This window comes from Carassius auratus, unplaced genomic scaffold (genome assembly GCF_003368295.1).
Source record: "Carassius auratus strain Wakin unplaced genomic scaffold, ASM336829v1 scaf_tig00007763, whole genome shotgun sequence".
NCBI classification, from domain to species: Eukaryota; Metazoa; Chordata; class Actinopteri; order Cypriniformes; family Cyprinidae; genus Carassius; species Carassius auratus.
Window position 1 is genome coordinate 110,001 of NW_020523877.1, and position 53,458 is coordinate 163,458.

The 53,458-nt window shown below is 36.4% G+C and overlaps 1 protein-coding gene across 8 annotated transcripts; it reads left to right on the forward strand.

Annotated features, from left to right (window-relative positions):
- The first annotated feature begins 21,339 nt into the window (after positions 1-21,339).
- On the forward strand, positions 21,340-29,669 carry LOC113071643 (uncharacterized). 8 transcript variants are annotated; one of them, XR_003280179.1, is made up of 7 exons: positions 21,795-24,890; positions 25,196-25,315; positions 27,416-28,105; positions 28,277-28,345; positions 28,455-28,623; positions 28,703-28,835; positions 29,061-29,669. XR_003280179.1 is itself a non-coding variant. In XM_026244950.1 (6 exons), exons 3-5 carry the CDS (start codon positions 27,634-27,636, stop codon positions 28,830-28,832), a joined length of 1,011 nt encoding a protein of 336 aa, XP_026100735.1. In that variant the 5' UTR covers positions 21,345-21,788; positions 25,196-25,315; positions 27,416-27,633; the 3' UTR covers positions 28,833-28,835; positions 29,061-29,669. The 8 variants fall into 8 exon arrangements, 2 of the variants coding, with proteins under 2 accessions (XP_026100735.1, XP_026100736.1); XR_003280180.1 differs by lacking the exon at positions 21,795-24,890 and adding an exon at positions 21,340-21,788 and having other exon boundaries at positions 28,030-28,345; XR_003280181.1 differs by lacking the exons at positions 21,795-24,890; positions 27,416-28,105 and adding an exon at positions 21,340-21,788 and having other exon boundaries at positions 28,144-28,345.
- Positions 29,670-53,458: the final 23,789 nt, after the last annotated feature.

The window sequence follows — 53,458 nt, forward strand, 5'->3', positions numbered from 1 at the left end:
TGTGTGTGTCTGTGAAGGGGAGGATTTCCAATCTCCTCTTTTTTTCTCCATCCTCTTTTATTTGAGCAGGATAATTAAAAAAGAAAATGAAAGAAAAATAGAAAATTATAAGGCAAACGCAGCATTGTACAGTGTAATAAACACTTTTTTATTATTAATTTAACTGTTAAAAATGGCAAATTTCCCTGCAAGCTACTATTATCTTCCACTGCCTACTTTGTATACAGAATTAAACTATGTTTGTATTAAAGGAAGGGATGGTGATTTGGTTCAAAAAAAACATTTTTATGCTGGTTGAAAATCTCTTCACATCCAGACAGCAATCATTAAGTTAAGGGTCTAAATGTATTTATGTCAACCATAAAATGTTTGTCCAATCATATCCCTGGGTCTGAGGCTGTTTGCATATGAAACTCCAGCAGCGCATTAATGCAGACCAAACAGAAAACAAGCGTGCAGTGAATGTCTGGGCTGCTGAATGACCAAACAGTGTCAGATTCCAGCAGATGTTGGAGTTCTTCTTCTGAGGGAATGATTCCTGTGATATATTCTTATTATGAAATACATAGCTGATGGGAGCCAGTGTGACGGAAATAAATGTTTTATTTTACTCAACATAAGGGACCTGAAGGGCTTGGCTAGGCCTCCCCAGAAACAGACAAGAACCGAGCCGTCCCATGAAGTCCCTGGTGTAATCCTCAATGCTCCGATCTCCCTGGTGGACATCGAGACACTTCCCTGCTGGACCCATGATCGCTGGCTGAATTCTGTCACCACACAGTGAGAGAATAACCCCGTGCAAAAAAATCAGGGTATGGGTCCAAGTGCAGGAAGGACTTCTCTTTAATAAACAAAATGCCAACAAGGCAAAACAAAACAGGTTCAGACTTGATCACAGCGTGACAACATCAAATCTATAACTAGAAATACACTTAGCTCTTGAAATATAAAATCACAATTAATTCACCCACACAGAGTGGTGAGTGAGAGGAGAATATATAGTCTGTGACGATGGGGGGCAGCTGTGTGTGTGTGTGTGTGTGTGTGTGTGTGTGTGTGTGTGTGTGTGTGTGTGTGTGTGTGTGTGTGTGCAGCTGTGTAGAGTTAAGGTAAAGGAGTTTGGGGAAATTGGTGTAATGAGGTGTACAGGTGTATGGAGTCCGGGAGATGGCGACCTCTGGTGGACAGAGAGAGAAACACAGGGCCCAGACTCAGGACAATAGTGTTTTACTCTTTTAAATATAGAAATAAGCAAGTAAATTAACATGACAAGCAAGTGTTTTTGTTTTCTTTGTTGTCAGATAATACAATAAACGTGACAAATGAACAGTGACTCATGAAGGAAAGCAGGTTTTATATCCATGATGAAATTGTGCACAACAGAGTGCTCTTTCACTTATATTCGTTCACTCTGTGCTGATATAGTGCTCTCAACTACCATGCACTATTGTAGTATTAGTGAACGAGTGCTACAGCGATATAGTGCTGCTCCAGACAGAGAAAGACTTTTACTTTCAAATGACTTTCATTCATTTGCCAGAACAACTTGTTTAGAAGAATTATGTGTAAAAACTTAAAATGTAGATTATTACTGAATGCAAAACAGCAATGCTTCCTCTAGTGACATTAATGAAAGTTATTTTCTGTAAGATTTTTTTGTGTATCCAGTGATTCGAAGCACTCGAACTGCCGCTCGCTGCCGACACCTGCTGCTCAAAACCGTGTAAATGCAACGAGAACGTGTATAATGAGTTCTACAAACCAACAGCACATTTTTTAAACATTATACCAAATATAAATCGTAATACAGTTATGAACCTTATGTCCTTTTAATCATTTGTGCACTAGTTTTGTCCATTAACTATCAGTCTGACTGACTCCCTCACCAGTGTGCTGACTACTGAACTAGGGAGCTGATTGAGACACCAGAGACTTAGTTTGGACTTATTTTTCTTTTTTTAACTTATTGTCATCTTACACAGGACAGTGTGTCCAAACAAAGAAAAACTCACTGCAAGTCACTGCATGCTGTTTATCTTTGTTCATTGCTGAACAAATAATGCAGTCATTGACCAGTAACTTTATAATGAACTGCAGCATAATATAATCAAACTGTTCACACAAATGTTGATATCAAAAACATAAGTACCATATTTTTCGGACTATAAGTCGCACTGGACTATAAGTCACATTTATTTAGAACCGAGAGGGCACTCTATGTCTTCAGTGTAGACTACAGGAGAACTGAGCAGCATCTCTGGCAGCATTGAGCGCCCTCTGGAGGCGGTAGACGGTAATGTTTTGTCTTGGTTCATTTCTCTCGCTTCATGTCAAATTAATTTTGATAAATAAGTCGCACCTGACTATAAGTAACAGGACCAGCCAAACTATGAAAAAAGTGTGACTTATAGTCCGGAAAATACGGTAGTGCACTAAAGAAAACATCTGTTGTGATTTTAGCATCTCATTGTCTCCACTCAGGATCGTCACCTGTTTGTTGTCTGGCTGTTAAGTTTCTCTCTCTAGCTCTGATTGGGTGCTCTCGTGTTTCCGTCTCCATAGAAATCCATGTTAAAACAGAAGATCAAAGATCAATTGAACTGAAACCTTTTCAATATGACTTAAGATAAAAATGTGTGTATGGTTAAGCTGTGCTGTTGTTTGCTGCTACACTAACAGCAATAAGCTTAAAGGGTAACACTTTAGAATAAGGTTCCATTAGTTAATGTTAGTTACTGTATTAATTAACATGAACAAACAATGAATAATACATTTATTACTGTATTTATTCATCTTCGTTAATGTTAGTTAATGAAAATACAGTTATTCATTGTTAGTTCATGGTAATTCTCAGTGCATTAACTAATGTTAACAAGCACAACTTTTGATTTAAATAATGCATTAGTAAATGTTGAAATTAACATGAACTAAGACTTATAAATGCTGTAGAAGGATTGTTCTAGCTTAGTTCATGTTAACGAAAGTAGTTAACTAACATTAACTAATGGAACCTTATTCTAAAGTGTTACCGCTTAAAGTCCTGTAAAGTACTTGTTTTGAATAGCCTCAAATCTGTCCATGTCTGGTGCTGTATGCATAGGAAGTGAAAATACTGTGTGTGAAATATAAAAACTGTGTTAAAATAATGTGTGCTCTTATCATGTGAACCTTGCCCTAACCGGGAGCTGCCCTCCTCTGTTTTCAGTGCAGCTAATTTAGAGTGGTTTTAGTCTAAATAAAAGGTATGTAGTAGGATCATAAAATGAACAGATGTGATATGATAAAATTAAGAGAGCACAACATAGTTACATTTGTGGATTGTTTTATTTTAAATGCCAGGTTAATTATTTTTGGCTTTTTCATATTTTGCCACAGAGTGTGACTTTTTGTAAACTGTTTCAATGTGATATTTCCTAAATTATTACAATCAAACATCTTAAATAAAGTGATGGCACTAATAGTTCTACTGAGAAACACTGTTATTTAACAGACCTTTGCTAAATTATAACGACCAACACATTCAATAAATTTTCAAGACGTGCTCAAGATTGTAAATTAACTGTGATAATTAATAAATCCGTAAAAAAAACAATAAAATCATCTCTGTAAACATGTTATCTAAATAAAATGCAATGATTCAGTTGATAAATTACAGTATATATATCATAAATTAAATACAACATCTAAACTACTAGTATTTATCAGTAGAACAGTTATCAAATTCTTTAGGATTAAAGTGAAATTTTCTAAACGTACTGAACACAAAACTGATACATTTACAAGATTTCACACCACTATTGATTCTAAACATTAAACAATTTAAATTTAAAGGAACACTCCACTTTTTTGGAATTAGGTTAATTTTACAACTCCCCCAAGAGTTAACCAGTTGAGATTTACCAAATTTGAATCCATTCAGCCGATCTCCGGGTCTGGCGGTACCACTTTTAGCATAGCTTAGGATAGATCATTGAATCGGATTAGACCATTAGCATCTCTCTCAAACAAATAAAATAAAAAATGACCAAAGAGTATCGGTATTTTTCCTATTTAAAACTTGACACTTCTATAGTTACAATCATGTACTTAGACCGACGGAAAATGAAAAGCTGCAATTTTCTAGGCCAATATGGCTAGGAACTATACTCTCATTCCTGTGTAATAATCAAGGAACAGTGCTGCCGTACCATGAGTGCAGCAGGCGCAGTGATATTACACAGCGCCTGAAAACTTAATACAGGTCACATTGGAAGTTACCTAGCTGGGGACTATTTTCAGGCGCTGTGTAATATCATTGCATCACCCATGCACCGCAGCAAAGTTCCTTGATTATTACGCAGGAATGAGAGGACAGTTCCTAGTCAAATCGGCCTAGAAAATCTGAATCAATGATCTATGCTAAGCTAAAAGTGGTAACGCCAGACCCGGAGATCGGCTGAATGGATTCAAAAATTCTAAAACTGTTTAACTCTGAGGAAGTTGTAAAATAAGCCTATTTCCAATAAAAGTGAAGTGTTCCTTTACATTTTTAGTATTCAGATGTAAATGAACATTATAAACCAATTCTACTAAAAACAGCTCTTCAGAGCCCCCAGGAGGAACTGAAAAACTAAAAATATGATTTTTCTAAGCGTCTTGTCAGTTAGGGTTATTATCATGATGAGGTCATGATTTCACATTTGAAAAGGGTGGAGAAAAAACAAACAAATTTTTGCCTGGTATTTTCCGAATTGGTTTTATATATTGTTTTCACAATATTCTCCTGACCCATAGGAGCCCTGCATAGTTCTGATAATAAATATCATAATGTCTTTTAGTTCAGAATCCTAACTATACAAGTGTATTAATACATTAAATCAAAACATACAACAAAAGTGTACCAGATGTGACATACAGCAAATAAAGAGCAATCCTGCAAATGGCCAGTAATCAGCTGGATACTTGGTGCATCTGGGAAGAAAAAAAAGACACACTATGATTCTCTCAAAAATGATTATTTAAATAATTGTTCTTTAAACAAGCTTAATAAATTGAATTTACATTGTCTGTTTGTCTTGTATCTAAAACCTTTGTCTGATGTGACAAAAAATGTGCATCACCAAAAGAAGGAACATGTAGATTCACAACAATGGACATTTCCGTTCCAAGATCATTGCAAGATTAACACCTAAAAATGACAATTTGTATTTTAAAATAAACAAAAATATTTGTATTAACTTAAGGTGTTTTCAGACTGCTATCATATGGGTAATGTTCTCTCAATATTCTCCAGGCAAGTAAAGGATTGATGATGATATGTGTTAAAAAACAGTCTATTCTCCTTATGTGCGATTATAAAATTACTGGAGATAGTTCACCCAAAAATTTACATTCTGTCATCATTTACTCACCATGTCTTTTCAAACCTGAAATTTCTCTTTTGTCAAGCATTAAAAGTAGATTTTTTTTTTTTTAATGTTGGCAACCAAAATGCATAAATGCATAAAAAACAAACATGAGGGTGAGTAAATTATTAGGGAGAATGTTCATGTTTGCCTGACTGTGAACTATCCTTTCAACTGATGTCTGCCAAACTCCTGGAGGGCCAGTGTCTTGACTCCTGCTATGGAGTGAGTTTTGGTTCTTTATTACATGCGAGAAAATAAAAGATCTGAGAGAAAAAAAAAAGTTTGAGAGAAAAAGTTATCACACTGATAGCAAAAAAACATTTCATGAGTGAAACTATCTAAATCAAAACATTAATTTAGCATTTGATTTAAACATAGTATAAACCAGGTGAGTTTGCAAGTTTACCTAGCATGATGGCTGGTTAGCTTTACTAGCGATTAGCAAGCAAATAATATAATACACATTCATTCATGAATATGAGTGCTATTTTTTAATGTTTAATCTTCAGTGATACTGAACTTGCTCAGCCAGCTGTGTGTCATCATCTTACCCAAACATTGGAGTGTCCGTGCTCAACTTAACTAGCCATAAGGCAGAGGCGGCATCTATGCAGGTGAACCGAACAATGGTGTAATGATTCAGTTCGACTCCCAAGACAAGACGATGCTCACCCGACTGGCCAATAGGAACGTGGCCCCGCCCATGACACAATTCTCACAGTGAAAACAAAATCCTGACATGAGAGCAAGAAATTGCATCAAGAGCAAAGAAAAGCGTTTCGAGAGAAACACTTTTTTTTTTAGAGAAAATATTTTCACACTGATAGCAAAAAATATATATTTGAGAGTTTTTTTCAAAGTATTTTGAGAGAGATTTTTTTTCTCAGAAATAATTTTAACAATTTCAAATGTATATTTTTTATGTTCTATGAGAAAATACTTTCTCTCAAAACTTTTTTTAGTCTCAAATATTATTATTTTTTGCTATTGGCATGAAAACTTTTTCTCTCCAATATTATTTTTTCTCTCATGAAATGTTTTTTTGCTATCAGTGTGATAACTTTTTCTCTCAAACTTGTTTTTTTTCTCTCGGATCTTTTATTTTCTCGCATGTAATAAAGAACCAAAACTCACTCCATACCTGCAGAGTGTAGCTCCAAACATCTGCCTGGATGTTTCTGGTAATCCTAAGGATCTTGATTAGCTAGTTTAGGTGAGTTTAATTAGGGTTTGAGCTCAAATCTGCATGACAGTGGGCAAATTCCAATCAATAATTCATTTTTTACCTTTGGAACTTATTTAAACCTTATATGAAATGTATGATGAAAGTGTGTTTAATATAGCAAACCCAAACATACAACTCAAATTACTCATTGAACTCTTCCACTATATCTAGTTGATTTTCTTTCTTACGATGAACACAACTTTTTAGAAAAAATAAACTAGACTTTTAGAAAAATTATCAATCTCTTGTATTCTTGTGTCGCATAATGCAAGTGAATAGAAACCAAAATACTGAAGGTCGAAAAAGTCCCAAAAAACATCTTCACAAAAATCCAAAAGCATTGTAAGCTCACGAAAAGTGCAGAAAACACAGCAGACTGTTTGTAGTTTCTGAAGCATGCACTTGCATTGTATTGTCTTATAATAATTGATAATTAAAAAAAATCTCTGTGGAAAGGAAGTCAGATATACGTGATGCTCAGTGCATCACAAACCAGCACAAGACAAACAAATGTGGTTAAAAAGTATATAAATGATTTTTTTTTTTTAAATGACCGATCGTTTAACTATATAAAAGACCCTGTTTCTCAGCTGGGATCATGCAGAGCCCTTTAAAGCACCTCAAAGCCCTTTGAAACTGCATTGATTTGGACTTCAACAGTTTGGTTGTATTTGAAGTTCACTGTGTGGAGAAAAATCCTGAAATGTTTTCCTCAACAAAAATGAATTTCTTTTCAACTGAAGAAAGAAACACATGAACATCTTGGATGGCATCGGGGTGAGTAAATTAACAGGAAATTTTCATTTTGAGGTGAACTAATCCTTATATAAATCTGGAGAACCTTTACTAAAGTTAACCATGGTTTTGCTACACTAACCAAATGGTAAATACATTATTGTAATCAATCCACCACAAAAAAACATGGTTTCTACACTTTTACTATAATAAAAGCCATGGATAATTTAGCGAAGGACCATGGGAACATGTCCTTAAAAAAAAAAACAGCTCAACCAAAAAAAAAATTTTCTCACCCTCAAAACTGTATGAATTTTCTTATGTGAAACCTTAATTAAGATATCTTAAGAAATGGCTTTATTGTTTTTTTTTTCCATACAATGGGCTCCAATGTTGTTTTATTGCCAACGTTCTTATGTTTCACAGAAGTCATACAGGTTTGAATTACTTAAAGCCTGTGTTGCAGGGTTATTTTTTCAATGAATTTGTGCAATTTACTTGTTGGTAATAAACATTTTAACTGTTATCCATTGTATTTTATGTTGTTGGGAATCACGAAAAGGAATATAATACAAAAAAAGAAGGTACTATCTTACAGCGGTCTCCTTTTCTGCACAATGAACTGCATTACGTCACGTTGGGGAGAGAATTTACCAAAGCCGCCTTGAGAGCATTGAGAGTGACTAGAGAGACGAGTAGTAGACGAGAGTATTCAGATACGTTTGCAACAACATTTTCATCGGAGGAAGAGATAAATGTTTTGAAACGCCCATATATCTAACATGATGCCTTCCATTTCTAGATGAGAAAGACAAAGTTTACCAGTTCTACGACACTATAACAAAGGTTACAGGTACTTATCTGAACTAATGATCACTGCCACTAGATATAAAGAAAACGTAGATTTTTCACTTGGTGTTATCCAATGACAGTAAAAAATTAAATAAAATGTAAAAAAAAATCTCATCCCAGTTTTTAATCGCAATGTTACATTGTCCTAAAACCATTTCTTTCAACGTGTACCACTTGCATAAACACTATCCGTAGGCAGTATTATTCGTAGGGGCTGTCATTGTTGTTTTGCGTGCTGTGTGGCCTCGGAACTCGGTGTGCATCGATCTAGTACGAGACACGAGTTCACGGGTGGGAAGTCATGGGTTTGATTGTCCTTCCAGTGCACTTTCACGGGTTTAAGGTTGGAAAAACACGGGTTACGGGTTGCCTGGAACGCGGCATCATACTAGACTGAGGCTACCTTTCCTCGACTTCTCCCCAACGTGACGTCATCACCGAGTTGCGTAAAAAAAAAAAAAAAAAAAACGTTAATATAAAAAAATAAATACTTAATAAATAAATACTTTTTTAATACTTAAAAAATAGGCCTTTAAGACCATTTTTGAGACATTATAAAAATGATATACATATCTTGAGTGATTTATGTAACCATTAATCGAAAGTGGTGGTTAACCTGCAACATGGCCTTTAAATTGTCGGCTGTAATGCTGTGTCTAAGAAATTTTGTAATTAGTGCCACTGCTTGGAAAATTATTTAATCAATGGTGGCCTAGAGTTTATAGGTTGTTGTAGATAGTTTAGATAAAGTTTTAGGTAAACTCACAAGTTGGATATAAATGAGAAGTAAAAGATGCATATTTCATAGGAATCCTTAAAATGTTAAGAAAATTAATGGTGATAATAAATGTGGAAAAACTGCAGGACTGGAATAACGAAGTAAAACAATAATGCTAAATGTTTTTATTTTAGCAATATAATTGGAATGTATAAAAGCAAAAGTTTTCCATTTCCCAATGTATGTGACGTATTCGTTTTTTATTTTTATAGAATACTACTTTCAAATAGTGTATATAAAGTGTTTTGAACATTTTCTTTGACAATTTATTTTATTTATTTTTTGTTATGAAATATATTAAGTGGTGAATTGTAATGGCAAAAGTATTAAGTGTTTTTTTTATGTGTTTTGGTGATGTATAGGAATGTTTTAGATAGTGTTTAATTTTTTTATCAATAGAGTATGTTGCAAATTAAAATAGAAACCTGTTGATGAATTAATGGTTAATTGCCCCTTTTTTATTTATTTTTTTAGATTGAAAGTTTGGAGGTTCAAGTAAAACATGTAAAACCAGCAACTGAAATGGTGCATACATTGAAATACAAACTTTTGTTGAAGACCTAATAGGATGCATAAAAATTCAGTTGTGGGACAGCCTAGTAGGCAAGTTAGTCAGTGGTAAGAGTTACTGCATCCAAAAACCTTTTGTTGACTAGTTCACGTAATACAGAGATCCAAGAGGAGGAAGGCATTTTACTTCCTAACGAAGATTTCACAGTGGAAGAAGATGCAGTGAAAACATTCATCTGTGAAATCAATGCTGCTGAGATTACTGTTTTGTGAAGGTGCCGAAAATGCCAGACTCAGCAAGTGGATTAAAATCCACAAGGAAAGTTTAATCGCTGTTAGAGATGTGCACTTTTGCAAAAGTGTCTCAATTTTGAATGTATTATAAAAGGGAAAGTGTCCCTAGCAGGTACTTTCAGTGAAGATGGCAGTTTGTCCAACAGTGTGTTGAAACGATATTTGGAAGAAGAGAAACTTCTGCACTTACTTACAGACAATCAAGATGAGCGCGGAGAAATGCAAAATCAAAATACAAAACAACATTGTTGTTTCTCTGGAGAAAACTGCAATCGATTCATCTACTATTCAGGAAGAAGCACCCAGTGCAGGCTCTGTACAGGAAGAAGTTGCTTCAGTTTCTATATTGAGAGAAGTAACTCAAGATTCAAAGATGGACGAAGTACCTCCAATTGCTAAGAAGCATGAGGTGTCAGTTGGAACTGTTGGTGGACCATTATTTATTGGACATACTATTTATAGTACTTATTTAAAGGGCTGTGCAATGTAGTCAATCACAGACATAGCAGTTAGTTTCTGGAATCCAATGGCTAGCCAGAGGTGATGCAGCTATATGCAGTGATGAAATTGCCTGTTTACGAATCGTCTCATTTTAACAAAAGAATCGTAGACAATTGTGAAATAATTATGTCAGAGCTTTATGAGATTGTGATGAACTTACATGTCAGCTTTTAGTGATAATAAAAGAAGTGATGCTTGCATTCTGCCATGCCACACCAAGCACACAGTAGCCCATGATTGCTTTTCTAAAAATAACAGTGGTTTGTCAATGTTTTAAATATTTTATAGGGAGCATTAATGCTGGGATTTTTTTGGATATTATGAGATATTACAGAAGCTTTTAATGTAAATTCCTTTAATGTGGTGAATTTTTTTCATATAGATTACTTTTATGAGGGCTTTTGGGGGCGGGAGCTAGAGAAAACATGAATGTTGTTAGCGGGAGCAGGGTGAGATATTTAACTGTTGGAGCGGTTGGAGGCGGGACTGAAAAATTTGTCCCGCGCAGGTCTCTGTACCCAGCCAGCAAAAAGTCGTCTATTAGACACTGAATAGACGCAAACCTTCAACGTCTAATTACAGTCCACTGAAGGTTGAAAATTAAAATACGTCAAATTTGTCCAACTTTTCAACGTTGAAAACAGGTCGATCTTTAACGTTTACTAAATGCCTATAGTCAATTCTCAAGTCCAAATTAACATGCCAAATAACATTTTATATTAACATATGAATGAAACAAAGCTTTAAAGGGTTAGCTTATAATAACTTTATTAAAACAGCACATTTTAAATAGTGCAAACATTCAAGTAACCAACACAGATTTCACATTAGAGTCTAGTGCAATAAACATAGGTCAGTCCAGTAACCAACACAGTTCACTTTCCAAGAGTCAACAAAACACAACTGTAAGAAAGAAAATGTACATTAAATGTTCACACTTTGCGAGCTCCACCTCCAGCTCTCCCTGGAGCATGTTTAAGTGTCTCAGCCATGGTAGCCCTGGTTTCCACTTCTGTGGCTGTTTTACTCCACTTCATTACTGCGGCTGCAAAAGAAAATATATTAGATGGTGCATGAATAAACCACAATTAAATGCATGATCCAAGGAGAATGAGTGGAGAGTTGGTGAAGTGTCCTGGTGAGTTGCTATCATTTAGCAAAGCAGCAATGAGCACTGGAGCTAGTCTACATCAGCAGTGCACAATAAAGACACACACATACACACATATATATATTATATATATATATATATATATATATATATATATATATATATATATATATATATATATATATATATATATATGTGTGTTTTTTTTTTTAACTGTCATTGAGTAGCACAAAGAGTGAGAATTTTATTTTATTTTTATATCTAGTGGCAGTGATCATTAGTTCAGATAAGTACCTGTAATCTTTGTCATAGTGTCGTAGTACAGGTAAACTTTGTCTTTGTCGTCTAGAAATTAAAGGCATCATGCTAGCTATATGGGTGTTTCTAATCGTTTCTCTTCCTCCGGTGAAAATGTTGTTGCAAACGTAGCTGCGTGTCTGTCGCTGTGTTTGGCAGGTGCTTGTGTGGGTGGTACTGTCCCATGGAAACGGCGTTGGAAAGCTTGTGCTGTAGGGAAGTGAGTGCGTTTGGGTCGGTGTTGGTCGATATCTAGCTGTCTGTCTGTCTGTCTGTCTGTCTATCTATCTATTTTTGGCTATCTATCTATGTATTTATCTATAATCTGCGTCTGAATACTCTCGTCTACTACTCGTCTCTCTCTAGTCACTCTCAATGCTCTCAAGGCGGCTTTGGTAAATTATCTCCCCAACGTGACGTAATGCAGTGCATTGTGAGGGAAAGGAGGCCGATGTAAGATAGTACCTACTTTTTTGTATTATATTCCATTTTGTGATACCCAACAACATAAAATACAATGGTTAACAGTTAAAATGGTTTATTACCAACAAGCAAATTGCACAAATTTGTCAAAAAATTAACCCTGCAACCACAGTTGCCAACTCTCGGGAGGCAAATACGCAACTGGAGCTTCAAAAACAAGCCCAAAACAAGCCCAATATTATTTGATAATTTATTTTCCGCATTATCATTTATTAACAATAAATGAGCCTGCAACATATTAAAATGAAACCACTGCTTTATTAGAAAAGGATAATGGTCATGGTCTTTAAAAAAAAAAAAAAAAGTATAATTTGAGGTTCAAAACATTAATGTTGTTAAACTGAATATGATTCATGTTTCATGAATAGAAAGCTTTACAAAAATACGTCTGAAATACAAGTCTTTTGTAACATTACACAGGTCCTTATAACTTAATGAATTTAAAACATCCTTACTAAATAAATTAAATCTATAATTGCACCCTCAGTATATGAGAGAGAGACGCGCGCGTCTGTGTGTACATGTACTGCTTACAGATCATGCACCTATAACTAACATAATATGAAATGTTGTATACAAGTGTATATAAAAAGTTTTTTGCGACTATTAGCCTATGGTAATTCACAAATTACCTCAAACGCTACACAGCAATGATCTAGGTGCACAAGATGGCGACGGTGAGCTTCAGCAATGCGAGTGTGTGCATACTTATTTCCGGTCTTGCGACGCTCGCATTGACTGTAAGGGAAACTTCCATACGAAACTTGGCTAGATGTATATAATTAATGATTTTCAAATTTAACAGCCGATAGTGGTATATCAAAAACATGGGGAAACATCCTCCCTATATTTTGCGTACCTCTGTGTGGAAATTCATCAAGATACATCGCGGAGATTGCTTTATTCTTCTGTTGATGATGCAGATCAGCGTCAGGTCAGGTCCACAGGGATTTCTTTCAAACACAAACCATTCAAATATGCAATACTTTTCATTTTCGAAGAGCTGGTTTTGTTCTGTTATGCAAGATAAATGTTTCTGACTGTCAAACAAGACGCACAGAGATTTCTGATAAAGCATGTTTTATTAACTTTATTATCGGTCTATGAGCAGCCATGTATATTGTTATTGTTGTGCATTAATTATCAGATTAAACAGATATTAAAATTAGTCACATATTTTTTACTGTGTAAAATAATAAAATATGTTGTGAAAATAACGATGAAACAGACTGATGTATGTGTACAATTGAGAAATTGATACTTCTGAAGATAAATCGCCGCCCACGTCTCACGAGGTAAATATTTAAAATAAAAAAAATTATAATAATAATGCAAACATTTTCGAGAGATAAGTAATTTGTGCATTTACATATTTGGTAAGATAAAATACATTATATAGCTCTGTATACACACCATGAGTTCAACTTTCATTTCGTGAACAGTAGTGAACATTAGTGTATTTAATTCATTCACCGGACCGAAACATACAGGTTTCAAATCCACTGGCTCAGTTAACATTTATAAACATATAGAAGGTAATATTTGGACTTCTTCGGTTATCTGCACTGATTTTAAGCACAACAGGAAATATCTACGCACACACTCACAAGACCGGAAATCCAAGATGGCAGAGATATGCAACTAGCCCATTCCTTTAGACTGACAGATTTGAACGCAGGAAAATATACCATTTCAGCTATTAAAATTGATTGGTTTTGTATGTAATGGAAAATCAATCATATTTTGTTTCGCTTTTTATAGTTATTTTTGAAAAAAAGTTTGGATTTATTTAAACGACCAACCTGCAAGAGGCAGACAATGCACTGATCATAGCCTATATGTTTGGTCAGTTTAGCATTAAATCATCACGACTTGCTTAAAATAAAATATAGAAATAAAGTGGTTTACGCACATCACATGTTAGTTTAAACTAAATGAATATGCGCCGTTTCCAATACTGTGTATGGAAGCTGAACCGCACTCTGCAGCACATGAAGGCGCCAGCCGATCACTTAAAATACACAGTCATTTTAGCCCACAAAGGTAAGCGCAATACATTATTCTAAGTGTAAATGGTCCACTGTTATTTGTCTACACTCAAAATATAGACAAAACGTTGTGCTTTTTATAAAATTAACAAAAATGCTTTCTACTGTCTCGTCTAGAACTCGAGCGCTTCACAATGATGAACCTAAACTCAAAGTACTAATACATTCAGAATTATGGCATAACTGATTCACTCTAAAGACACATACAAACCTATAACAACTGATAAAATTTAGTTCAGTCAGTTTAAGAACCCAAGATATGCACAGCCGTGCACCTGCAGATGCCACTGTGCCTATTTGTTATTTCATTTGTAGATTTGTTTACTTATTTGACAAACCCAGTGCGTGGTAATGAACATTTACAAAAAAAAAAAACCTACCCACACTATACATGCATTGCTAATTTCCCTTTGCATTCCCTAAAGTCCCTATGCATGTACACACAAAGAAAGATACTCAAACACATATGGAACACAAAATAAAGACATGTTCCAAACACATTTACTTTTTCAAAGTATAATTACATATTAAAATATAATTCACACAACTAATAAATAATCCAATTTTAAAATGATATTTAAAACTACCAGAAACACTTAATAATAATAATAAAAAAAATTAATAACTTTCTATTTCTTAGATTCTATCAAGATAAAAATTCAAAATAACCAAGTTATATAAACTCATTAATGAATCATTAAGATAAAGAACGAAAAAACTGTGCAACGGCCTAGAAAGCAAAGTTACGAGTGCTGCGCGAAAACAATCAAGAAAGCAGCATCCTATTATTCTTTAAGCTTTTATTAAGCACACATACTTTTTTATTGTGAATGTACACAAATAAAAGGCAAACATTTTACAATTTCTATTATCTTAATGACTAAAAACAGTTGTTGCCTCCATTGTGAGAAAGAAATGCGTGAATACGTGAATATTTGAACACGAGTGAAGTAGGCTACATAAATAATGACTTTGAAATACATGGCGAATATGGAAACATTTTATGTCGAATGAGAGACCAAACGTTGGTTTCAGTTTTAGTTTTAAATTTAAATAAAATTTTAGTTTGGTTTTAACCTATATTAATGTTTTGGCTTTTCGTTTACTATTACTATAGCTTCGTATATTTTTTAAATTCTTGTTCTTTTCCAAATACTGTTAAATGAAAGGCTTTGTGGAGTGAGGAAAACTAAAATAGCCTAGCTATATTTACAGTGTTTATTATAATGTTTGTAAACATTGAGTCGGTACTAGGTCTATGTCTGAATTAAATAAATTTAGACTGTTAAACTGGTTGTATTAATCGGTCAAAATTATGAACGGTTGGTTAACAGTTAACCAGTTAAAATGAACATCCCTATTACAGTTACATTATCTTCCAAATTTAAATGTAGGGCTGCATGATTAATCACGTTATTGTCATGCATGTCTCATCAGTAGAGCTGGTTCTGTGTTAATACAGTTTAATAGGGCTGCACCATTAATCACATGTGATTGTCATGCGTGTAGTTTTTCAGCGAACTACGACTACGTATATTAAGTTCGGCTCCATTTGAAAGCAGGTGATGGACATTTACTGCTAATCACAGAACCAGCTTTACTGATGAGACACGCATGACAATCACATGTGATTAATCATGCAGCCCTATTTAAATGTATTAATAACACCACAAGATATTAAAATATTAAACAAATGAAAAAAATTTAAATACAGGAACTGCATGTAACAGCCTATATTCGATTATATTATATAACTATTTGATTTTTCTAGTTTCTAAATATGCATTTTCCCAAAAAGACTATGTTGGAAATTTCCAATTTATTATTTCATAATTTTTCATAACCTTATGAAACCTAATAACATCTTTTATACCCTTATATTCCTACTTAAAAATATTAATCAAAAACTTAAATCAAACTTCACAGTAAATAACCACAAATAAAATGTTAATCTTCGTTACATACCGAAAGAACAAATTCTCTCACCTGTACGCTTGGCACCATCGCTTTAATCTCGGCCACTGTCCTTTTCACCACACCTGGAGCGATTTTAAAAGAAAATACGAAATCTTTCACCACACTTAAATCAGTGAATCTGCCACACTGGATATCGAAATCTCCGCCCTCTGAAACTATTAAAATACTAAAAACTAAAATAAACAGTTTTAGTAATTTTTACTTTAGCCCATGTAAAATTAATAAAACATTATTTGAATACTTACGCATTTCTTGATCCCCTTTAATTTAACAGGGCTTCTGTTTTTTTTCAGCTTGGAGAAACATAGATCGTTTGTCGACAGAAAAGAGTGTGACCCTGCAGTACTTGTCTTGAGTAGTTTGCAAAAGCGCATTAAAAATTTTGGACCTATTTCTGGTTGCTGTCCGTACACAATTGACACTGTCCCACAACCCACAAACAGAATCGTTACCATCATCATCATCTTCTTTTCCTTTCATTTTTGGTTGTTTCGCTGGCGACGCCATGATTCATTCAGCTTCACAAAACTCGTGTGATAAAACTCCTGTTCTTTACACGTGCCAACTTAAATATAATCGGATAAAGCCAAAATGAAACAAAATGTCCCCCCCACCAATTTTGAAATACTATTTATCTTAAATTGAACGTCATTACATTCACCTAATGTCAATCATTGCTTTATTAGATAACCATCCTTTAAATTACATGAGCCTTAATAACCAAATCATGCATGATCAGTGTAAAACTCTTTTAAATTAATTTTGTAACATGGATTAAACACTAACTTAGAATATAACCCTGAAAATTGGTTTAAAAAATAAACAAACATTTTAAGATATGTTCTTTACATAGTTGACATAAAAGCCTGTAAATCCTAAAAGAAAGCCTAACAACTTTTCAAAACTATGTAAAATGATGCATAATTTCCTTCTAAACAAGCATGCAAAATTTAAGAGAGATTGGGTAAAAAAATAATAGTTATAAAGGTTAAAACAGTGTTGCATTAGAAATTTAAATTTATAACCACTAGATGACAGTGGAAGACCACTAATGGGCTCATTCAGCTAATTTAAACAGTACTGTTCAAAGGTTTTATGGATTCATGCTTAAACATTATGAAATCACTCTTTCAACATTTTAAATCTCATTGAGTGAAAGTTAACAATTTTGTTCATACAGACATATCAGTTTTTACAATTTTGTCAGATTATGATTACAGTAAAACCTGAAAATGACATCTAAACTCTTAAATAGAAAATACTTGCAATAAGTGTTGTATCACCTATCACTTCAAATATCTATATCTGGAACTAACTCTGTGCATATATATCTGCATGTGTGTGTGTCTTTGTGTGTATGCAGTTTTGGGGAGTAACGTAATTTAATTACAAAATAAATGCAACTGTAAACTGTTACAATTACTAAGAAAAAATGAGTAATTAAACTACAGTTAATTTTAAAGATTACAAATAGGATTGCATTTGAATATTTGCACACATCCACATACAGATTTAATTGATTTCTTTCCCAATTATAAATAACAACGACAACAATAATAATAATTATATTTTTTCTTAAACAGTCATAAGATCAGAAATCTGATCAGATGAATGTGTAATATGGCACATTTGATTTACTTTAATATCAGTAAGATTTGGTACAGGTCCTTAATAATCTCAAGGTTTGAGATTTATAGTCCATTATAAATCAAGTGGATTTAAAATGGTGTTCATTGGGTGTTATAAATAATCATACTCATAAAAGTTACAACCACAAATAAGTATGTTTTGTAATGTATTATGGCCATGAGAAGAATGCTGTAAAGGTCACTTTCATGGTAATCTGAAAAGAACTACTGCGCATGTGATGTCTGAGGTAGAACTGATAGGTGAGAAGAGGAGTTACCCGCTCTACCGATCTCTGAGGTTTATATTTTCTCTTGTGACCAGAGTTAGATGTTTTAACACTTCTTTTCTTTTCCTTATTTGACTCCCCATGTATGCGGATGAGTGTGTGATGTTTAAGTACTTTTATTAAACTCGGGAAAGTTACGACGTCATCCCTCTTGCATTTTCTTTTCTCTACTCCTTCTCTCCGAGCATGTTACAATGCCATTGTGACAAACAGCAATCTCCAATCCCTCCTCATCCAGTTTGCTGCTTGATTTCTTTCAGATTCTTTTACTGCTGTCCAGTGTGTTGTTCCACACACTCCTCTTCCTGAAACCTTAATAATATAAATTATATAAATTTGAAAAACCTCAAGAGATTAGTGTTAGGGCTAGTTAAACACACCTGAACCAGCTAATCAAAGTCTTGTTTGGTCTTGAAACCTCAAGGCAGGTGTGTAAGTGGAGTTTAACTCTGCGGTGACCCCTGATATAGTTCATATGTAAGTAAGGAAACCAAAATAAAGTAAACTGTGACATAATTATACCCAAAAATACTTCATACAGTGGACTACCAGCTGCCTGTCAGACTCCTGTGGATGGAGGTAAAGGCTGCACAGAGCCAAAGACAATCTTATGATGATGATGGACCGCACCTTCAGGTTAAATTATAACTTTAAAAGCAGCACTGACACTCTCACAAACATTGTACAATACTGGAAAACCTCGGATCAAACCTAAATGAGCACATGAGAGAACACAAACTATAATATTAATAATGAAAGACACTAAATAGACATTACAAATGAATTGCTTAAATTCACATTATTTATGTTCATTCTGATGAAATAGCTGCAAGTGCTAAATTACTACTCATACATACTCATTTATTTGAGGAATTAAAATGATGGGGTAATGCGGGGGTGTTTTACTTACTCAAAACAATCATACTAAAATACATTTGATCGTGTTCAAAGTTATAATGTTACTCTGAGCATTCAGTGGCTGCTACTTGCACTTGTTAAACATCACAATAAACTAAATCAATATTAGATTATATGATTATTAAAGCTGGTCGACTTCTCTGATATAGACACTAACGCTCCTCCCTGTGTGCTTGAACATGGGGAAACTTTGAGTTCAACCAGTGAGTCGGGACATCACAGAGCAGCCTGGACTCTGTAAACACCAACTGGAGATAGTTTTAACAAATCCTGGAAGGAGTGCAGTTCCTCTGTATTGTTCCTCAGAGACTTCACGTTCCTCAAATTCATATTTGGCAGCAGTGGTTTATTTCCCCAGTTTAATCCCTCCTCTCTTTCCTCGTCTCCAAGGTCCAAATATCATGGCATTTGTCAAAATGTCAAGGCAAATTTGATTTCTCAACTCATGGCCCCTTTAACATCATTATTTCAGTAACATACTACAGAATAATATTTTGAGTAACTCGAAAGTGGCATTCAAAAATAAAGTTTTTATATGTGGCCAAAATCTTTGCATAAACATACAAAAAGAGGAAAAAACTGACTGAAAAGAAACATCTTGTGATTCATATCTTTATCTTCCTCAAGAGGAGCTAGAAGAATGACAGAAACACTTAAACACTGTTCATCAACTATTCTTTTATTTGTTAACTGCCAACCTTTTTACAGATTTACAGAGGCTCATTTAGCTATAAACACCTACAACCATCTTGGATCTTGAACTGTGTAGGGCTTTATATTAACCCTCTGGAGTCTAAGGGTATTTTTGGGGCCTGGAGAAGTTTTGTCATGCCCTGACATTTGTGTTTTTTTCAGTTTCTTATAAATATCTAAATGGGTAAAGTCTAATCTTACTGTAATCAGCACAAACTGGGCTATAATAATATGTGTGCAGCATGTATGTACATGATTGTGTTTTTGAGGAAAAAAAAGTTACGTGTGGTTAATGAAAAACAATTAAAAAAAAAAAAAAACACTTGAATAAGGAAAAAAAACACCTACAGAACATTGGTTCCCGGGACTTTTGAGAACTGGAGCTTGTAGCCTACACTGTAAAAAAAAAACATGAAAAAAAACGAGCAAATGCATGGCAGCACAGGGTGCCAAACGTTTGCCATTAATGAAAATAACGGTAAAACCTCATGAACTGAAGTAACATGCTTACACAGCAACATGAAAAAAGAACATTGACCATACAGTACTATAAAATGTTTAAAACGTAATCTGAAATAACATATTTTGTCTGTATAATTGCAAATACATGCATAGACCATAAAATGTAATGGCATTATTTGACTGTAAGTTCACGTAACATGTTTAAACCCTTATTTAATAAAACATGTTTTAACTGTAAATGTAAAAACTTGGTGTAGCAGTTGTTTAACTAAATATGATTTGAATGTAGATATAAATGACATGTTGACAACATTACTTTATAAAGCATGTTTTGACTGTAAACTGAAATCATGTTTTGATCATTATTTAACAGCTTGACTGTAAATTGAAATAACATGTGTAGACCGCTATTTGAAAAAATGAACTGTGATGGACCATAATTTTGAAAGGGATGTACAGCATTTTGATTTTGATTATGGCTCACAGATAATTTTATATGTTGTTCATGAAATGTATGTTATATGTCACAAAAAGTAATTAGAGAAAATAATTTGTATTTTTCCCTCTTTATTTTCTTCTGTTACAGTAGTTTCCATTGTAAATAACAACAATATTAAAAACTTTAAACAGTGCTACAGTACCATCATCTGAACATCGCTTATATGCTTAAAATACAACATTGACAATTCAAATTAATTTCATCATTGCATCTTCCACAAACTACAATTCGAACAGAACAATGGTCTCCAATTCAATCTCCATGTTGATGCCTTTAAAAAATAAGAGAGAAAATGGTTATATATCATACATCACATATCTATATTCATTATCATGTATGATCATGTTACTCTTTTTATATGTTCTTGAGTTTCGTACATAAAAAAAAAATATTGTTTTTTTACTTCAAAAATTTTTTTGTTCATTAAATATGTAATGCACATTTTATGATGGTCCATGACACCTTACTTCTTCAGACAGTTTAGTGATGTGACCTCACCCACTGACAAGGCCAAGGGTGCACTGCAACAGCAGAAACAACGTAAATACAGTAACACTTGTTGATTAGAATTTTATATTTAATATTACATGCCAGCATATTTACCCAGTATGATGACCTCACAATGTCGCAGGAAATTTCCCCTTTTGCTTTCTATGGTAGACAATTTTTGGTGTGCGTTTCTGCACTGTTTTGACCTTTCTTGTTAAGTCCCGCCTTACGCACGCCATTGGTCAAACTGCTTCTCAATCATTGGCCTCGGCCCAACGGCATCAGCCAAGAGACAAAGCAGCAGCCTGTTAACTGCAGGTGGCACATCATGGCTCCAAAACAGCGTACAAATACCTCAAGGAAAAAATCTCAGTGTTTTTGTTTTGGTCGGGAAACGTGCTCATTGACATGGCAAATAAGCTAAAACACGGAGCGGAGTTGGGTTCGCTGGAATATTTACAGGCGTCAGTTTGTTTTCAAAAATCGTAAGTGACTTTGTTAAGTAGCTTTGTGAGTAAACGTGACCGTTTAGGCAACATATTCTGCTGTATGCATGCAATATATAACAGAATGTCAACAAAACAATCATGGACCTCGATGTCCAGTGGTGAATGGTAAGTGTTAAAAAAAATCTGTTGACGTATCATCCAACGTAATTTAAAAGTTAATTGGCAACAGGTGAATACAATTACAATGGCTAATCACATACGTTTTGAAATCTTATTCTTAATGTTTGACGCAAGTTGCATTAAAAAGTATAAATAGGTTTCAGAATTGTGTTGTTGTTTTAGAACGTTGCTTTCACGATCATTTAAGAACACTCATATGCATGGACAACTGATTTCATCTTATGAGGTGTGTTACCTTTAACCATATGGATGATGATGTATTTGTGCAAATTATGTGATTGCTCTCTGAAGACAGTTAAGGGATATGTTAATCATCAAATCGTACACAGAAATGAAGCAAATGCTCAGTTTCCATGTTGCTTCCCAGAATGCAAATGTAAATTCTCAAAATACAATGCTCTCAAAGCTCATGTTTATCGCCATCACAAAAGACCACATACTCATTTTGATGATTCGACGGGCACGTTTGTTTGCAACAATACAGACTGTCAACAACAATTTACAGACATGAACAATGTCCTTTCTCATCTCAGGTCACATTTAGCCAAGGGAGAGGTGGTGTGTTGTCCTTTTGAAAAATGTGACAAAAAATTCAGTTTAAGATCAAGTTTCACTGCCCATGTTTCACGAAAGCCCAGGACTTCTACATTTGCACAATTACGGATTATGGATACTTTATCTGAGCAACCTTCTTCAGCATTTTTTGATGTTACTGAGGATGAGGTTGATGAAAGTGAATTCACAGACTCCCTGACGAAATGTAACGCAAAGTCATTGTACATGAAAAATCTCTGCCTGTTTTATATGCAGCTACAAGCAAAATACCTGGTGCCATCGTCAACCATTCAGATGATTGTGGAGGAATTCAGTGGTTTAAATTATATCTGTTATCAGTACACACAGAAGATGTTCAGGGAAATACTCAAGTCAAAAACGGCCCTCTCACAATGTGATATTGAATCTGTGGTGCAGACTTTGCAAGGCCAAGATTTACATTCAGCTTGTAATTCATTACTTTCCACAGAATACCAAAGAAGACAGTATTATCAGAAAAAATTTTCGTACGTGCATCCACAAAGTATGTGTCTTGGTCGTGATGAGAACCGAAACCAACGTTATGCACAGTATATTCCATTGAAGAACACTTTAAAAACCATGTTAATAGACCCAGTGGTGTGGGAGCAGTGTGCCAGACATCAGCATGTACACTCTTCTGTGTTCTCTGACATCTGTGATGGCTCTGTATTCAAATCCAATGACTTGTTTAAGCAGCCTGAGATTACAATCCAATTTATCTTGTACCAGGATGCCTTTGAGATTGTGAATCCCCTTGGGTCAGCTAAAAAAAGACACAAAATGATTGGAGTGTATTTTACACTTGGCAACTTTGAGCCATTTTACAGATCATGCATTGATAACATTCAGTTATCACTTTTGTGTTATGAGAGAGACTTTAACTATTTTGTTCAAACCAAGATTTTTGCTAAGTTGTTGGCAGATGTCAAAGAACTTGAAGAGCATGGATTTGTGACATCTTCAGGTGACATAGTACGTGCAACAATAGTGGCTATTATCGGTGATAATTTGGGGTCCCACTGCATCCGTGGGTACTCACAGAACTTCAGTACTGCCAAGCATTGCTGTAGGTATTGCTTGGTATCTCGCAGTGAACTTCAGAATGTGTGTGTAGACTTTCCCAATCGCACAGTTGAGTCCTATAAGGCGGCAGTGGAAACTCTAAGGACGACCGAAGAAAATGTTGTTAATGGGTTGAAGTTTGACTCCATTTTCAACTCTCTCAAGTATTTTCATGTTGCTCAGCCTGGCCTTCCCCCATGCCTTGGCCACGATTTTTTTGAAGGCGTTGTAGTTATTGATCTTGGCATTTTCTTGGAATACTTTGTAAAAAGGAAGTGGTTTTCATATACACAGCTGAACAGGAGACTTGCACAATTCAAATATCTGGATTCTGATGCTGGTTCTGCCCCCTCCCAGATATGTGAAAAAGGCAGAAAGTTAGGTGGTCAAGCAGCTGAAGACTGGTGTCTCCTCAGATTTCTTCCTGTCATAATTGGAGACCGAGTAGAGTCACAAGACCCTGTATGGCAACTGACTGTTAAGTTGAAAGAACTGGTTGAGCTAGTGTGTGCTCCCAAGATTACCACAGCACAGATTGCATATCTCAATGTCTTAATACCAGAATATCTGGAATCAAGAAAGGACCTGTTTCCTGGTGAAAATTTGAAACCAAAACATCATTACATGCTTCACTATACGTCACTCATTTTAAGTCTTGGACCTTTAATTCGTTTGTGGTCATTGAGATTTGAAAGCAAACATTCCTACTTCAAAAGAAGTGTGAGAAGAACACAGAACTTCAAAAATGTATGCAAGTCATTGTCACACAACCATCAACTTCTTCAAGCATATCTTCACTCACGGTCCTTTTTTTCACCAAAGCTTAAAAGTGTTGACTTGGCCACATACTCTCCTCATTTGTACAGTGATGCTGTGTGCAAAGCTGTTGAGACAAGCTTGCTTAATGAACCAGACTTTGTTTCCACACGTGTAGAATACAAGGGTACCCTGTACAGGAAAGGAAACTTAATTTGCCTTAAATGTGAAGAGGAGTATTCTATTTTACAGTTTGGACAGATTGAGCTGATTTTCGTGAAAGATGATGAGGTGACTTTCCTTGTGACTCCCCGCCCCTCAGTGTATTTGCATTATTATGGACTTTATGAGATTTTGTCTGCGACAAAGGAATTAATTTGTGTAAAAGCTGAGGAATGTCTGGATTATTATCCCTTAAATGAGTACAGTTTTATGGGACTGAAGGTCATTACTCTGAAGCACAGCGTTGTTCATCTGTAAAAAGGATAAACCGTCCTCTCCCAACAGAAATGGATGCATTGTTGACTTTTATTGAGAATGTGTTCCCAAACCCTATAACTTCAAAGCTAGCCATAGAGGGTTTGAACAGCCTAGGTGTGGAGACCATAGATGACCTACAGTTTTTGAAAGATGATGATCTAGGTGGCTTTCTGAGACTGATTGAAGCAAGAAAACTAATAGCTCAAATCCCAAGTAAGTTTTCAAATCAATGGTTGTTTTTACATATACACTAGTCAACATTTGAAGCGGATCAAAAAGTTCATTAAGTTCACAAGAACAGGTATTGGTTTTAAGACAACTATTATGAAAGGTTTGATCCACTTGAAATGTTGACTTGTGTACATGCATTACAATTAGATGAACTGGAAAAACAACACCCCAGTCTCTTTCATTCTGTACTTTGTTAGCTGTACTCTTTACTTGTATTACAGTATTTCAATGTGTTTCTTGTTTCTGCAGTATGGTTTTTAATGCAGTTTTTTGTTTATGCCATGTAGATATTGCCTCCACTCTGCAAAACACTGCCAATGATTTGTCTGCTGAATACAATTCTAATGCATCAGGTTCACCTGCTCCTGGATGCTCAGTTTCACCATCCAGCTCTTCAAGTGGAAGACGTGAGTAAAACGCTGATACAACATTAAACAATCCACAAACGTTTTGAAAGCAAAACATGAAATTGGTCAATTCTTGTCATTCATATACAGAGAATTTGCAATGTTAGCATGCCCAGCCTTTAGCACGCCTGGAAAACAAATTGTGCCACACGTGCAGTTCACAGAGCCATATATGTATATGTACAAACCCGATTCCAAAAAAGTTGGGACACTGTAGAAATTGTGAGTAAAAAAGGAATGGAATAATTTACAAATCTCATAAACTTATTTTATTTACAATAGGATATAGATAACATATCAAATGTTGAAAGTGAGACATTTTGAAACGTCTTGCCAAATATTGGCTCATTTTGGAGGTCATGAGAGCTACACATTCCAAAAAAGTTGACGGGTAGCAATAAGAGGCCGGAAAATGTACATATAAGGAACAGCTGCAGGACCAGTTTGCAACTTATTAGGTCAATTGGCAACATGATTGGGTATAAAAAGAGCCTCTCAGAGTGACAGTGTCTCTCAGAAGTCAAAATGGGCAGAGGATTACCAATTCCCCCAATGCTGCGGCGAAAAATAGTGGAGCAATATCAGAAAGGAATTTCTCAGAGAAAAATTGCAAAGAGTTTGAAGTTATCATCATCTGCAGTGCATAATATCATTCAGAGAATCTGGAACATTCACTGTTCGTAAGGGTCAAGGCCCCGAAAACCATCTTCGGGCCCTTAGACGGCACTGCATCACATACAGGAATGCTACTGTAATGGAAATCACAACATGGGCTCAGGAATACTTCCAGAAAACATTGTCTGTGAACACGATCCACCGAGCCATTCGCCGTTGCCGGCTAAAACTCTATAGGTCAAAAAAGAAGCCATATCTAAACATGATTCAGAAGCGCAGGCATTTTCTCTGGGCCAAGGCTCATTTAAAATGACAATGCCAGACCACATACTGCATCAATTACAACATCATGGCTGCGTAGAAGGATCCGGGTAATGAAATGGCCAGCCTGCAGTCCAGATCTTTCACCCATAGAAAACATTTGGCACATCGTAAAGAGGAAGATGCGACAAAAAAGACCTAAGACAGTTGAGCAACTAAAAGCCTGTATTAGACAAGAATGGGACAACATTCCTATTCCTAAACTTGAGCAACTTGTCTCCTCAGTCCCCAGACGTTTGCAGACTGTTATAAAAAGAAGAGGGGATGAACACAGTGGTAAACATGGCCTTGTCCCAACTTTTTTGGAATGTGTAGCTCTCATGAAATCTAAAATGAGCCAATATTTGGCATGACATTTCAAAATGTCTCACTTTCAACATTTGATGTTATCTATATTCTATTGTAAATAAAATATAAGTTTATGAGATTTGTAAATTATTCCATTCCTTTTTTACTCACAATTTCTACAGTGTCCCAACTTTTTTAGAAACGGGTTTGTATATGTGTAGGTGTATATGTATACAAATCTGCAGATTTATTGTACACTAGTCAACATTTGAAGAGTTTTGGGTATTGGTTTTAAGACAACTATTATGAAAGGTTTTGATCCTCTTAAAATTTTGACTAGTGTAGTTTGATGGTACAAATCAAACTGTGATGGCACGGGGCCTCAAAACATTGATTTTGGAAATTGCATACACTGTGATCCGTACATGTGCCACTGTGGTGATTACCTGGTGCATGAATGGCCAAAACGTCTCCAGTTGAGTCCGCAGCTAATGCCAGCGGAGAGTGAAGACTGTTGTGCATTGTTCAGAGCAACTACAGGGCCACAGTGCAGCAAATCACCAGCAACACGTTACATGTGCCCATTTCATGCTAGTGATTTGTTGCACTGTGGTCCTGTGGTCCCTGTGAAAAATGCACAACCGTCTCCCCTCTGACAATAATGCACTGCGGACATAAAACAAGTCTGTGCACCACTTTAAATGCATACTATATATAGTGGCACATGAACAACCCACAAAGCCCCATGCCATCTCTGTTTGTCCGTTATTAAACTTCAATAAATCTGCAGCTTGGGAATAGGCAATTTTGCCAAAAAATTACAGCTGCATGAAAAGTGTTCATCCTGTAACCTGTGGACATTGACTTATCTTCTAGGTGACAGTAGCTGTGAAACTTCGTTTTATGACCATGACTGGCATTATAGTTTTGATGTTCCATGGCAAAAAATGCCAGCAAGTTTCATGGGAAAGTTGCAAAATGGCGAAAGGCCAAGTTGCTCTTAGAGAAGACAGTTGGTCCGCATTGTTGCTTCTGAGATCCTGGAAGTCAGCAAATGTCCAGCAAAAAAACATGTATCAGAAATAGCCCGACAAATGGTGATTGCATACCCAAAGTCTTTCAGAGATGAGATTAATTCCCAGGTTGTAGGAAGTGGATATGATTCTCTCCTCAAACAACTGGTGTGTAGAATTGACAATTTGAAAAGAGCAAAAGCTGTTAGTATACTTTGTGGTACTCTAGAAGTATCAACAAAGAAACGAAAATTGTTATACGGTTGTATAAATTCTGATCCACAACTGCTAGTTGGAGAAACATCCGAATTGCAGCAGGAAAAGAAAGAGAAGTTGGTAGTAATGTTTCAAAATAATGAAAGTGATGTAAAGACAATCTATGACTTAATGACCTCTACATACACCCCTCAAAGAAACAGCATCCAATCTGGAAAGGAAACCAAAGATTTACTTGATGAGTGGCCATATCTTTTTCAGCCAGCAGGAATGAAAGCACACTTTAAAGAGCTCACTGGCATTGACATAAACAACAGCTTTGAAGAATCTGCTTCCAGTAAGTTCAGAAGAATATTGGACTACTTTCAATTTCAGTGCACAGAAAGAGCAAGCAGAGCAGGGAGAATCCTCACAAAGTATAGAGCTGGAGGGGATCATGTTTGTGGGGCCGTGATGTTGCTGCTAACCCATTTCAAAAATGACCAAGACCACTTTCTTGTGATGGTAGAAGACACCTCTGTTCCAAGTGATATATGCTCAGAACAGCTTCCAGCAACACCATGTATAGTAGTGTGTGGTGGGTATTATTTACTATGATCTTGCAACACAATAATTCCTGGTTTTGGGTGATCAGAACTCACATTCTGTTAAATATTATGTCTTACTGATTTTGTGTTTTTTCAAAGGAGAGAACCCACTGACAGCCAGTGTGTACATGGTAGCAGTAGACCAGATGATTGTAAATGACCATCTCTTGAGTTTTACAGAAGCCCTGTATCTGATGTTCTCTCTTTACTATATATTGAACATCAGTTACCCTGTAGAACTGGGAGCCACACTAGAATTCTTGCAAAGGTATTTCATAGACTGCATTCCTTTGGTTAAGAAGCATACAACAATTATTTAAGGATATTGTTTGTGTTGTGTTTTAAAGGTGCATCTTTAGGATAAATCCTCATAAAGGTACCAAGGTGGAAAAGAGAGAGAAAAAGAGAGCGGACTCTGTCAACCCCAGAGTATTGAGTCTGACATCAAAAATTGCTGCATTTGATTGGGGAGAGTAACAGGTATAGAAGCTCTGTTGTCTTGTATAGTAGTGGTAGACTTCATCTTCTGTGTTTATCATTCATCGATGATAAAGTGGACCAAAGGACAATCATTTTTAGAATTAACTCCAATAAATGTGATGTAATTGTCTGTGGCCAAAACTGAGAGTATTTGGTTAAGGCTTGTTGTTGTCTCTGCTCTTCTTTTGGTTTGGGTTTTAATTGTAACTGTTTGTGTCCCCACAGATGTGGTCTTTCAGAAGATTGACATTTCGCTGAAGAACAGGACAGACCGACTTTTTGTACTTCAGTGCAGCGCTTTGTTGCTTAAATCATTTTTATTACCTTGTGACGTGATTAGGATTCAGTTTATATTTATTTATTTGATTGGGACAGTGCATGTTAATGAACAAACATGGAATACATGCATGTAAACATGCTGGATTGTAGCCAAAGGCTAATTTCCATCCGTAGTCCCACGGCTAAAATCACACTGGTCACAAAACATTACATAATAAAATTTACATCTACAGTTAGTACATCGTTTATCAATAAATTAGCTAAACCCCCGTATACAATATTCACATAATACTTAAAAATTCATTCAACTTCAAAATTATCAGAATCCAGGCCCAGTGTTTTTGTTTCTTTTAAACTGAACACATTTGTGTTCTGAAACATGCTTTATCCATTTTCTCCATGTGACATGTTCAGGATTATCAGAATTAATGTCGATTTATTTTTTTTTTAAATTGAACAAATTTGTTTTCTAAAACATGACTTTTGCTGGGAAGTGTTTTTCCATTGTTTGATCTTGAAGGTTTGCTATATAATAAAAAGCTGAAGTTGTTTACAGCAATACTCTGGCTACCATAATTTATTGTATAACATTTTACAAAAATTTGTGTTTCAAGAGTATTTTTAATTAGTTTTTAGCATTACTTCTGTCACACAGTATACAAAGATGTCCCTCTACATTTGGTTTAAATAAATAAATTCACTAGAAAAAGATTATGGCATGAAAACATGTAAGCCCAGATTTGCTAACTATTTGTGGCAGTGCACACTTTCTGAATGTGTCAGGGTTTTCAGAAGACATGATAGAAAGGCATGTACAGTGATTATTGCATCTTTATTGGATATGCATTTGTAGGAAATTTCCTTTATGAAAGCGTCCCTTAACCCTTTTTGTGCCTGACCTGCCAGTAATGGTTGCTAATTGCACTTATTTTTTATTTGGTCATTATGGAAGGGAGCTGCTGCAATTCTGTTCTTGCACATTGATAGTTTACTAGTAGAAAACATTCAAATTAATCCTGAAGTTAGTTGTATTTTCTCTGCCAAAAACAATATTAGCACATTTTAAGTTAAGATGCTTGCTATTTACCTTTAATGTGATAAAACTGAAAATCTGTCTTGTACTCTCAGGTTGTATAACTTTCTTTGTGGTTAGCAGAACAAATTAATTTATTTTGACTAATGTACACCGAGGAAGTTTAAGAACCACTGGCTTATAGATTTGGCTTTTTTGTGATTAAAGCCATTTATTTGCAATGAAATTTTAGAAAATGTTTGAAAAGTGGAAATAAAGTGCTTTTTTAAGAGAAGAGTGTTTATTAAAAATAAAGTATTTATCGGGTAGGCTTAGGGGTCGGTGTATGAGGGCTTTTATTCTCACAACAATGTAGCATCCATTTAACAATTTTAATAAATATAATCATTTGCACTCTGATAATTATTGGATCCTGTTAATCTACAAAAATAGTAAGGTGCAACTATCTGCCGATATAGATAGCATCTAATTAGTATTTACACTTACTGCAAATTTGATAATTCTATTTATTAAATGAAAATTATTTACACCTAATGTAAATAGCATTACGTAAAAATTAATTGGGTTGTAGCTCGTTGTCTAGGTGACTGTGATTTTAAATAGGTGTCGTTTGTGTTTTAACGTTTAGCTCAAGAATAGGGAAGTTCGAATAGCCTATGTGAATATTACCAACTTCACTAAACTCCTTCTTGAGTTAAGAACTGACCACATTTCTTTATATTTGAGTCCAAGTTCAAACACTATGAAACGCTCCATTAACGTATAAGGAGCTCTGAAACACTGCCAGCGGGACATTAAACAGGAAGTGTCTGTCCGAGCTCAAAACAGGTTTTACGTGGGAACGCTAAGTTTCTCGGGTGAAGGCAAAAGATTTGCAAAAAAAATTCCACCACCACGTCCCTTTGAGGGCTCCGTAGTAAATATCATCTACTGCTGGTTACTTCGGATTTTGATATGGAAATCATGACAATTAGCTTACCTTAACAATAAATGGTTTTCCTAAAGTGGTGTAACAAGTGGGTTGGACAGGAGTGTGTGTTTGGATGAGGATACCAATAAGTGAAACGCATACTCGAAATGTGACCTCTTTAACCCATCTCAGTGAGGGGTGAGCGCGCACACACACCCCCGGAGCAGTGCAGGGAGCAATTAGGATAAGTCGCAACACGCTGGCCGTGAGACTCGAACCGGCAACTCTTTGGTTACAAGCCCGACTCTCTAACCACTAAGCTACAATTGACCCCACAGTAATAAAATTCTCTAACAGCCACAAGAGAAAACTGATGCCTTTCACCATTAACCACAGCGGCAAAAAAACAACAGGTTTTATAAACAACACAGTCCAGCGCCAGATCGCTTCTTTAACAAACGAACGATATGTATGATATGCATAACAACAATAGTAGACAATAGTAGGCTAAACGCTGACTATAAATCAAGGAAACAACATCACCAATGGATCACCAATAAAGTTTAGAAAAGATGCGCAATTTAACCTAATGTCTTCAGTGGCACAGGCACTAGTGTGGAAGCCTCGTTTATTTGATGCTTGTTTCAAAGTCCTTGGTTCGAAACTGTATTTTATACCTTTTGGTATCACAAATCACATTGAAAAGGCATTTATTTTCAACAAAAATGAAGTAGAAATAAAGTGTCTAACGAGTGTTTAATAAAACACTTTATACTATTATTGCATCCTGTTAATGTACACAATTACTGAGATGCAAACAGAATCTGCCAAAATATAGAATATCTAATTACTATTTACACTTATTGCAAACTTTCGCGACATTTACATGATGTAAATAGAATATATAGCTATTTGTTTTTAGTGTAAATCACAACTGTTGCTTTTTGCACTTAGTGCATAGTCACTGCCTAATTCAACTGGAAAAATGTAGGCTATATTTGGTGTTAATGTATGCATTTTTAGTGGAATTTCACCGTTCTGATGAAAATGAGAAATGACTGTGAAATTCTACTGGTTTTCTCTGTAAAACTAAAATTTTTTCAACTCTGACCAAAAAATATACAGGAATGTTTTTTTAAGGACATGTCAGGATAACAATAGACAACAACTACTGTTATTTAAAGGAAAATGTAATTTTTTTGCAGTAACAAATTTAAATAGTTAAAAAACAGGGAAAATGTACATTAGATGTAAAAGTTAGCATTTTTATGGAATTTCACAGTTCTGGTCAAAATGTCATAATACTGTTAAATTCTACCGTTTTTTTTCTGTAAAAATACATTTATTTTTTACAGTGTATATATATAACCATTTTCTCTCTTATTTTTTAAAGACTTCAACATGGAGATTGAATTGGAGACCATTGTTCTGTTCGAGGTGTAGTTTGTGGAAGATGCAATGATGAAATTAATTTGAACTGTCAATGTTGTATTTTAAGCATATAAGCAATGTTCAGATGATGTTGTTATTTACAATGGAAACTACTGTAACAAGAAAATAAAGAGGGAAAAATACAAATGATTTTCTCTAATGACTTTTTGTGTGACGTATAACATACATTTCATGAACTACATAAAAAATGATCTGTAAGCCATACTCAAAATCAAAATTCTGTACATGCCTTTCAAAATTATGGTCCATCACAGTTCATTTTTTTAAATAACGGTCAACATGTTATTTCAATTTACAGTCAAACTGTTAAATAATTATTAAAACATGATTTATGAAGTAATGGTGTCAAAATGTCAATTATATCTACATTCAAATCATGTTTAGTTAAACAACTGCTACACCATGTTGTTACATTTACAGTTAAAACCTTTTATTTTTAATAAGGGTTTAAACATGTTACGTGAACTTATTCAAACAATGCCATTAAATTGAATTGTCTCTGCATGTATTTGTAATTATACAGACAAAATATGTTATTTCAGTTTACTTTTTAAACATTTTATAGTACTGTATGGTCAATGTTCTTTTTCCATGTTGCTGTGTAAACATGTTACTTCAGTCCATGGGGTTTTGATCTGGAAATGTTGTGTAAACAAACTGTTCTATAAAGCCATATATCTTATTCATCACTGCCTAGTATGAAAGGTCTGACAGTCGCACTGGATGGAAATTAGAGAGGATAGACACAAAAGCCCCTGTAATTAGAAAGAAAATTATATATGCTTGTACCACGGGGCCATTTAATGCTTGAATCTGATTGGCTGACGAGCGTTCTGAGGTGTGCAATTATTTTCTGGGAAATGCATGGCAAACGTAGTTCCAGGCAGCTCTCTTGACCGCATTACAGTTCCATATAACTTTGCATAGTTAACAGTAATAACGGTCACACAGTTTGCACAAAAAGGACATTTCATACATAACTTGAACCATGTTTGAGAGACAATGTGTCACTGTCTGTCAACTGCCCACAGCCTGGCTGCAGTGTCCTTTTTTTACCTGGCAACAGAACCGGGCCCCAAGTTCCCATTTTAGAGAATAAAGTAAATGTTTGTTACTTAACAGCCCAGACTCTTCTGCAATGTAACCACTGGTACAACAATGAAGACTGGTGTGCGACTTGAAAGGGACTTATATAGTGTGTACCAGTCTTGTACAGTAAAAGGAAGGAATGAAATAAAAAGGAGTTCCAGTACTGACTAAAGACAACAGAAACTGTCAACATACAAGAGATTAGAAAATAAACTGGCAGGTGTAATACAAAAGGGTCCCCAGTCCTCCACTCTAACAAGCCCAAATGCTGTTAGTATGATCCCTACTAAAGGAAAACTTAGTATATTCATTCAAGTCTTCATGAAAATCATAGTATTAAAATTACTACACAATGATCTCTGCTAGGTCACTTACATGAGTGTGAGTGTGAGTGATGTCTGTTAGACATGACATGGAAAAGCTTAGTAAATACAAATCTTTATTAAATCAATACAAACCTACCAAAAATGAACAAATAACATAAAAAACAAGACAAGGATCAATTTGCACTAGAGTGAGAATCAAGTAGTCTCTCAGGTTGGAGTCCAGGTTTTCCCGCTGAAAAAACACAAGAGATAGGTGGTTAGCGTAAAAGGTTTGAATAATGACTACACATTCAATGCTGTAACGTCTACTCTACACTACACTATTACACATTAATTAAAGGTCCTATAAGCAATCTCGGTTGGCGTAAACTCTTGTTGATATTGACTTATTATCAAACAAAATGGAGGCTAGCTAGACCCTCCCTCCTTCTCATCCGCGTAATAATCCCCCACATCATTCTTGACAGTTATTGGCTGGAACAATTTGTTATGTTTCGTGCTGCGGGTTGCTGTTTGTTGCTCAGTTTGTTTTTCCTGCAGTTTGTGGAGTGTGGGCTGTGTGCAGAGACCGCATTTTTTTACAGTGTTTTCAGGGCACAGGCAGCTAATGGATAATGAGATGTTTGCGGTATGTGAAAGAAAAAAGATTTTGGGCCTAAAAAATGGATGAGATCGCTTATAGCACCTTTAAGATTTAAGACAAGGTATTCAATAGGAGTGATGTTGAGATTAACCATAGGCCTAAAAAATTAAAATATTATCTGGTAACTGTTAACTTGTAACCTAATAAAATTAAGATAGTAGTATAGAGTATACAGTAGAATGCAAAGACTTTGATAATGCAATGTTGTCTGGTCTTGCTTAAAGCCAATGAAGCACTCAGTGAGAGTAGGGTTGGTAATGAATAGTCAAGGGTTTGGTAAACACAACTTTAGGTATATCCATTACAACCATCATGATCACAAGCTATGGCTATAGGTCAGTAGTTCTTATTCACCAGTTCCCCTTGAATCTAAAATGTTAAAATACACTTGAGACATGTTTATTTTCTTTTGTTTTGTTTTTTGGCTCAATGTCATCTGTCAAAAACAAAAGTTCTAACCAACTGATTTAGTTGCCATGTAAAGTGTTGTCTTTGAAGTTGCTGGAAGGTTTGTGTTGTGCATAGCAATGTAAAAAATTATGTATACTAAGGGTGAACCGTCCAAGCAAGGGTACCATACCATAGATTGCAGGGCATCCAGTCATATAGGAGTTCACTGTTCCCCTGTGGAAGGCAAAAAAAGACATGGAAATGTGTCACATGAAATATTGCACACAGAATTACAATGCAAACTTAAATTGAATGATTTGCAATGACATCAGGTGATCAGTTTTCAAATAATTTCAGTAATTTCAAATTTCAATCTAGTTTTCGAGGATTGTTTTAGAGAATGCACCAATAAAAAATTGTTTCCGTCCCTAAACAATTTTTTTTTAATCACTTTAGAGTGTTTTTTAATAATTGATCTAAAAAAATCTTCCTTTTGTGTGCCAGTTTTCTCTAAACTTCTAAAAACCTTTTTACATATTGTTTTCCTTATTTGGAAATGAGACATTTGTACCAGTCATTCTGAGACATTTTAAATTATACTAAGCATAATACTCAATGATAATCATTCACATTAAACCATATGTATTATTGTGTGATTTTTGGTGTGCATTAGAGAGAGAATGAAATGTAGATTAGGAGAGACTGCATGATGAGGAGGTCAAATGTTCATTTCCAGCAAAGTCCTTTGTCTTACTGGGCAGTGGTCTTTCTTCAACCAGTTTTTCCAGTCGCACAATTAAAGATAATAGGAACAAGAATATTTCCCAGAACAACAACAATCAGGTCCACATTATAATTACTTGCAGGCAATAGTCTGTCAGAATAGCAACCATCATGTAGTTAACAGGCCATTCGGGAAGATTCGGGCCGTGTGTCACAGCAATGGACAAGAAGCACACATGGGAGTGTATAGCACAAACTATTAACGGTTCATTCCCCCTGCTCGTGCGCACATATAAGCCTGCTATATTCATAAATGCAGTTTTTTGAGTCTGCAAGGTGGGAATGTCCAGTGGAAACGAAATGAACTGTGACACAATAAGATGTTCTGAAAGTGCTGTGATTGTTTGTGTGATCACTCTGCTTACAGAAGGTTATGACAGACCCAAATCATCACTATTGCATTGTTGCATTTTTCCAGTTGCCAAATATCATAATGTAGTGATTACCTTAAATTCTGGCGATATGGCATTTCTGCGCTGTGTAGGAGATGTTAGCATGTCTCTAATAAGATCAGTCACAAACATGATCCCTGCACGATCTAATCTATAGTGTCTTATTAACTCACTGTCATCCATTGTCTGCAACACATTTCTTCTGTCTCTTCGTCTTTCTGCCATTTTCTCCTCTGCTAAAGAAACTCTTAAGCCTCTTAAAAGTCCTCGTCTGTGCTCCTAACAAGTTTGACCTTAAGACCTCTTTTAAGGGTTAAGATGCTTTCTGAATTACTTTTTCCTTTACTAGGATCTTTTCTTTCATTTTAAGAGTAAACGCCTACATTTCTATGAATTTTCTTAGAATTTTGTCCCTAGGAGCTACTTTTTGCATTAAGATTCTTTATGAATACGGGCCCTGATCTTTAGGCAAGATCACTTTGGTCTTTTTATGTGGATATTCCACAAGGAGCAAAGGCCTCCAGCATTAAAAACATTAAAAACAATTTCAAATGCGTTGGTGTGGGTGTTTATGGATCTTTGTCTTCTTATCACAATATCACAAAAGGCAGATGCAGGTCAACACAAAATACTAAGGGTCAAAGCAGAATTTTGGAACATCAAAAGGAATAGCTGTATTCAAGTTCCCAGAAGCCCTTAGCATGGCTGACTAAACAGGCTTGTTTAACTTGGCTTGGTGACTAAGTGGCTAAGTTTGATGTTTTGATGTATATATTCACTTCTCACACACCACTCTGTCTGGCTGTATTATTAGTTGTTTGTGTATGCTGTGGTTGCTGGTTTCGTGTCCTCTTGTCGGCTGCATCCACTCTTGTTCCATGTGTTTTGTTTCTGTTTTGATGTTTGCCATGTTGGACTTTTTGCTCCTGTTTATAATTAATAAATAATGTTGATGATAACTCCCATAGAGATTGATGGGCTCTTGTCACGATCATTAGATGGAGTGCCCATGAACTTCAGTAGAGGGCACTCCAATCAGGACCATTCCACATCAACCACCAGATGTCACTCGAACTCTAGCACCTCTCATCTGTTGCACCGCACCCGAACTACATTCCCCATGAGTCACTGCATCACAATCACCCTGCCACACCTGCACATCATTCATCAGCCAATTTCCTTGCCACACCTGCACCTCATTTACACACACATAAAAGCAGCACACTCACTCCCACTCTCTGCGAAGTCTTGTTTAGCCAGTCTGACATTTCCGAGTGGTTTCCTTCTGCACCTGACCTTTTGGATTGTTTATACTGACTCTGATTCTCTGCTGCTTGCCCCCGACATCTGCTTGTTTCTGTTATCGATTCTGGTTATCCCTACATACCTGACGCTGTTACTGATCATTGGCTGTCTGACCATTCTCATCATTAAAGTTCTGCACATGGATCCGAATGTCTCTGTCTCATCATTACAGGCGCTAATACCCCCAATAATTACAAATCGTTAAACCATTTTCTCAAATATTAACTATTCGAGAGGGAAAGAGAGAGAGAGAGAGATGGAGGTTGTGTGTATTCGCGTCTGTGTGTTTATCTTATTAGAGTGAGTTTACTTAAAAACAGCGATTGCATCCTCTGGATGCTGGAAAATATAATGTAGCGATCCAGTATTTAAACTGTATTTAATAAAAGTTGTGGGGCAGCATTGACAAGTTTATTTTCTTCTGGATGTGTGAGCTGCGTGATTTCCAATATGTGTGTGTCAGTAAGCAGCTCATTAATCCAGAATGATAATTTAAGGCTCTAATGCACACCAGTACACCACTATATGTGTGTATTGTAAGAGCTAGATGACGAATGGTGACGTGGGAAGGCATAGTAGTGGTGTCCCAATCCTTAGGGGAATATTTTCTCCCCTACCCCTTGATACTCTGTTTCAAGGGACAAGGGGAAGGGGTATAAAATAGAACTGGGATTGGGCCTAAGGCTACTCCCCTAATGCTACAAAAAGATATGCACTGCAGATATGTGCTGACAAACCGTAGGCTTATAAAACTGCTACATTTTGAACCTTTTGAGGACTGAGATTTGGTTTGTAAAGTGTAGAAAATAATTTTTATCCATAGATACTGTATGGAAATGTAAAAAGGGGAAAAATTTAAGAAATTAAAAAGGTACAAGAAATATTGTTTGTCTTGCAATTAATCTACAGAGCAGACAAAATACTCACAATATTAGAACTACATATGATAACAAAATAATAAATTGGATCACAAAAATTACAATAGGCTAGTATATAATTACAGCTATGCCAACACTGCATGAGCTTTAGTTGCATTATCAACAAGCCTGTATTTTAATATTTTTTAGTTTAACTTGCCTTTAAATTGTATGCTTATATCTATCACCTTCACTGGTATATACCAGTGTCACAAACATGACTTTGTCCTGGTTCAGTGATGATACAGTTTTAAGACACTGGATTTACTCCAAACATCCGAATATCAGACTAACTTATGGTTATGTTCGATGGACGCTTTTTTTCCAAAGTAATTAACAATAAAAAACACAAATCAAAAACTACAAAATATGAGAAAAACAGAGTGATTGAGACAGAGACTGAAAGAGTGGCATTTAAAAGTGCCTTTGTTTTCTATGTATAAAAGAGCTTATGTAGAACAGCAAATAATCTGTAGAACAGACAAGAAAGCATCATTAGATATATCTCTGAGAAAAAATATAATGTCTACATTAAGGTGAGACACTACAGGTGAATAGGGAACAATTTTAAAATAATATCAGCATGAAACTTCCTCAGTTGATTACTTGCACAAGTATATAAAAACAATGTATTACAAGTTTTAAAAAAATGGGATGTTTAATTATGCAATGTAATTATTATCTCATTAAATATGCACAATTTTGCATATATTTTCAGTCGATAAAACTGAACATATGCAAAAGCCAGGTGCAAAATTATTTTTTTATTTTGTTTACACACAAGATGAAAAAAGATTTTCAGATAGATTTCAGGATATATACTTTCATTACTTAGGAAATCAAAAAATATACTGTCCATAGCCTAAAAAGAAATCAATATTCGCAATATTTTTTTTAAATTAAAATGTCACATAAATCAGGCCAGGAATGATTCATTAAAGGGGGGGTGAAATGCTATTTCATGCATACTGAGTTTTTTACACTGTTAAATGATAAACATGGACAAAGTTTCAAAAATTAAGTTGTACGTTTGAAGGAGTATTTCTGTTCCAAAAATACTCCTTCCGGTTTGTCACAAGTTTCGGAAAGTTTTTTCGAGTATGGTTGTGTTTGTTCCCTGCATTTCGAAGATGCTTGTTTTACAAACAAGGCCCAGTTTGACGCCGGATTTGCACATCGTTTATTTCTTAAGGATAATGCAGTCCCAACGAAAAAGGGTCACGATCGTGTGTTGGAACCGCAGGCGGTGAGTAAAACTGCTTCAAATATCTCTGTGTTGTTAACTTAGCTATCGGCGCGTAAGCACATCAAGTAAACAACATGCGATGTTGTCATCAAACTGCACTTTCCACATGTACAGCTTAAAAAAAAAAAAGACGACAAAGTGGAACTTTTTTCCTAAACCGCTAAGCAAATATATACAGTTTCAGTACATACCACATAGAGGCATCGTTGCTGATGCTGCTCTTGTTAAATTTCAGCCTCTGGATCTGATTCTGGATCATAAATATACGCTGAATCTGACTGTTAGCCATGGTTTGTTTTGGATGATGGTTTTTTCCTCACGGTAATATGTCACAGCTTCCACATGCTCTCAACGCAAAAGCCTACTCGCGCTCGTGATTCTTTAGCTCCGCCCACACGTCACGCCTCCAGCCGGTCGTGTTTTTCCGGGAAAAATCGGTACAGACTATCTTTCTCTTATGAATATAATAAAACTAAAGACTTTTTGGAGTTATGAAGGATGCAGTACTACTCTATAGGTACTCAAGATTAACAGGATATTGAGTAAAAACGAGCATTTCACCCCCCCTTTAACAAATCCCTTTGAAAATATCTTAAGCGATATATATATATATATATATATATATATATATATATATATATATATATATATATATATATACATGTGCTAACATGCTGTGTTAACGGGAGACTCTTATAGGGCAATTTAAAAAAATATAGCCGTTAATCTATTCTCAAAGTTGGGTTGAGAGCTGGGTCTATACTAGGCAGCTATGATGACTTTTACCTTGATATTTAGCGCGGATGTATGCCTAACCAAATTGCACTGTAGGGGATGAGAACGAGTCTTTAAACCTGTGTGTATGCCTACTGATAAATTACCACATCAAAAGTGATGTGCTAACATGGATGCAGCTGAAGCCACCGGGTTTGCTTCAGGGATTTTTTTTTTTTAAGAAGCTTCCCAATGGAAACCTCGACAAGGCGCATGTCTGTTTCAATTCAATTCAATTCAAGTTTATTTGTATAGCGCTTTTTACAATACGAATCGTTACAAAGCAACTTTACAGAAAATTATGTTTCTACAATATTTAGTAGTAGCTTATGGTGGTGACTGTCAGTTTGTGCACGTTTGACAGGATTTTTAGAAAAAAATAATACAAGACGTAGTCAGCTAGACGATGAACATTATTAATATTATTAATTAAGTTATTATATGATTCAGTCACACATTTAGCAATAATTGTTAGTTCTGTTTGTTGATTCAGGGTCAGCATCATCTGAGGTCCTCTGAGGGTCAGCATCATCTCTTCTCAGGTGTTCTGGATCCAGACTGGAGCTTGTGTAAATCCTAGTTACGACAGGATGTAAATCTCGTGGCAAAACATAGAAACAGAATAGAGACATCATTAGCATAGCTGCTGATCCAACAAACTAAAATTAGTTTAACCCAAGCTAATGAATAAAAATGCACATTTGATCAGCTGCAACTACACACACAATTTAAGAGATACATTATTCAAATGCTTGAAGAAAGAGATGTGTTTTTAATCTAGATTTAAACAGAGAGAGTGTGTCTGAACCCCGAACATTATCAGGAAGGCTATTCCAGAGTTTGGGAGCCAAATGTGAGAAAGCTGTACCTCCTTTATTGGACTTTGCTATCCTAGGAACTACCAAAAGTCCAGCGTTTTGTGACCTTACGGTGCGCGATGGGTTGTAACGTGGTAGAAGGCTAGTTAGGTACGCAGGAGCTAAACCATTTAGGGCCTTATAGGTAAGTAATGATAATTTGTAACTGATACGGAACTTAATAGGTAGCCAGTGCAGAGACTGTAAAATTGGGGTAATATGATCATATTTTCTTGACCTGGTAAGGACTCTAGCTGCTGCATTTTGGACTACCTGTAGCTTGTTTATTGAAGAAGCAGGACAAAAGAGTTTATTAGGTTAGCAAACGCAAGTCCTAATGCATCATTTGTATTATCAACGTGAATATTAAAATCTCCCATGATTAGCGCCTTATCAACTGTAACTAGAAGGTCTGAGAGGAAATCTGCAAATTCTTTTAGGAATTCTGTATACGGCCCTGATGGTCTATACACCGTAGCCAGAGCAAGAGGTACATTAGATTTCTTTTGCATGTCTGACAGTGTAATATTCAGCAGAAGTATTTCAGAAGAGTTAAACCTGTATCCTGTAACATTGAGAATATCACTATATATTGTTGCAACACCCCCGCCACGACCAGTCTGACGGGGCTCATGTTTATAACAGTAGTTTGGTGGAGTAGACTCATTTAGACCAAAATAATCATTTGGTTTTAGCCAGGTTTCAGTCAAGCAGAGCACATCAAAACTATTATCTGTGATCATTTACAATAACTGCTTTGGGTGTGAGTGATCTAATATTTATGAGCCCAAACTTTAAAAATTGTTTTTGTTCATTTACTTTACATTTTTCTGGTTTAATTACGATAAGATTTTTTCTAGATCCTACATTATATTTATATTTTGACCTCACTATTCGGGGAACAGACACAGTCTTAATAGTTTTTACAGCGCAAGTACTTTTATCATTTAAGCGGGTGGAACAAAACTCATCATAATGGTTATTTGAGAATTGTCTTACTAGTCACATGGAGCGAAGTGTCCTGGAGATGTTGTTATTAACCCCGGAGTGAAGGACATCTGGGAAGATCGTGTCCTGGGTGCACCGGGCCTGTGCAGAGAAACACAAGGAGTAGACGTGGTGGGACTGTTAACAGCACGCTGTATACTTACCCCGGACTTGTGAGCGTCAGCCCGGGATGATTCCAGCGCAGCTCTCCGCTCTCTCAGCTGGGCCTGCCTCTGTTCCAGGTCGCGAATCTGCTTCCCCACGGCCTCGAGCTCGAGCTGCACAGAGTGGAGACATTCATCCGCCATTAAAGCAAGTAACAGTGAGTAAAGCAATGGTAATGTGTGTGAATAGAGTATTAGCAATGTAAGCGCAGTTAGCAGCAACCACCCTTGCTGATGCTAACAGGATAAAAGGACCTGGGAGATCAAAATAAAACTAGTGATAGCGAGGTGCTCTGATTGTTTTTGTTGTAGAATACAATAGAGGATATATTCACACGTTATATAAACGGAAACAATGGTGTATAAAATAGATTTTTAAGTTAAAACTAGTCGATAAAAAGAATATAGTGACGGAGCTCAAACGCAGTACAGACACCCACAACAAACAGGAAGTGATGTGCCTGTTTCACACATCATCTGTCTGCAGTGTGTATGCAGTCCGTGTGTGTTTCGTATGTGGTGCAGGAGCAGCATGGACTCATTCTCATTGTGCTTTCTCACAGGACGCGTTTGCAGTCTGCTATTCGGTACGTAAACGATCGCTGCACTGCTGCAGACGCAACGCTCCTGGAGCACACTGACAGACCGCAACCGCGTGAACGCTGGAATCCGTCAAAATGGGTGCATAAAAAATAGGAAACTCATACGCACTGCAGACAGATTATGTGTGAAACGTAATGGCGTAAGGTTGTTTGCACCTTGTGCAATGTGGAATTAGTTTACAGCTTTCTCAAGCACTTTGTGATGCATTTTGGAAACAGGAGATGAGCCCGTGGTCTAATGCACCACCGGCCTTGAGAAACCCGTTTTAAAAGACTTACTTTTATTCATTATTTTATTTGGGTAGCACACATATTCTGAATGCCTTTGGCAGAATTCGAATGAGCCATTTTAATCTAGATTAATAAATCCAAGATTACAGTGAGATTAATCTAGATTTAAAAAATTATCTATGCCCACCACTAATATATATCTTTTCACCACAAGTCTGTTATTAAAGACAAATAGCCCAAAATATCAAAATTGACAAAAAAACAAACAAGTTTTTGCCTGCCGTGTATCGCCTTAACTCACAAACATTATCTACAGTTATTTACTAATTACATTTGAACATTTGTCTCTATTATGCCATTTTAATCTTATTTTAATCTTAATTTACCGCTTTGTAGAGGGCATCCTTGCAATGACTGTAAAAACAGCAAAATTCTAGGATGCGCGCAAATAAGAGTGATGTGTCGCCATCATGGCAAATGACTTGTCTGATTTAACATTAATTTATTATTAGTCTTTATCGCTTTTTTGTTTTTGTTGTCTATATATCTGTCAATTCAGTAAACATAAAAAAATAGTAAATTAGTCCAAATATTATTTCCATTAAGGGGTGGCTGATGGATGGAGTGGTGGGAGTTTGATTGATCACGCCTGCCTCTAGTTCATCCGGTTATCCGTGTGTCCCACACGAAAGAATCTGTGGTGCCATCAAAGAATTTGACAATAAGCTAAAGGCTAAACAAACTGATCAGGGGAGATAAGATGTTCACAGTTTAATTAGGCTACATTGCATCGCAAACACAGACAACTTGAATAACCTACTTAAAGTGTCAAACTCAGAAATAGGCAAATATCGGTAGGTGAAGGTGAAACAATCTGTAGCGACCACTGAATATATTCTGTGCTACCGTCGCAGAACAGGGTGACCAGAAGTTATCCTAGCGATCAAACGATGACAGAACAATGCAATATCAAGTTGAAATCACTATAAAACTAAATATTTAAAGTACAGTACTTTGAGTAAACTCAGAATATTTAAAGGGATACGTTTCCAAATTATAAAATGACGTCAATTGGGGGAGGGCAGGTGTTGGAACAGGGAATCCGTGTGGACCACGGATGCTGCTTGTCATTGACTTACATAGGCATCACTTCCATGGGCACATCACAGAATTTTCTGCGATTCCATGAAACTGCCACTGATTTTGAATTAAGGGGCAGTGTTGATTTCACAGAATTCTGTGAGACCAGGTTGCTTATGACATATGAATTGTTGTCAATAGAGCTGTAGTCAAGTCCGGCTTTGTCGAGTCCAAGTCAAGTCCAAGTCCAGGACTAGTCGAGACCGAGTCAAGACCGAGTCCAAAGAGGTTAGAGTCCAAGTCAAGTCCAAGTCCAAAAGTTTCGAGTCCAAGTCCAAGACCGAGTCCAAATGAAAGAGAAAAGGGTCCTCTTCAAGACCACATACTGAACTACTGATAATGTTTGTGATGCGAGATAAAGCATATCTCCTATTCTAAGAAAATAATTTTACATTATTATTTGTAATGATCAAAAAGCATGTGCAAAGTAACAACTCTGTAGGACAGGGGTCTCCAAACTACATCCTGGATGGCCAATGTCCTGAAAAGTTTAGCTCCAACTGGCCTTAAAACACCTGGAAGATTAGTGTGTCTAGTAAGAGCTTGATTAGGTTCAAGTGTGTATAATTAGGGTTAAAGCTAACAGGGGCGTTAAACAAGATCCTGGGCCCTGTGCATAGGCAGTCCTGATGGGCCCCCATGGCCCCCACCCATGAAAATATCCAGGTAAAAAATATATATTTCAGATTCATACTTTTCAAGGGCCCTCTCTTCCTTTGGGGCCTTGCTAATGAGTACTGGTTTTACTCCCAGTCCGACCCTGGGAGCTAAACTTGGATAAAAAAACAAAGTTTGGAACTGTAAGGTCAAATAATTTTTATGTACTTTATTTTTTGTTGACATTATATCTGTGGTCAAAAATTTATATGACTATGCCTAATTGGCACAGTGCACAGTAGCAGAACCTGATTTTACCAAGTGAGACATGTTCCTGGGACAACATCGTTGTTGACCCTGGAACAACATTGTGATTAACCAATCAGATTTGAAGAACCAGTTTATAGATTTTGTGAAGTTTACGCTTAAAATCAGTGTTTGGTGCTTGTACATCAGTGTCATTCATCTATCATTTCCTCTGATTTTAGGGATTACTCATGGTTAAGGTTAGGTTTAGGTGTAGGGATATGGTTAATAATATATTTTTGGAGTAAAATGTTGTTCCAGGGTCAACAAAATATGTTGACCTAGGAACACATCGAACTTGGCAAAATCAGGATGTGCTGCACAGACACACACAAAGCTTGGGATATGACAAATGCGCGCAGCAAGGCTAGAATGGATACGTTTGGCTCTACTGGCCATGCGCACATAAATACAGCAAATTTTTTGTCATACTGTGCTAGTGCTTGCATAGACTAGTCGAGCTCTGTCGGAAACAATCGACTACTCCAGCATGCATTAACCATAATGCATACAAAGTGTTTGCAAGTACGACGTGAATTTTAGAATTACAATATTGCGTGGAGCTGTTACTATATGACCTTATCTATGTTGCATGTAAAAATAAAATATGTAATGTAATAATTAGGGTTGTGCCTGAAGCCGAATACCTTATTCGGAATGGCAAGGATAATGGCTTAAAAAACGAATAACGCTAAAGGAATAATTCTGCCTGAATACTCGGCTAAAGCTGACAGAGTCTGGTGTTTGCTAGATAACAGGTGAGCCAGGGCATCAGCGCCAGAAGTGAATGAATGTAAACTTTATGAGTGAAAAGAGTGCAAATCAAACACCGCATTGTTGTCGCCTCTCTGTTTATCTCTCAGAAATCAGAGCGTTGCAAGAGTAATTTTACCTATAATAATACATCATAGCTACACGTTATATTATTTGTATATATTTAAAAGGCAAATATTGAAAGCTTAGGCTACCATGATACGAATGAATGGAATGGAATAGGAAACAGCCGCTGCGCGTCTCAGTCTGTCAAAAACCAAATCAGTTCTCTCTCAAGAGTAGGCTAATAATCAACTTCGATACGGATACATTGTCTTCTTGTCCTACATGTTTGCATATTTACCTTTTGCTGGTTTGCGCGGAACATACACATCTGTTTAGTGAAGTTCATTAACATTAAGTCTCGCTCAAAGTGTTCTGCGTAATGAGAATGTGTGCATTGAATGGATTCAGTCGTGTTCAAATGATCACTAAACGTTTGTCATGACATCTCTCTGCTTGCATGATAAATATTATTTTAGAAATTAATAATTATTTCAGTTTAACACGACATACTTGTTCAGTGATAACTACGAAAAAATATATAAAAAGTCATAACAGTCTTATCAAGTAACTGTACGATGTTGTATCCGAATGCAGATAGGAAAAATTTTGTGATTGTTACAGATACAAATACTGGCTGTTACATGAAAATGTAAATATGTAATGTCATATATAAAGTTTTTAAAATTTACATATGTAATTGTTGCATAAGGCTATACATTAATACGCGTTTATTGATAAAAAAAAAAGGCTATCTAGGTGTAGACGTAAATAAAACACAATCTAACAGGTAGAAAATTAAATTAGAAACATCTAAACTCTTCAGGTCGCAGTAAGTGCACCACTGGTCATGCACATCCTTTCCCGGAACAATACTGAAAGCTAAGGCAAGATGGAGAAACAGATGATCATAGTTGTACAAGGATAGCCATTTTTTTAAATGAATCTATTAGCAGAGCTACTGCAAGTGATTTTAAGTGCTGGAATTCCATTTATTCTTTGCTGAAACTTCTGCGTCATCATGGAGAGCGGGTCATGGTTGCCCAGCAACAGCAGACGCCACTGGAGCGCAAGCGCAGGCTACAGAGTGCTTTGGAAATAAGGAGAGTGCGCGCCTAGCGTTTTCCACACGTTTTCAGTCGCAACATCATGCAAATGTGGTTTTGTTTTGAAGGAGAAATTTTTTATTTAATTTTTTTGCTGGACTCGGTCGAGACCAACTAGAAGACTTGGCGAGTCCAATGGCCAAGTCCGAGACAAGTCCGAGTGCAAATTCAACGAGTCCGAGACAAGTCCGAGACGACAGAAAAATTTCTCGAGTCCGGACTTGAGTCCAAGACCGGACTCGAGTACTACAGCCCTAGTTGTCAATCATTGATACAATGTTGTTGGTGTATTTTTGCTCTCTTTCTCTCCCTTTCTCTCTCTACCTGTCTGTTTGTGCTTAAGGGGGAGGGGGGGGGGCTACAATGGTGTTTCATGTATTCAGAGCTGTTTACATTGTTAAAGAGTTTTTTTTTTTTCGATCGTGGATCTAATGACGTAGACCAGCGGTTCCCAAACTTTTTTTCCTGCGCACCCCCTTCTATGTCCCAACCGGGTTGGCGCACCCCCTATTCCCACTTAAAATAAAAAACGCAACAAAACTTTCTTTTATCGTCATATACAGAGATGTTTAAGATGTTTAATCATGTGCAAATAACCAGAACATGCATGACAATGAAAACATCAACAAAGTTTCAATATAATGCAACAAAGCTACTCACAAGCTTCCACTTTTAAGAGGACGATTAACAGACACAGGCTCAGTAACAGAAAGCACGTAAAAAGAAACATTGCAGCAGCGTAAAAGAAACATTGCAGCCGCAGGCTAGGCCTATTAAATGACCATGGAGCTAGCAGCAGGATCATCTCAACCCACGGCCCGTCACAAATCCAAATGTGGCCCACCATGCTGAACACAATTTTTAAAAAAAATTGTTTGTTTTACAATTAAATTTTTTTACATTAATTTAAAAATGTACATAAGAAATATAAGCTATAGCCTAATGTTTTTTACGTTAAATTATTTTGTGTTTCATATATTATTTTCAGACATGAGCAGACCTACTCACATAACATTACGCATTTAACGAACACATACAAGTGCCCACTTTGGCAGAATTCAATTCAAATAGTCATCAACAGCCTTTAGTTCGGTAAAATTGAGCATCAGAATGGACACATTTCTTTTTAAGGGAGAAAAAAACAAAATGTGGAAAATGCCAGCGAATGAACACATAAAAAAATAATAGGCCTAGTCAGAGTATCAGTAGTGAAGGAGAGTGTAGGATTTTGGGTTTGCCCTGCAACTTACTTGAAGAAGATCGGCCAAATAGATACACCATATATTATGTAGCAATCATCCTTAATTGAAGGAATGTGGCAAAACATCTCTAATATTATTAAATTCGAAAGTGCTTTCCATATTTGGATCAACATAGGCTACATTTGTGAATGCACATTTTCTGCAATGTCGTGCGTCAAGTCATGCTCCCGTGCGCGTCTTACAGACTGCATCTTAAAGCCTCCGTTAAACTTTCTGTCCGTGGGGAGACTGTTATGGACCGCTAGGTAGGCGTGATGGAAACATCGTCATGGGAGAGTGTGTGCGGATGCTCTGAGAGGACGAACGCGTACCTCCCATTTTTTATGACCGCGCGGACAGGTGCGCGTGGTCAGTAGGCTTCAAAAGCACATGTTCAAAAGCACACAAATTGCACATGTGGAGGCAGTGTGAAGAAGCTCATTGCTACTCGAACCTGTGCAATCTGTCAATAAAAGAATGTAAACCAGATGGGCAAGAATTCTGGGCTGTTTGTACACATGTTTGTTGCAGAGCGGACCATCAGTATGCACTTTCGGAAGTATAAATGGAAGAAGTCTGCGTCCACGCTGACCTTGTACGTGTATGGATTGCTCATGCGGAAAGTATAACACAGGCTTTACAATTGCAACTTCATTGTGCTGTTACTCCTTTCGAGCTGAATCTAGCTCTTGACAGCATCAGGTGTTTTATTTATATGGGGAGTAGAATTATTTATTTATTTAAACGAATGTAATCGATTAGATATCATAATATTTATGCTATAATATTATAAATCACGTTGTTTTTTTCTATTGGTGACGTAATAAGTAAATGATATGCGTGCGGCCCACGAGACTTGCACTTGGACCATAGTGCGGCCCCGTGGAAAAAAGGTTGAGAACCACTATAACACAACGGTTATGGAAATTAGAACGCCAGTACATTGAATTAAATGGTAATGAAGTTACACACGATCCACAACATAATTAAGTTGCAAAGAGCATAGGCTCAAACATAAAATAAAATAAAATAGGATGCATCCGTAACTTTTCGAGTGCAGCGCAAAAGTCGCTCAGCCTGCAGCGAGAGAGATTTCCTCAAGATTTTTTCTTCGCTTATTTTCTTTCTCTATTCTTTTCGTATCTGTTGCCTCCAAATCCTCACTCTCTCTTGGCCCCTCTCCTCCTCACTAACAACTTTATCATAAGATGTCCCACTTGACAGTTTCCCTGATATCAGTCAGTTAAGCATATTTATAATACATATTATGGAATAAATGAAACCAGTTTGCATGCATATAGCCTAGCCTGCAGTACATAAAAGAGGAACAGTGCGTAGAAGACAGCATCTGTCTTCTATACGTTTACATTGAAAACTAATAAATTATAGTTTTTTTATTTAAAATAAAAGCGATTACAAAGGAAATGTTTACTGTTCATGGTTTTATTGTATGGAAAAATCCCACTTAAAAAAACAGACCGCCATTACATTTTTCCTCTCGCGCACCCCCTGGTGGCAGCTCGCGTACCCCTGGGGGTGTGCACACCACACTTTTGGAATCCCTGACGTAGACGATGGTGGAACTCCTTATATGAGCATTTCTCTCTGAAAAGTGCGCCCGTGCACGAGGAGAGCGAGACCACTCCCATCAACGCGCTTCATCAGGAAATCGTTGGCAGCGCTGCATAGGATTTGTTACAGAATGTCTCCAAATAAGTGTGTTTTTGGATGTGAGGGTAAGTTGGATGTACCATGTTCAGCTTCCCAAAGAACCCAGCATTACATGAGAAGAGTGGATGCAGTTTGTTTTGGCAGCAGAGTGTAGCAAGTGCATTTCTGTGCTCTCATCATTTCAGTGTGGAATGTTTTATAAACAAAGCCCAGGTGGACGCTGGATTTGGACATCATTTGCTATTAAAACATGGAGCGGTCCCAGTGATAAAAGCCCACATTCATGTAAGTACATTTGCATCAGAATTCTGTCTTTTGTTGGAAATCAGCACATACATGAATATATGTTAATGGAAACAACACAAAACATCAGTATTATAGCTCCGCCCATGGCATGCCTCCAGGAGCTCAGCTTTTTCTGGAGAGAATCGGAAAGCTGAATTTTTATTTTATAAGTGATAAAAATAAAGACATTTTGGATACATGAAGGACGCAGTACTATTCTATAGGTACCCAAGATTAACATGAGATTAGGTGAAACTGTGTATGATATATGCCCTTTAATAGGCTAATGATAATCATCTGCACTCATCCACCTGAATGTGCTGTCCTGATTGGTGCATGTTCGCTGGCCTCTAGTACGAAATAACAGAGAGAGCAGGGAGGAGAGAGAGACATCGCAGCGTTTTGAGGTTGTTCCGCTCTCCAGGCCCAAAAGTGCTTATCGCGCTTGTTGTGCTCTTTGTTGGGGGTTGTTAAAATGTTTCCTGAGTTGATGATTTGCATAATAATCAGTTAAGCTTGTGGGTAAGGTAGGATGGAAGATACCCAGACGTTTTCTCCTGTTTAAAGGTTCATCGTTCCCATTTACCCCTAGACTAAAGGGGAAGACATTACACTTAATATAATAAGTATTGGCAGCTTGCTCTTGCATAAGCTTGCTGATGGAACTGTCTCAACAGATCTCTAGTAGAAACACCCTGTTTAACCCTCTGGGGACGGATTGGGCGGTACCGCCCAAAATGGCATACTTTTACAAATGTGTAGTTATCTCAAAAACTATTAATGCTAGAGAGATGCGGTTTTTTTTGCCGTCTTCCTCAGATTCCGCTGAAAACAGCGGTGTCCAGTTTGTATATTAAACACTTCCCTTATTGCGCAATACCACTGCGTAAACAGGCCAATGAAAACGATTGTGCTAGGCAGATTTAACACGCAACAGCCAATGGAAAAATTGCCGCTGGGAGGAGTATTTTTCTAACCCAATCAGAGGAAGGTTATGTCTTCTAGCGATTCAGAGGACTCTGTAGCTCTGCTGTGCTGTAGCGTTGTAAAAGCTGGCTGGACTAAAGTAAAAGACATGTAATCAATAAGCGTTCAGAGAATCAGCATCAGGGTGGAGAAAGCAGAAAGCGATTGGGAGTGTTACAGAGAGCGATCGGAGTATTAGCGAGCACAAAGAGCTAAATTCGAGCGATCTGAGAATCAGCATCACGTGGAAAAAGCAGAAAGCAATCGGAGTGTTAGCGAGCACAAAGAGATAAATTCGAGAGAGATACAGCATTATTACAGAATTGTTTTATCAAAATGGCAAGCAGTAAAAGATTTACGGCAGAACAAGCTCTGGAACAATTACTGGAAAGGCCTGGAGAGGCCTTGCTTTGCTCACTGGCATGCCTAGGACTGTTTTTTTTTTAAAAGTTAATTATTTAATTGTTCTTTACACATTTGATTAAACAATAACACATTTCTGTCAAGCAAAGAGTTTGAAAAAATATATTTTCTTTGTTCAAAAACTGTTTTTATATTGTGTGTTTTTCAGTAATAAATGACAAAAATCTAATTTTCGTTTTTGAAATTCTCTAGTTTATTGTAAAATTTTTCACTCATACTTCCTTTATATAAACATATTGCATGCATGCTTATGGTAGCTTAGGGTCTTCTGAATCCATAGATACCAAACACAGGGTGTTTCATCTCCTTTACATATGATTTATAAGCCCAAATATAAAAATAGAGAAAACAGACCAAAAAGGGCTTAGTCCCAAAAATAAAAAAAACGCCTAGGACTGTTTGTAAATAAAGTTAATTATTTAATTGTTCTTTACACATTTGATTGAACATTAACACATTTCTGTCAAGCAAAGAGTTTGAAAAATATATTTTTGGGTCAAAAACTTTTAACTATTGTTGTGTGAGGTAGGATTTTCAGTAATAAATGACAAAAATCTCATTTTCGTCTTTGAAATTCTCTAGTTTATTGTACAACTTGTCACTCATACTTCCTTTATAGACGTATTGCATGCATGCTTATGGTAGCTTAGGGTCTTCTGAATCCATTGATACCAAATACATGGTGGTCCATCCTCATTACATATGGTTTATAAGCCGAAATGTAAAAATAGAGAAAACGGACCAAAAAGGGCTTAGTCCCCTAAGGGTTAAATAGTAATCCTGAAGATACACTTATGTGCATTTTAGAAAGTGTTTAAGTTGCAAACTTACCACCATATGGATTTCATAATGTACTGTACACAGAGCTTAGTGTGTGTTTAAAACTTCCCAAGCATCAAACACAACCATCTAACTCAAACACAATAAGATTCTCGCAAATGCCACCTATACTTTCTGCTCAATTTATCAGCAAGAAGAGATATCCAGGTGACCAGGATGCCCCTTGTGTCACGGTAGGAAATCCATTGTTTCCTCCGTGTCATGTTTTGTGTTTGTATTTGTACTCTCGTAGTCTCCATGTGCTCGTTTGGTTAATTGTTGTCACCTGTATGTTGATTGTCTCGCTCCAGCTGATCCTCATCTCCACTCAGCTATAAACAGTCACCTCTCTCTCTGTCTGTCGTCAGATCCTCACTCATGTCTCCGCTCCCTAGCTGGATTATCTCCCGTGTTCGTGTGCTGGATTGTGTTCGTGTTGTCGTCTTCGTGTCAGTGTTCCGGTCCGTTCCTGGTTTCATCCATTTGACCGTCTTCACCTTCACCATCAACTTCACCATCCAGCTCTTCTCACGCCACCGTAGACCTTCTTTTCCATTGCCAACATTCTGGATTCTGATTTCAATAAACTTCATCTGATTGCCTGCAATTGCTTCCTCCTCTTTTACTAGTCATCACAGTAGGATCTGACCATCATGGAAGCAGCAGGCGATCGCTCCCCATCTCATCTGGAGGAATTTCTGCAGAGAGCCGTTGGTCGTATGGATCGCCAAGACAAGGCGATAGATGAGATGGGTCGAGCTTTCCAAGCAATGGTGACGAAGGTGTCCGAGCTCGCTCTCCAGGCTCAACATCAACTACAACCGCCACCCGCTGCACCTCCCACGCCACCCACACCGCCGATTGTCTCCGGGG

Excerpts from the sequence above, each read along its gene's own strand:
- LOC113071643 (XM_026244950.1), top strand. The coding sequence starts at position 27,634 with ATGGTGATTGCATACCCAAAGTCTTTCAGAGATGAGATTAATTCCCAG. Across the intron at positions 28,346-28,454 it reads ACCATGTATAGTAGTGTGTG|GAGAGAACCCACTGACAGCC; the intron begins GTGGGTATTATT and ends GTTTTTTCAAAG. Across the intron at positions 28,624-28,702 it reads ACACTAGAATTCTTGCAAAG|GTGCATCTTTAGGATAAATC; the intron begins GTATTTCATAGA and ends TGTGTTTTAAAG.